This window comes from Microtus pennsylvanicus, chromosome X (genome assembly GCF_037038515.1).
Source record: "Microtus pennsylvanicus isolate mMicPen1 chromosome X, mMicPen1.hap1, whole genome shotgun sequence".
In the NCBI taxonomy this organism is placed as follows: Eukaryota; Metazoa; Chordata; class Mammalia; order Rodentia; family Cricetidae; genus Microtus; species Microtus pennsylvanicus.
The window spans coordinates 105,915,286-105,987,374 of record NC_134601.1 but is presented as its reverse complement, the minus strand read 5'-3'; positions in this window follow the sequence as shown (position 1 = coordinate 105,987,374).

The window sequence follows — 72,089 nt, the reverse complement described above, 5'->3', positions numbered from 1 at the left end:
TTTGTTAGTTTGGATAAAGTTTGTCTGTTTTGTTGACTTTCTTGAAGAACCAACTCTTTGTCTCATTGATTTTTTATATTTGTTTTCTTTGTTTCAGTTTTGTTGATTTCAGTTCTCATTTGTTTATTTCCTCCCATCTAGTTCTCTTAGGTGAGTTTGCTTCTTTTTGTTCTACAGTTTTCAAATGTTCTGTTACCTCACTAGTGCGGGAATTTTTCCCAGCTTCTTCACATAGGCATCTAGTGCTATAAACTTTCCTCTTAAAACTGGTTTCCCTGTGTCTCATAAATTTGGGTATGCCGTGTCATGATTTTCATTGAATTTTAAGAAGTCTTTAATTTCTTTCTTGACTCATCGATGAGTCAGATGAGCTTTGTTTAATTTCCATGTGTTGGTTTGCTTTCTGAAATTAGTGTTGCTGTTGAATTCTAATTTTAATCCATGGTGATCTGATAAGCTACATGGAGCTATTCCCCCCTTTTTTGTATCTGGTGAGGTTTCCTTTGTTACCTAGTATATATCAATTTTTCAGACGGTTCCATGAGGTACTGAGAAGGAGGGATATCCTTTTATGTTTGGATGGAATGTTCTATAGATGTCAGTTAACTCCATTTGTGTTATAACATCTGTGAGTTCTTTTATTTATTTGTTAATTTTCTTCCTAACAAACTTGTCCAGGGAGAAAGTGGGATATTAAAGACTGCCACGATTAGTGTGAGGGTTTTAATGTGTGATTTAAGCTTTTGTAGTATTTCTTTTATATATGAGAGTGCCTTTGTATTTGGCTCATAGATGCTCAGTATTGAGATTTCCTCTTGATGCATTTTTCCTGTGACTATTATGAAATGTCCTTCTTTGTCTCTTTTGATTGATTTTATTTTGAAGTCTATTTTGTCAGATATTAGGATAGCTACATCAGTGTGTTTTTAGGTCCATTTGATTAGAAAATTTTTTTCTAACCCTTTACTCTGAGGTGATGTTTGTCTCTGAGGTTGAGGTATATATCTTGTATGCAGCAGAAGGGTGGATTCTGTTTTTATATCCAATCTGTTAGCTTGTGTCTTTTTATAGGTGAGAAGAGTCCATTTATATTAAGGGATATTAATGACCAGTGATTGCTATCTCCTATTAATTCAGTTTCCATTGGTGGTATGTTATTGTGTGATTTTTTTCCCCTTCTTTGGGATTTGGTGCTGTGAGATCATCTATTGTCTGTGTTTTTGTCGATGTAACCACCTTCCTTAGTTTGGAGTTTTTCTTCTAATATTTTGCATAGATCTGGGTTTGTGGCTAGGTATTGGTTAATTCTGGTATTGTCGTGGAATATCTTGTTTTGTCCTTCTATGGTGATTGAAATTTTTTCTGGGTATAGCAGTCTGGCTGGCATCAATGGTCTTTTAATGTCTGTATAACTCTTGATCAGGATCTTCTGTCTTTCATTGAGTCCATTGAGAAGTCATGTATAATTCTGATAGGTCTGCCTTTATATGTTACTTTGCCTTTTTCCTTTGCACCTCTCAATATTCTGTCTTTATTCTGTACATTTAGTGTTTTCATTATTATTTTTTTGACCCAGGCTATTTTGTGTTCTGTAAGCTTCTTATATCTTTATATGCATATCTTTCTTTTAGTTGGAAAAATATTTTCCAATGATTTTATTGAATATATTTCCTGTATTTTTGAGTTGGACTCCTTATCCTTCTTTTTTCCCAATTATTCTTAATTTTGTTATTTTCATGGTGTCCTTTATTTCCCATATATTTTGTGTTAAGCTTTTGCTAGATTTAATGTTTTCTTTGACCAATGTGTATTCTATTGTATCTTCAGCGATTGAGATTCTCTTTTTCATTTCTTGTATTCTGCTGTTTGTCTTGCATTTGTGGTTCCTGGTTGTTTTCTCACAATTTCTGCTTCTATAATTCCCTTGGTTTGTGTTTTCTCTATTGTCTCTATTTTAGTTTTCAAGTATTGATCTGTTTGATTATTTTTTCTTGGTTTTCTTTAGGGAATTGATTTCTTGCATTTTTTTAATTTGTTTTTTTTCCCTCACTTTCTTTGATGTAAATTTTTAATATCCTCTTTAAGGGCCTTGAACATTCTCCTGATGTTACTCTTTAGGTCATTTTCTTCTGCTTCTTGTATATTTGAGTTTTAACATCTCACTGTTGTAGGGCCACTAGTTTTTGTTGTTGTCATGATGCTCTTTGTGTTGTTGAGTGTGTTCTTACCTCATATATTCAAGTTTTCCTCTGACTGGTATAATTGGGGCTGTGTCTCTGGTGATCAGTCTTCCAGGTGCCAGTGGATTCAGGCTCAGATGGCTGCTCATCATGGTGCATTTAGGGACATGTTTCCAGTCACCCTGGAGGTCACTTGGTATTCCCAGAGGTCGCTCAGCATTCCTGGGCATCGGTATGCAATCCTAGATACTATGTAGATTGCTTGCTTGGGGTTACTCCTGCTGAGGTTGATGCCTCGGGCCTGCTCAACAGAAGTTCCTGGCTTAGACCTAGGCCCTCAGAGGTTACTGATTTGTACCTGGTACTACACAGGCCGCTGACTTGCACCTGATCACTCAGAGGTTTCTCGTATGTGGTTGGTCCCACAGAGGTCTCTGGTTGTGTCCGTTACCTCAGCAGTCACTCCCTTGTAACTGTTCATGCTGTAGTTGCTGCCTCAGGCTTGCTTCAGCTGAGATTCGTGGCTCAGTCTTGCTCCAAAAGATGTCCCTGGCTTGGGCATGCTCCTGCAAATGACCCTTATTGAATGAATTAATAAATAAATAAAACACTATCCAGACCATTTGTAGCAATAGATTTCTGACTCAATAAAAATATATCAGCCCTTGGAAGATCCTAAACATGTCTTTTGTGGCAATAAGTACAGAATGATAAGAACATGGTTAATTACAGCAAGTTTAATCATACTTTCTCACAACTTGCAGGCCAATCAAGAAATCTTAAAAATTTTCTGTTCCAAATCAGTTATCTCAAACTTTATCCTTTCAGAACCTCAAGTCAGAGCATACATGCAACTTTTCTTTCTCTAAGCTACAAAGTATTTCAACTACTTGTTTGTCTTGAGTCTCCAAGATTAAGTGAAAGTGGCTGATTCCTTCCTTATAGCAGTTGCTAAATAATTATAACCCACTTACTCAACTGCAGTAGGTTTCATTTGTTTCTAAACTTCTTTAAATATTTCTGAAAGATATAGGTTGAAATTTTCTGTAGTATTCCTGTTAAATACTTCATTTTCAATGGTCTATATTAAAAAGAGATTTCAAAGTTCTGTATGACATTGAACTTTTCCCTATTGTTGTTTTGTTTGGTTTTTATTTCATTTCCTAAGGAAGTCATATAGTTATCTCAAGCCACATAATAAAAAAGCATGCTACATTTCTTATTCCAGAGTATAAATTACTAGAGAAGAGTAAATGTTGGTTATTTCTTTGGAATTCTTATGTAGCTGTTTAAGATATTTTATGCACAAAGCTGAAACTGGATCTTGAGAGAATAGAAGTTGAGCTATAAAAACTGACAGTATCACCAGGATACTTATTTCTAAACTTCCCAGAATAGACTTTTGGCATAACAAAATGACACATTTGGAATTGGCTGACAAAATATCTCACTATGCCACAGATATTCTCTGAGTTAATCTTGGATGTTTCACATCCTAAGAAATCTTTTAGTCCTGACTAAGCCAAAGAAACTACTATCTCTAATTTAGAAAAACATACTGAATAATAAAAACAGCATAGTTTCAGTCATGTATTATGGGTTGAATTATGAAGATTTCCTCAGTAAATACCTACTGAAAAATTGTAGATGAATTGACATTTTTAAACAACGCTTCTTCTTTTTTTGTTTTTGTTTTTGTTTTTTTTAATTAATTTATTTATTTATTAAAGATTTCTTTCTCTTCCCCTCCACCGCCTCCCATTTCCCTCCCCCTCCCCCAATTAAGTCTCCCCCCAGCCCGAAAAGCAATCAGGGTTCCCTGTCCTGTGGGAAGTCCAAGGAACCCCAACCTCCATCCAGGTCTAGTAAGTTGAGCATCCAAACTGCCTAGGCTCCCACAAAGCCAGTGCGTGCAGTAGGATCAGAAACCCATTGCCATTGTTCTTGAGTTCTCAGTAGTCCTCATTGTCTGCTATGTTCAGAGAGTCCGGATTTATCCCAGGCTTTTCCAGACCCAGGCCAGCTGGCCTTGGTGAGTTCCCAATAGAACATCCCCATTGTCTCAGTGTGTGGGTTCAAACTCTACTACAGAGCTACAGTATTGAAAACAGCTTGGTATTGGCATAAAAACAGAGAAGTCGACCAATGGAATCGAATAGAAGACCCTGACATTAACCCACAAACCTATGAACACCTGATTTTCGATAAAGGAGCTAAAAGTATACAATGGAAAAAAGAGAGCATCTTCAACAAATTGTGCTGGCAAAACTGGATGTCAACCTGTAGAAGAATGAAAATGGATCCATATCTATCACCATGCATAAACAACGCTTCTTAATGAATGTATACTGTCAAGGCAAATCTGTGTTAGATAAAATTAAACCGGCAAAGAAAATTTTTATAGGGCTACTGCAGTACAAAATAAAGACTAAAGTGAGTTCCCTAAAACAAGAGGTGGAAATGTTTTAATGCTGGAGTAAGCTTCTGAAGAAATGAGGGAATATGTTGGGTGAGCAACTAATTAGTGTGGAGGAGTATTTGGAGCACTTTGTAGAGTTAATTGAATTATTTCTGAGTTTCTCATATTTGCTTCTACTTTATTTTTTTTTATTGAGATTAATGCATTTGTGTTTTTTCATTGGTACCCATTAATTAGGTTTCTTTATTCTCACAGAGGTCAGATATTGAGGACTTTATCATATTCGGTGTTTATATTTTAAATGCATGGTTTTCAGATTATTAGAAAGATTATTTCTTCAGTTGTCAAACTGGTAAGAGCCTTAGAAAAAACATTTTATATTTTATAAGAAAAAGAAAGAAAGAACTTACAGTTTTAAAGTTCTCTAAAATATATATCCCAAAAGAGTGGCAAAAGCCTAGGGAACAAAATCTGTCTAAAATTTTGGTGAGCTAAAAGGAATTGTAAGAGAGTATTGATCAGTAAGTAATTCCAGGATTACCTTGATTTTCTATTCTCTTCTTGAAAAGAAAAGACTTCAGTAGTAGTTGTTTTTGTCTGTTTTGTCTAGGAAATTATGATAGTTCACTGTCAACAAGGAATTCCCTAAGAAATATAGTAAGAATGATATACTGAAGGCAATATATTTTAAAAATTCTGATATTTATGCAGGAATATTTATTATTGATGGTAAGTTTAGAAAATTGCCAGCACAAATGACTATATTCTAGATCTTATTAAAATAATTTGAATATTTTTTTAAAAAAATTAAAATAAAATTATATAATAAATTCCCTTTCCTGTCCCCCATACAATTTCCTATGCTTCCTATACTTGTCCCCTCTCTGATTCTTGACTTCTATTGTTTTGTTATACACATGCTCACACATACACACCATTATGTACACAATACATATAATATACATAAACATATATATATATGTTTATGTATATATAACCTGATCAGTTCTTTTGTTGTAACTTATATGTATATTATTATATTACTTCAATACTGATGACTTAGTGTTTGATAACCAATTAGAAATTTTGTTGAGAGGATAGCATGAATGTCTATGTGCACACAGATCTCTAGAGAAACCAGGAATGTTGAGCACACAAGATTGTCTTTCCAATGAGGAATATGAAAAACCTTTTCTTCCATCCAGAAAGTTCAAAATTGGAAATGATTAATAGCCTGGTGATTTGCATTATCTCTTGGGCCAGATCATATCAAACTTTACAACCAAGATCAGAGGTAGCTAGTAATGTAAATGATAATGCTCCACCAAGGTCCCACAACCAGGACCGCAGATAACTAATATCCCAAGAGGGTTTTGTGCTATCAGTATGAATGAGATCAATCCAGACCCTTAGACCCTTAGTAGTAGAGAAGCTAGTACAGTTAGCTTATCTCTATGACGCATCATCTTGGAGGAAATGAAATGTACCCTGAGTAGAGTTTCAATGTAATTATGTTTCCTTGTGCAATGGGGATTATATTACACCAGCAAACATTTTCCCAAATGGTGCTGGGCTTCAAGACATTGGGAGTAAAGTGCCTGTTACTATACTTCCTAAAAGTCTAATCCAGGTTTTTGGAGGCAATCTGCACCAGGTTTTCATTCCTGTCTCTTTGCAGGGTTCCCTTCCCTGCATGACACCTTCAGGGATCACCTCAGAGACTTATCTCTGGGGAAGATTATTTTTCCCACACTAAGCATTCCTTAGTTGCATGTAATTCCATTTATGAGTGGGACCTATAAGATTTCCTCCTTCCATGTTTAAATGTGTATTTTTGTTATGTTTGTTTATATCTTATTTAGGCAACATTTGTTGAAGAATCATAAGTGAAGCTTCCCTGTCATTTCTAGAAAGTATAGTCACATAGCAGATTTTCTTATCCACTGGATCTTAGAGTAACTTTTAGAACACTACAATATAAGCACATAATTTAAAAAGTACCAGACATTTCATATTTCATCAAGCACATAGTGATAGGTGTTTATTCCTTTTAAGTGCCTATATGACAAAATGAATACATTTCAAGCAGTGATTTTGGAATTATTCCAGGATTTATTTACTCTTGTGTTAAAGAAGTTCCTGATTCAGATTATTAATTGCAGTTACACATTACATTTTTGAAATCACATTTTATAACTGTAAAAATTGTAGAGCTCAGTAGAATCTACTCTATTTAAATCTAATAAGTAGTATTTGTCAAAAAAGATCAAACAGTAACTCTTCAGAAAACAGATGGATTGTTAGTTTAAAAAAGAATGTATTTGTGTAACTGAAATCAACCAAACAAAAGCTTATATACAAGAAGTTTCAAAATATAAGCCTATATCTTAAGGGCACCTGGTACTTGCTAAACATGGCCCAACAGGTATATACAAACTTGTCCTTTGGCAGATGGATATGTTTAGGATATCTTTGAGTACCAGATGGGACCAATCTATGCTCAAGGAACAAGAATAGCTCAATCAAATGTAACTATTTGCATATAAATCACATCAAGAAATAAAAGTTAAAAATAATGTTTCTATTGGACCCTAATTATGACTTGGCATATTTACAGAAGTTTTACAGTGAAAATTTTGATTGATGGAGAATTTGAAAAATCTAATTCTTTCTAAGATGATGGTCATTGTGCAACATAGCTCTCACATCAAAAATAATAAGGGATGTTTATTTTTTAGCCAAATAATAGTTTTCTGTTCATGGAATATGGATTCATGTGGTCCAAAATATGTTTTATAATGGAAACAGTTTCATAAAGTTTACTTTTTTCCTTATTATATTTTTTCTCATTGTTATTAGTTCACTAAGAATTCTATACACTAAATTTTCGTCATATTCAATCCCTCCCCAAACTCCCCCAGATCAAATTCTGTAAAGTCATATGCATGACTGCTCTGTTGTATCCCAAAAATATTGTTTACTCATATCCACCCACCACTTATGACTCTTATAATCTTTCCACATCCTCTTCCAACATGTTCTCTGATCCTTGGGTATACAGGCTATAACATAGATATCTCATTTGGAATTAAAATTGTGCAGTCTCTTATTCTTTGAACATTGAAAGGTTGCTAGTCTCTGAGTTAACCACCACTATAAGAAAAAACTCTCTCATGAGGGTTAAGAGATCCTTCAAACAATGGGCATAACAATGAGTCATTATAGATCAGTTTAATACTATAATTATTTAGCAGGCTGTATTAGTTCATTTTCTATTGATGTAATAAAACAATACGACCAAGACTTTTATTGGATTAACAGTTTCAGAGAATTATGGTCCAAGACGGTTCTCCCATTGGTTTTATAATCTATCTAGCCACAGGCTCTTTCCCCCAATAAATGTGTACAGTATAGGTTTCATCTTGTAGAGTGACTCTTACTTCTCCCTGAGTGGGCCTAAAGTTGTTTAGAAAGTAATTGGTTACTCACATGATATGTGTGCCACCATTGTACCAATGTGCATGTCTTGTCATGCTGTTATTGTTGTATCTTATAGGATTCACAACTAAGTAAGGTTTGTGATTTCTTTTAGATTCTGATAGCTTTGATACGAATTTCTAACCATGCTGTGTGAACTCCATCAGCTAATAGTCTTTAAGATATTGGCTCATTCTGGGTGTGGCCGCATGGATATATTGGATTAAGTTCCTGTTCCCCATTCATGCAGAGGACTGTTAATCTGTGAGTCTACTCCTAAATAAGGAGACCTTTATTATAATTTATTCTGAGCCAGTGTGGGACTACTTCATCATAATTGGTAACATCTGGCACCGACAAGGCTCAGAAAGTCCATGGTGGAGAGTGTTCACGATGGAGAAGATCTGCCACCCAACCTACCTGGCTCAATTTCACTTAATAAGTGTTTCTTTTGTTGTTTATTTGTTTGTTTGTCTTCTTTGCCAAAACCTGTCCGTGGCTGAGATACCCCTATGGCAGGCCCACTGTGCTGCAACTTGGCATTTTCCTTCCAGTCTGCAATAGGTAGTTTCTGCTTACCAATCCAGGAGCACAGACTTCTCTGATTTGTACTCACGGCTTACAGCTGGTTCCCTGATATTCTGGAATTGCTCTCAATTTGTAAAGCATATTTATCTGTGTTTATGCCATTGCCAAAGCAGAACCAAGTGTGGCCACTGTGGAACTGAGCTGGACTGTTCACACCCTGGAGGTATTTTCTCACCACCATGTGCCTGCATCTGTGATACCTGCTGACAAATAAAGATTTTTACACCTAAAACAATTTGCTGAAACTCATTATGAATGTTAGTTAATTTGATTAATAAAAATTAAATAAATTTGAAAATTATATCACTGCAGACAATAACCCAGGAAATTAATAACCTTTTTTTTAATAATATGGATGGTATTCTGCAAGACTCATGTTTTTTTTTTCTGGTACATCAATTTCTTGTGATAATGGGACTAAGCTTTGTTCTTCATAGTATAATACTTAAAAACTGGTTTGATAACAGAGTCAAGAATGAGGCATTTGTAGAAATGATACAGTCTTACAGAGTAATATTGAACAGCTAGCTGACAGGATTTATACAATTGAAAATCAAAAGTTAGCTGGAAAGATTAATACCATTGAAAATAATAACATTAATTTGAAAGAAAAAAGTGAAATAAGGTCAATGAGTTATGAAATCTTATAAAAGGGTGCTGAGATATTATGTGAAACAATTCATACTGTTAAAATGAACAACCATAATCTGTTAAAAGTTATGATATGTTAAAAGATAAAGTATCTGCAAGAAGGCAATCTTCATACCATCCAAATAATGTCCAATGATGAGAAGTTATCATTAATAGAAAAAATTAATACATTGGAAACATAAGTACAGAATGAGTACCAGAAGTTATTTGAACCAACAAAATAATTATAAGTAGTCACAGGTCAAGAGAATCAGACTTTACAAAAGACAGTGAAAATAAGATTTGAATAAGATTGAAGAAAGTATCAGAATTGATAAGCAAGGAGAGAAGGTACAAGGAAAGGATATAGCATTGCCAGTACTTGTCAGAGTCAGAGATGATTTACCAAGAGTTTTAGTTACTTATCATTTTATCACCTCTGACAAGCCAGCATGTACTCAATACTCAAATGTATACCAAGAATGAAAATGGAAACCTATAGGTATGAGAGGTCTAAAAATAAAATAAGTAAGCATTAGTATCTTATGCTTCGAATTCACCATTTCTTAGGGAGATGGTAAAGATACAGGCTTCAAAAAATAAGGCTACTTCACATGATAGGCTTCAATTAGTCTCAGTGGTGCTGGAAGAAAGACTGCAATTGCAATGGAAGTGCAACTAGAGAGAGGAGGCAAAATTTTTAGAACAACAAAGAAGTCCAAAGAATTTGAGGCTTTCCAGGATGAAAATCTTGGTGAGGTCTTTTATTCTAATTCACAGGATGAAGTTCTTTATGCTGAACAAATCTTTTTTTTTAATTTTTTTATTCAGAAAAGGAAAAAAAAAAGTTTCTGCCTCCTCCCAGCCTCCCACTTTCCTCTCCCTCTTCCCACCTTTCTCCCCCTCCCCCCACTCCTCTCCCCCTCCCTCTCCAGTCCAAAGAGCAGTCAGGGTTCCCTGCCCTGTGGAAAGTCCAAGGTCCTCCCCCCTCCAACCATGTCTAGGAAGGTGAACATATAAACTGGCTAGGCTCCCACAAAGCCAGAACATGTAGTAGGATCAAAACCCCGAGCCATTGTCCTTGGCTTCTCATCAGCCCTCATTGTTCGCTATGCTCAGAGAGTCCAGTTTTATTCATGCTTTTTTAGTCACAGTCCAGCTGGCTTTGGTGAGCTCCCAATAGATCAGCCCCACTGTCTCAGTGGGTGGGTGCACCCCTCGTGGTCTTGACTTCCTTGCTCATCTCCTCCCTCCATCCACTCCTCATTGGGACCTTGGGAGCTCATTCCAGAGCTCCAGTGTGGGTCTCTGTCTCTATCCCCATCCATCAGCAGATGAAGGTTCTATGGTGATATGCAAGATATTCGTCAGTATTGCTATAGGATAGGGTCATTTCAGGTTCCCTATCCTCAGCTGCCCAAGGAACTAACTGGGGACATCTCCTTGGCCTCCTGGGAGCCACCCTAGGTTCAAGTCTCTTGCCAACCCTAAGGTGGCTCCCTTAACTAAGAATTGTGCTTCCCTGCTCTCCTATCCATCCTTCCTTTATCCCAATCATCCTGTTTCCCTAAGTTCCCCCCATCCTCCCCTTCTCACTTTTCTCTCCCCATCTCCCTTAACCCCCATCCCACCCCACCCCCAAGATCCCAATTTTCTCCCAGGCATTTTTGTCAACTTTCCATAGCCAAAAGGATAACTATATGTTTTTCCTTGGGTTCACATTCTTATTTAGCTTCTTTAGGTTCAACAATTGTAGACTCTGTGACCCTTATTTATGGCTATAAACCAATTATGAGTGAGTACATCCCATTTTCACCTTTTTGGGTGTGGGTTACCTCACTCAGGATAGTGTTTTCTATTTCCATCCATTTGCATGCAAAATTCGAGAATTCATTGTTTTTTACCGCAGCGTAGTACACTTATGTGTATATATTCCACACTTTCTTCAACCATTCTTCCGTGGAAAGGCATCTAGGTTGTTTTCAGGTTCTGGCTATTACAAATAATACTGCTAAGAACATAGTTGAACAAATGCTTTTGTCATATGATAGGGCATCTCTTGGGTATATTCTCAAGAATGGTATTGCTGGGTCCAGAGGTAGGTTGATCCCGAATTTCCTGAGAAACCGAAACACTGATTTCCAAAGTGGTTGCACAAGATTGCATTCCCACCAGCAATGGATGAGCGTACCCCTTCCTCCACAGCCTCTCCATCAAAGGCTATCATTGGTGTTTTAGATTTTAGCCATTCTGACAGGTGTAAGATGATATCTCAAAGTTGTTTTGATTTGCATTTCCCTGGTTGCTTAAGGGTCTTTTGGCCATTTGAACTTCTTCTGTTGAGAATTCTCGGTTAAGTTCAGTGTCCAATTTTTTAATTTGGTTAAATAGCATTTTAAAGTCTAGTTTCTTGAGTTCTCTATATATTTTGGAGACCAGACCTTTGTCTGTTGCGGGGTTGGTGAAGATCTTCTCCCAGTCAGTAGGTTGCCTTTTTGTCTTAGTGACAGTGTCATTTGCTTTACAGAGACTTCTCAGTTTTAGTAGGTCCCATTTATTCCATGTTTCCCTTATGTCTGTGATGCTGGAGTTATACGTAGGAAGTGATCTCCTGTGCCCATATGTTGTAGAGTACTTCCCACTTTCTCTTCTATTAGGTTCAGTGTGTTCAGACTGATATTGAGGTCTTTAATCCATTTGGACTTGAGTTTTGTGCATTGTGATAGATATGGGTCCATTTTCATTCTTCTAAAGGTTGACATACAGTTGTGCCAGCACTATTAATTGAAGATGCTTTCTTTCTTCCATTGTATACTTTTAGCACCTTTATTGAAAATCAGGTGTTCATAGGTTTGTGGGTTAAAATCCCGGTCTTCTATATGATTCCATTCGTCGACTTCTCTGTTTTTATGCCAGTACCACCCTGTTTTCATTACTGTAGCTCTGTAATAGAGTTTGAAGTCAGGGGTGGTAATGACTCCAGAAGATCCTTTATTGTATAGGATTGTTTTGCCTATCCTGGGTTTTTTGTTTTTCCATATAAAGTTGATTATTGTCCTCTCAAGATCTGTGAAGAATTTTGATGGGACCTTGATGGGGATTGCATTGAATCTATAAATTTCCTTTGGTGGATTTGCCATTTTTACTATGTTGATCCTCCCAATCCAAGAACAAGGAAGGTCCTTCCATTTTCTGGTATCCTCTTAAACTTCTTTCTTCAATACCTAAAGTTCTTGTCAAATAGATCTTTCACTTCCTTGGTTAGAGTTACCCCAAGTTATTTTATGCTATTTTTGGCTAACGTGAAAGGTGAAGCTTCTCTGCTTTCCCTCTCTGCTTCCATATCCTTTGTGTATAAGAGGGCTATTGATTTTTTGGAGTTGATCTTGTATCCTGCCACATTAGTAAAGCTGTTTATCAGCTGCAAAAGTTCTTTGGTGGAGTTTTTGGGGTCGCTTAAGTACACTATCATATCATCTGCAAATAACGAAAGTTTAACTTCTTCCTTTCCAATTCGAATCCCCTTGATCCCATTATGTTGTCTTATTGCTATTTCTAGAACTTCAAGCACTATATTGAAGATGTATGGCGAGACTAGGCAGCCTTGTCATGTTCCTGAGTTTAGTGGGATGGCTTTGAGTTTCTCTCCGTTTAGTTTGATGTTAGCTGTCGGTTTGCTGTAAATAGCTTTTATTATATTTAGGTATGACCCTCGTATCCCTAATCTCTCCCATACTTTTATTATAAAGGTATGTTGAATTTTTTCAAAAGCTTTTTCAGCATCTAATGAAATGATCATATAGATTTTTTTCTTTCAGTTTATTTATATGATGGATTACATTGATAGATTTTCATATGTTGAAACAGTCCTGCATCTCTGGGATGAAGCCTACTTGATCAAAATGGATAATTTTTCTAGTGTGTTCTTGGATTCGGTTTGCCAGTCTTTTGTTGAGGATTTTTGCGTCGATGTTCATGAATGAGATTGGCCTGTAATTCTCTTTCCTGGTTGAGTCTTTGTGTGGTTTTGGTATCAGAGTAACTGTAGCTTCATAAAAGGAATTTGGTAATGACTCTTCTGTTTCTATATTGTGAAATACATTAAGGAGTATAGGTATTAGGTCTTCTTGGAAGTTCTGGTAGAATTCCCCATTGAAACCATCTTGTCCTGGACTTTTTTTGGAAGGGAGGTTATTGATAAAAGCTTCTAATTCTTCGTGACTAACAGGTCTATTTAGATTGCTTACCTGGTCCTGGTTTAACTTTGGTATATGGTATTTATCTAAGAAAGTGTCCATTTCTTTTACATTTTCCAGTTTTGTGGCATACAGGCTTTTTTAGTAAGATCTAATGATTCTCTGAATTTCCTCTGTGTCTGTGGTTATGTCCCCCTTTTCATTTCTGATCTTATTGATTTGCATATTTGCTCTCTGCCGTTTGATTAGTTTTATCAAGCAAATGGACCTAAGAAACAAGCAGGTTTCTCCGGGAACCAGCTTTTTGTTTCATTGATTCTTTGGATTGTTTTCTGTGTTTCTATTCTGTTGATTTCAGCCCTCAGTTTGATTATTTCCAGTCTTCTACTCCTCCGAGTTGAGTCTGCTTCTTTTTTTCTAGAGCTTTCAGGTGGGCTGTTAAGTCTCTAATGTGTGCTTTTTCTGTTTTCTTTAAGTGGCACTTAGTGCTATGAACTTTCCACTTAGGACTGCTTTCATAGTGTCCCATAAGTTTGAGTAGGTTGTTTTTTATTTTCATTGAATTCAAGGAAGACTTTAATTTTTTTCTTTATTTCTTCCTTTATCCAGGTATGGTTCAGTAGTTGACTGTTCAGTTTCCATGAGTTTGTAGGCTTTCTGGGGGTAGCATTGTTGTTGAATTCTATTTTAATCCATGGTGATTTGAAAAGACACAGGTGGTTACTAGTATCTTTTTGTAACTGTGGAAGTTTGCTTTGTTACCAAGTATGTGGTCAATTTTCGAGAAGGTTCCATTAGCTGCAGAGAAGAAGGTATATTCTTTCCTATTTGGGTGGAATATTCTATATATGTCTGTTAAGTCCAATTGATTCATTTTCTCCATTAATTCTCTTATTTCTCTGTTACGTTTCTGTCTGATTGACCTGTCCACTGGTGAGAGAGGAGTGTTGAAGTCTACTACTAATAGTGTGTGCGGTTTGATGGCTGGCTTTGAGTTTTAGTAATGTTTCTTTTATGTACGTTGGTGCTTTTATATTAGGGGCATAGATATTCAGGATTGAGACTTCATCCTGATGAATTGTTCCTGTTATGAGTATAAAATGTCCCTCTCCATCTCTTCTGATTGATTTAAGTTTGAATTCCACTTTGTTAGAAATTAGTATGGCCACACCTGCTTATTTCTTAGGTCCATTTGCTTGATAAGCCTTTTCCCAGCCCTTTGCTCTGAGTAGGTGCCTGTCTTTGTGGTTGAGGTGTGTTTCTTGTAAACATCAGAATGTTGGATCCTGTTTTCTTATCCAATCTCTTAGCCTGTGCCTTTTTATTGGTGAGTTGAGCCCATTGACATTAAGTGATATTAATGACCAGTGGTTGTTAACTCTGGTCATTTTTTTCGTAGTAGATTTTGTGTGTTTTCCTTCTTTGAATTGTGCTGGTGAAGGGTCTCTAGATGTCTGAGTTATTGTGGTCATTGTTGGACTCCTTGGTTAGTGATTTTCCTTCTTTTACTTTTTGTAAGGCTGGACTTGTAGCTATGTATTGTTTAATTTTGTTTCTTTCCTGGAAAATTTCATTTTCTCCATTTATAGTGAATGAAAGCTTGGCTGGGTATAGTAGTCTGGGCTTGCATCCATGTTCTCTTGTTTTCTGAAGTACATCTATCCAGGACCTTCTGGCTTTCATGGTTTCCATAGAGAAGTCAGGTATAAGTCTGATAAGTTTACATTTATAAGTAACTTGGCCTTTTTCCTTTGCGGTTCTTAATATTCTTTCTTTATTCTGTATGCTTTGCATTTTGATTATTATATGGCGAGGGGATTTTTTTTTTTGATCCAGCCTATTCGGTGTTTTTTATGCTTCTTGAACCTTCATCGGTACATCTTTCCTTAGGTTGGGAAAGTTTTCTTCTATAATTTTTTAAATATATTTTCTGGACTGTTGAGCTGTAATTCTTCTCCTTCTTCTACTCCAATTATTGTTAGGTTTGTTCTTTTTATTGTGTCCCATATTTCCTGAATGTTTTGTGATGAGAGTATGTTGGACTTGCTGTTTTCTTTGATCAGTGCGTTTATTTTCTCTTTGTTATCTTCAGAATCTGACATTCTTTCTTCTTTCTCTTGTATTCTGTTGGTTATGCTTGTTTCTGTAGTCTCTATTCGTTTACCTAGATTTTCCATGTCCAGGAGGCCCTCTGTTTGTGTTTTCTTCTTTGCCTCCATTTCAGTTTTCAAGTCTTGAACTGTTTCCATTATCTGCTTGATTGTTTTTCCTTGGTTTCCTTGGGTATCATTCACCGATTTACTCAATTCTTCACACTTTCTCTTATACTTCTTATCCATTTCTATAAGGGCGTTTTTTACATGCTGTTTAAGGACCTCTATCACTTTCATAAAGTCAATTTTTTCTACTTTTTATTGATTAAGGTTTTCATGTCCTCCTGCTGTGAGGTCGCTGGGTTCTGGTGGTTTCATGTTGTTTTTCAGAGTTTTTCAGATTGTTCTGTGAATTCTTGCATTGGCGCCTGCCCATCTCTTCCTCCGAATGCTCCCCTATGGATCTTCTTTTACAGGATCAGGTTTCCTTGCCCACTGATGTACCTTCCCAATGATGTCACTCTCCAGTGATGGCTCTCCTGGTGCCTAGATCAGATCTATGTGCTGCTTGGGTAGCTTGTAAACAAAGTGCCTACCTTGCTTGCTGCAGCCAGGCTATTGAGACAAAGGAACTACCGCCCTCCTGGTTGTCCTTTCTATTCTATTCGGATTCGGTCCCAGTGCCCGCCCGAACAGGCTGAACTGGGAGATATTATGTGGCCAAAGAGGGGAGGGAGGAAGCTGGGGGGATTCTGGACGCAAGCTAGGTGGGATAGGAATAGAGAGGAGGTATTGGGCAGTATAGCCCCTGCAGGATGACCAGGAAGTGTAGGAGGGATGAGGAACATCTGAGTTTCCTGTTCTGGGCTGCTGCCGCACTCACTCACCCCAATGATGGCTCTCCTGGTCATGCTGAACAAACCTTGTCCCTATGCCAAAGAGCAGGCTTTAATGCTTAGGACAGGATTCAAGAACTAGGGAAAAAATTAAATCATATATTAGGGTTAAACAAGGCCAAAGAGAACATTTTAGTGACTTTTACAAAGATTAAATAAAGCTCTGGAAATAGGAGTGACATCTAGATGAGTACTTATTAAATCTCTGACTTTTGAAAATGTCAACTTAGAATACATAAACTTGGACCTTTAAAGGTTAGATCAGTACCAATCAGTAAATAGACCCTGCATACATTTTACTATAATACCGAGGCTTGGATAGGAGAAGCAATTTCCAAAGTTATGAAGAGACATCAAAATATCAAATGCTTTAATTGATGTAGAATAGGACATATAAGAAGAGATTGTAGACATGGCATTCATAGAACTAATGTCTCCTCTAGAAATGACAAAAATAGTAGGTCAGAAACTTCTGTATTATGTAGAAGATGAGACAAAGATCATCATTGAACCAATGAATGTAGACCAACAAGAGACAAACAAGGCAACCCATTAGCAAGCATCAGGAAACTCCTTTAGGAGGCTTCTCACAGGCCCCCAAGTCAAATGTGATATGGCCATTCCCAATCACTGTGGAGGACATGTCTCCCCAAGAAAATTAAAATATCCAGTGTCTGTTGCCATAAAACATATTGTTCTGGATGATGGAATAAACATTGAGAATTGTGGGCACATATTTCGATATGGCACAAAAGCCATTAGCCCTGTTTGAGCGGATCACGTAGCTCTGCAGACAAGCTCTCTCTGCCCTTAACAAAAGCCAGGATACCTGCTCCTAGCTTTTTTTTTTTTTTTTGTAAGAATGTGGATTACCCGAGAAGAGATTTTTGACTAAAGCTGATGTCTTAAGAGTTTAGATGTTTGGTGCTTCCTTTCTTTTGTAATTTGGGGGATGTCTTATAGGGATGCTAATTCAGGGCCTACCTGACTGCTAGATGTGGATGTGACTTGAGCCCAGGCACCTGGTTGCCTAGGTATGGCGTAATGTCTTTTCCCCACTCAATTTGGTGTGGGTATATAAGATGTTTGGACAATAAATGGGAATTCTGGCCTTTTCCATGATGATGGTGTAAGCTGTGTCAATTTTATTCCTCACAACTCCATTCCAGCCAGATTAGGGAATTTGTGTTGGACCCTCATGGGCTCTGACAGAGAATGAATAAAAAATTCCAATAAAAAATAGAAAGCATATATTTTGCCAGACTTCTATAAATGATCAAAGAACAAAGCTGACAGTACTAAACAATAACATTGTAACTGCACCTGGACACGGGTGCAAATTTGACTATTATTACTTCAGAATCTTAGCATCCAAATTGGCCTCTTCAAGAGGCATATGTTCAATTTCTAGGAATTGGAGCCTTATCTCAAGTGAAATAAATCATGAGATGGGTTGAATGCATAGGGCCAAAACAAGAGGAAGGCTAAGGCTATATGTGTCTAATATAGCATTGAATCTCTGGGGTCAGGATCTGCTACAGGAATAAAATACTCAGATTAACATTCCTGCAGTCCCAGGAATGGGATATAACCAACTCATGTTTCTGGGAAGGATATTATAAGGTATATAAAATAGTCACCAGCCATTCAGGCTGTACAAAAACACAGAACAACTAGCAAACCTTCAGAGGTACAAACAGCCATGCTTTTGAAATAGTTAACTGAGGAACCAATATGTATTAAACAATGGCCTTTAACCAAAGAAAAACTGTAGGCTTTAGAACAGCTAGTACAGGAGCAGCTAGATGCTCAACATATTGTAGAAATCAACCAGCCCTTGTAATTCTCCTGTATTTCTTGTTAAAAATAAATCGGGAAAAATGGAGATTAGTGACATATCTAAGAGCTGTCAATAAGATAATTCAATATATGTGCCCTTTACAATCTGGAATTCCTCTGCTTTTCCTATTACCTAAAGGATGACCTTTTATAGTTATTGATTTAAAAGATTGTTTCTTCACTATACATTGACAAGAAAAGGACAGGGAAAAATTTGCCTTCACAGTGCCTAGTTATAATAATTCTCAGCATACTAGGAAATATCAATGAACCATCCTCTCACAGGAAATACTCAATAGCCTAAACCCCTCCCAATATTTTATAAGTCAGCCATTGAAAAAATATGTAATCAATTTCATAAATCTTTAATTTGCCATTACATGGATGACATTTAGTTATCTGATTCAAATGTAGATCTTTTAGAAAGAATGTTTGAAGAATTAAGGAATGTTTTGCCTAAATCGAGATTACAACTGTTCCTGAAAAAATACAAAGAGGAGATTTTATCAATTACCTAGGTTATAAAATAGATTTACAGTTAATAAATATACAATAAGCACAAACTAGGAGAGATTGATTGTAGACTCTTAATGACTTCAAAGATTGTTAGGAGACATTTCCAGTAAATGAACTGCTGTTGAGATAACACCTGATCTCATAATTCATTTAAACAAAACCTTAGATGGTGACAAAGACTTAAATAGTCACAGGAAATTAAGAGCTGAAGCTAAGAAACAATTAACTTTGATTGAAAAGAAATTACAGATGACACATGTAGATTGGGTGGATCCAAATCTTATCTGCATTCTAATCATATTGCCTTCCAGAATTTCTCCTACAGAAATATTAATACAGAGGAAAAATATTAGAATGGATCTTTTTACCATGTAAACTGAGCAAAAAATTAAAAACTTATGTGGAAAGGTCTCTGAATTAATTATAAAAGGAAAATTGAGACTTTGTCAACTAGCAGCCATGGACCCACCAGAGGTTATAGTGCCTTTTACTATTGATGGAATTTAAAATATTATGAAAAAAAACCCTGAAAAGAGTTTGTGCTAATTTTTTAGAAGAGATTAATAGCAATGATTCCAATAGTGATAGAATTAATCTTATAGAGAAAACTACTTGGATCCTTCCCTGCATTGTACAGGACACACCAATAACTGGAACCCATATATTCTATACTGAAGCAAATAAATCAGGAAAGGCAGTTGCAGATCAGAAGATTTAAGTAAGATGTAACAAAGTCCTTATAATTCTGTCCAAAAGGCAGAATTATGTGCAACTCTCATGGTACTAAGGGATTTTGAAGAACCTCTCCTCTCAATGTAGAAAGAGTTGTCTTACATATGGATACCACTGAATTTACACGAGTTGATAGAGAATTGACTTCATTCATAATTCAGGTTCAAGATATAATCTGGAATAGGATTTGTTCCAAACAAATAACATGCATCCAAGCCCATATGTGTCTTCCGGGTCCTCTAGCACAACATAATGTTGAAATAGACAGATTATTGATTGGAAATGTGCTGAAGGCCTCAGGATTTAAAAAAAAACACATCATGTCAAAGGAAAGTCTTAAAGATTTTTCTATTACATGGCAACAAGCTAAGAAGATTATAAAGAGATGTCATGTTTATTCTTTCTATAACCAAACACCACTACCTGGCACATGTATGTGTTCAACTTTGTAGAACTTGGAAAATTAAAATATTTACACCACACCATTGACACTTGTTCAAGTTTTAAGATCAGAAAAAGCTGATTCAGAAATCATACATTTATTAGAATTTATGGTGATCATTGGTATACATGCACAAATAAAGACTATTAATGGTCCAGCATATGTCTCTAAGAAAACAAAATAGTTTTTGCTTGTTATAATATAACATAAATTATTGGTATACCAAATAATCCTATGGGTCAGGCAGTTATAGAAAGATCACATCAAACTGTAAAGATATGTTAAACAAAAAGAAAGTGATGGAAAATACCCCCAGAAATAGATTGCATAATGCTTTATTAACTTTGAATTTTCTTAATGCTAATGAGAAAGAAACAGAAGAGGGACATTGGACAATAGAAGAGACTTTTGAATTAAACTAACCAGTGTGTTTCAAGGGTGTGTTGACCACAGAATGGAACCCCAGAGACGTGCTACATTGGAAAAAGGGTTTCCGTCTTCTTTCCACAGAAGAAGAAAAGCTATGGATAACATCAAAATTAATAAAGATTTCGTTTGAAAAGGAGAAACCCCCTTTAAGAAAGAGAAAAGACAGCTCATCCACAGAGGTGACAAACATACAGGTGGTAAAAAAATATTATAAGGGTTGGGGTAGGGTTCTGTTCTTGTCTTTGAAGGAAAACACTCATCTTCAAAGAGCCAAGAGATTCTGGAGATGTATATGCCCCCCAGAATTAGGTATGTATCCAGAAAGGATCACAGAACAAAGAGAAATATTACATATATATATATTAGGCTGACTTTGGATTCGGACAATCGCTATCCTTCTCTGAAGCCAATCATGTTGTTAAAAGAAAATTTCATATTTACTGTCTCATATCAGGAATCATCTGCTATGGGACAGAAAGAAGAAGGAATTTAGGAAAGGTTTTACTTTTTCCCATAAATATTTTTGTCACTATTGTACCTTTCATTGAATATGTGTATATATGAATAATGTTTAAATTTTTCACAATAAACAATACTTTTGTATAATCTTTGAGGTATTCAGGAAGAAAATGTGACCCCAAAACAATTCAACCTGATTGATATGACATCATGATGCTGATAGTGCATCAAAGTATAAGGCATATGTTAAACAGAGAGTGATACAAATACCCCCAGAAATAGATTTCATAATGCTTTATTAATCTTGAATTTTCTTAATGCTATTGAGAAAGGAACAATGCCAACAACAAATAAGACCTGTTTTGCGTACCTGCTGCGTTAGTTGATTCCAACTTGGTTAGCTGAAATGGTGGACCTTCGTGCAATGTTCTGGCCAGAACTTCAAGTAAGAACTTCAGAAAACCCCTATTGACTACTCAGAAACTATTTGCAATTATAGAAGAGAGTAATCTTGAAACTTAACCATTTAATTTTACAGGATCCCATAGAAATAACATTGGCCCCATGACTGCTGTAAGTAATTCTCAAATATAACATCTCCTCTTCCAAAGAAGTTTGTCCTCAGTGTTAGAGACATCAATTATGGGTTGATTATGACTGGTATAGTGTTGGTATATTGATAGAAATTTAAGATATATTTATTATATTGCATTATAAATTTCTGCCTCTTATCAAGATACTTATGCATTATTTACATTTTGAGGTCATTGTCCTCATTTGCGGTACAGTTATTTAAAGACTGTCTAATATTCTAATATAAAGCCTTAGTCTTTAAGTTATATAGGCATTAAGTATCTAGGTCAATATTCATTAATATTTGTCATACTTATAGTCCAACTAACTTGGTTCTTTATATACATAGAGATTGTATTGTATTATATTCCATATAGATAGGTAATCTTCAAACACTTCAACAACCTGTAGAATATGGCATTTAAATAATTTATGGTTCTATTGATGCAAGACATGACTGCTCCTGACAGGACAGATCTTTCCCCAACAGTATGTTGGGAAACAAATATACTCCACTTGGAGCTTGTTTTTTTCTTCGCAAAACTTGCCTTTGGGCAAAGAACTGTCCATTCCTCAACCATTTGAAAAAAAAAAAAAAACATGTTATCCAGACTTGACAATCAGGATACGAGTAAAAAGACGGCCAAACCTTAAAAAAACAAAGTAAGACAGCTTTGAAAATTTTCCTTCCTCTTAAAATGGTCTTTCAGTTACTCTAGGCCTTAGCCTAAGTTGGTTGCTCCAACATTGAAAATGAGACTTTGGGTGAGGATTTGGGAGAGACTTTGGGTGAGAATTTGGAAGATTTGGGTGAGGTAGCCAGCTCTCTCTGCTATTTATTGCACCTTTTGAAAGATGCTTGATTGCATTTCCTGTTTACTCAAGTAATATTAACTCAAGTGATATTATTTCCCTTCTCAGCTCTTTCATGGGGTTGAAGACTATATAGTGGTAGTTACTTTCCTCTCATGACTTAACCAAGCCATTTGTAATACAAGACTTAGACTCCTTAGGATAGGATGGCTTTTGAAGCATTTAGCATATGTTTCTTGCTTGATATTGTTTACACTGGTTGTAATTCTAATTTTCATATTTGATATTTCTTCTTATTGTATATAGTTTTGTATTAGACATAACAGTCTTTTATTTAGACAAAAGGGAGAGGCTCTGTGGAAATTCAGCCAATAGCTTTTAAGCTATTGCCTGTCTCTGGGCATGGCCACATATACAGTTGTTGGAACATGTGCAGCCCCTTGGCTGCTGGATTCATTTTCTGTTCCTCACTCATGCAGAGGACTGCTGATCTGTGAGTCAACCCATAAATAAAGAGACCTTCATTATACTCCATTCTGAGCTAGTGTGGGACTACTTTATTATAATCAGCTAGAGAATAAGGATGAAGTTTTTAGGTGAATATAAGTTTGAGTATGTCATGTTCTGTGGCTTAGGGTAGGATGCTTTCAGTAATAAGATGCCCATTGAACTTTAATAAAGATTTTATAGCCACAGAACAAAATTCATAAATTAATGAGTGTTTCAAATATAATTATGTGAACATACAGTAGTGGGAAATTTTCTATTATATATTTTTAATTATATATCATGACATTACTAGCTTTTGGGTTGGTAGAATTCTGCTAATACATCTTAAAAAGTTTTACTTAATAGTAAAAAGGTTGGAAGATCAGGCACCAAGGTAGGTAGTGACTGGAAGTTAAGTAATTCAAGGATACTCCAAGATAATTCAGTTCAGATTCTGTAGCATTACAGTGCTCCAGCTTTCTAATTTGTCTATCAGCTCTATAGAATCTTGAAAATAGTTGTGGCTTTTATGAGGGTACATAAGTTCATATGAATATTTATTATTTCTGTATTTATAGTAACTCATAATGCCTTGATGTTTGAAAAGCGATATATTTTTCAAATGCTGCTGATAATGAAGATAATGATGACAGATATTATAAATATTTTAGGACTTAAATATAATACATAAATGTTTACTGTATATTATTATAAATTTGTTTCATTAATACTACAAATAACAGAGATACACATTGGAGCACTGGACTGAGCCCCCAAGGTCCAAATGAGGAGCTGAAGGAGAGAGAACATGAGCAAGGAATTCAGGGCCGCGAGGGGTGCGCCCACCCAAGGTGACGGTGGGGCTGATCTAATGGGAGCTCACCAAGGCCAGCTGGACTGGGACTGATGGAGTATGTGATCAAACTGGACTCTCAGAACGTGGCTGAAGAATAGGACTGACTGAGAAACCAAAGACAATGGCACTAGGTTTTGATTCTACTCCATGTACTGGCTTTGTGGGAACCTATTCTGTTTGGATGCTCACCTTCCTAGAGTTGGATGGAGGTGGGAGGACCTTGGACTTTCCACTGGGCAGGGAACCCTGACTGCACTTTGGACTGGAGAGAGAGGGGGAGGGGGAATGGGGTAAGGGAGAGGGAAATAGGAGAAAGGGGGGAGGTGAAAAATTTTAATAATAATAATAAAATGAATTAATTTAAAAATACTACAAATAATAATGATAGAATCATAAAAATTAAAAGATAGAAGACACTAGGTATTGGTAAAAATGTGGAAAAGTCAATCAACACTCAATTTGACTGAAAATGGGAATGTATTGACTTCAATCTGTTTGGGGAAATATTTTCTTAAAATACAATGCATACATTGTCTATGACCAATTTGTATTACCTGTTGATATATGCCCAAGAGAATTTTGTTTGGCAAAACACATGCACGATAATACATGTATCAGTATTTTTTCATTTTTATTTCAGTAATACATATATTTCTTTTTAATTTGTGTTAATTAGCATACAAAGTTGGCACATTTTTGTATTTTCTAATGTACATTGTTTTTGTTGGTCCTCTGTTTCTCCTCTCTCCAATTCCCTTGCTCTTTTCCATGTCTTGTAGACTTCCACCTTCAGTAATCTTCTTTATATTTCCAGGTCACATGTTCATATTTACCATCTATCTGCACTTCTTAAAATACCCTTTTCCTCTCTATGGTTCCCTTTATACTCTAATAGACTATAGCCATACTGAACATATGAATTCATACTCTAGGGAACTTTCTAAAAACATTGGAAGCACCATCAGTAGGTTGGTTACAACAAAGCATGGAAATTTCTTCTACAGGTTATAAGCAATATCAGGTAGCATAATTACCTTCTAGGTTAACAGAAAACTTTTAAGTTAGTATAACCCAAAAACTTTCACCCTATACTGACAAAACAGATGACATTACATTTTATAGGTGTAATAAAATTTTAAAAAATGACCCTGTGAGCCCTCAGGCCACTCCAGATAGTGAAAGCTAACTATAGATATTTACTGATTCCTCTACTTCTCTTAATCCAATTCCTCAGTTTCACCCCCAGCTCTGTAGCAGGCCACCTAATTTGGCTTCCCCTTTGTCTCTGCCCCCACCTCTAAGAAATCATGTAAAACCTCTCTTCTCTTCAGAACTTTCTTACCCCTACTTGTTGCTTTATTCCAGTTCCCAACCCCATCAGGCATTTCCTGAATCAAAAAGACCTATCTGATCAGGGAAGAAGGTAAACCTAAATGCAGATCTTTACCCCCCCCCTCCAATCCTTGAAATCCAGTTTCCCAGTCTCATGTCTAACTTTGTACCAGACCTTCTGCTGTGGACTCTCCTCATCCTCTGACCCTATCTCTAGGGGATCACATTTTCCCTCTAAACTTTCTTGCCCCAGAATCATTACTTTATCCCAGTACCAAACTCCAGCATACATTGTCTTGGAATGCCCATGCCACTTTTCCCAATAGGCATGTAGTAAAACAGCTGATTTTCACCTTTTTACCCTCTACTCAAAATCTAATCCACCAGTTTTATCCCCTTATCTGTAGCAAACTACTTCGTGTAGGCTCATCCTCCTTTCTGTACTCATCCCCAGCTAATTAAGCAAAACTTCTCCTTCAACCTTCCACCAAGTCATCACGTTACACAGGGCCCAACTCCAGCAGGCATTCTCTAAAATCTAAAGGACAACACTTACAGAGAAGCAAGTAGGATCAGTCAAAAGATATAATCTTCAGACCTCCACTCTCCCTCCTATCCTCGATATCCAATCTCTAGTTTCATCACCAGCTCTGTAAGACTACTTGTTGCAGTCTATCCTCACTCTTTATCCCCATTATTCCTAAGGGATTAAGCAGATCCTTGTGGACCATCCTGATTTACCTCCTCCTGTGGACACACCCAGTTCACCTTTCCTATTCCATCATCGTTTTTAATTGTCAGCTTCTTAAACCTAAAAACATATCTTACCCAAAAATCTCTATGGCCACACATATCATGATTCCAAAAATTTCTTACCAGGCAACAGCAAAGACACTCCCTTAAGAACCCACTCAACAAAAACAAGAACAGATATCAGCACTGGGATTTATAATCTTTCCAGTGCCAGATGCCTAGATGCCAGAGAAAAGCATAATCAAAACAGCCAAGAATATATGTCTCCACCAGAACACAGAAACCCTACCACAGTATCTCCTGGGTAGTGCAACATAGTCGAGGCACAAGATGAACACCATAAAATGGTCTTTATGATTTTCTAGAGGTCCTTAAAAAGGAAATTAATAAATCCCATAAAGAAAAGAAATCACAAATAAACAGCAGAAGGAAATGTATAAAACCATTAAAGAGCTAAAAGTGGAAATAAAGGATCACTAAAGAAATCCCAAACTGAGGGAAATCTGGAAAATGTGTTTTAGAACTCAAGCCAGAACTTCAGTGTCAAACGTCGCAAAAGAATACAGAGATGGAAGAGAAAACACAGGCATTGAAGACACAATAGAAGAAATGAATACCTCGGTCAAAGAAAAAAAAATAAATCTCAAAATTCCTTGTCACAAAACATCAGAAAAATCTGAGCACTATGAAATGACTGAACTTAAGAATAATAGGAACTGATGAATAAGAAAAATACTGGCCAGTTAATAGGAAGGAAAAGAAATCACAGAAAATATTATTAACAATATCATAGCGGAAAATGTCCATAACCTAAAGAAAATGTTACATAGCAAGATACAAGAAGCATTAAGAACATTAAACAGAGTATACCAGGAAGAAAAATTCCCTTAACATATAGTATTCACAATGTTAAACACATAGAACAAAAAAAACTATAAAATATTTCAGGGGGAAAACTGAATACCATATAAATGTACACCTATTGGAATAGCACCTGATTCCACAATGGACATCCTAGGATCCAGAAAGTCCTGTACAGGTATTCTGCAGACTGAAAGAGATGACAAATGCCAACCCAGACTACTGTACTTAGTAAAGATTTCAATTCCAATAGCTGAAGAAAATAAAATTATATTTAAGCAAACCTAACTATATATCCAGAACCACAGAAGGTGCTACAAGGGAAACCAATACCTGCAGATGTTAAGCACACCCAAAAACACTATAAATAAATAATCCTGGGCAAGCAAATACGCTACCACCACTACCACCACCACAACAACAAAATAAAAGGGATCCACAAACAGTGCTTATTGATAATCTCTCAACATCAATGGTCTCAATTTCCCAATAAAAATAAAAAAATAACAGAATGGATGGAAAAATCATATTCATCCTTCTACTGCTTTGAAGAAACACACCTTAATATCAACAACAGACATCATCTCAGGATAAAAGGGGGAAAAAAACCCAGAAACCTAAGCAACTGAATCTAGGAAGCAAGCTGGTACAACCATTTCAATATCTTACAAATAAGACTTCAAATCAAACTAATCAAAACAGATAGGGAAGGGTATACACACACATCAATGGAAAAAAATTATCAAGATGATACTTTAATTCTTAACATCTATGCCCTAAACACAAGGGCACACATGTTTGTTGAATAAACACTACTGTAGCTTAAACCACATATTGACCCTCAAACATTAATAATTGAGAGACTTCAATACTCCTCTCTTACCTATAGTGTGCAGTTCACAATAATTCAAAAAATATTAGATACCCATCCTGCTTGTCCTGTTGCACGACTCTTGTCACGTATTCTCTGCAGTTATGAGAGTAGCAGTTGGTTGCCATGTGGTTTTTGTGTTTTAATATTAGGGGAGTAGAGCCGGTTAACTTTAAAGAGTTACTCATTTTCATCCTGAGGTGGCCAATGTGGGGATGTGGAATTTTTACATGAGTTATGTATGTTTGGCATTGTACTTTTGGTACATTGTGGTTTCAAAAGGGCTAGTGTTAAAACTGCTTCCATGTCTAAGCAAATATATTTGCCTACATACTGGGTTGTACTGGTGGGGAATAAAAGGGAAATTGGTTCCAATCATGAATGTAGTTGTGGTGAGCACTTTAAGGTTTGGAGCACTTGAGAAACTGTGGTACAAACAAATATCCCTTGGATACACCTTGGTATTGTGTGTCTCTGCACGTGCACTCTTGAACAAAGCTCCAGAAGTGGTTCTCAAAGTTGTGACCCAATTTTCTCTGATAAGGGCAGAAATAGTTTAAATTCTATTATTTGTAAACTTACCTGCTTTCATTATTTTTCTACACATTTCATTTGTATTGTTTTAGGTAATCTAAGAGCAAAAATAAAAGATGCAGTAAAATGAATTGCTTGGTGTTCAATGCTCCTTGCGTATGAAGCACAGACATAAACATATCACTTGTATATAATATTTTTTTTAGTTTTTTGTTTTGTTTTATGCTTTTGTGATTTTTTTAATTTTTTTGATACTTGCCTAACATGCATGTGCTGTAAAAATAGTAAACAAAGTAATGACTTGAGATGACGGCTAGCTTTGTTTTCATGTCTTAGGAGATTCTCATGAACAATCCAAGCATAATTGTTAAGAACATATGTATTAAAGTTTATATAAGTGGAATAAAAGTTTTATGAACAGAAAAAAAAATAAGACAAGTAACGAGCTGTGTCAAGTTGTGTTAAGATAACCACAGACTTGTATAAATAAGCTTTTACAAACTCCATGTTAAGAAAGTATAAATTCTTTGTAATCCCAAATTGTACTGCTAGTTGTAAAATGTTACCCCAGTTGTAAGTTTCTGGGAATTTACCATCACCAAAGACGTAACCTCAAATTGTAAAAACTCTTTCTTATATCCCTTATAATTCCTTTACTGGTGGATTTTGTTTTAAAAAGTGTTACTCCCTCTTTTCAGAGTTATGGTATCAGAACCCGACCTATCCATGACCCTAACTAATTAGAAATTCTGATACCCTGCAGTGATGGAATAAAGATGCCTCTGCTCATTTAACTATGGTGGCCTTGTCCTCAATATTTGTGCAACTCCCATATCATGATTTTTTGCATGACAAAAACTCAACAGTAATGCTTGAGCTAACTGATGTTATAAACCAAATAGACCTATTAGATATTTACAGAACATTTCACCCAAATACAAAATAATATACTTTCCTCTCTCTGCCCCATGGAACTTTCTTCAAAATTGATTATATGCTTGAACATAAAGCAAGTCTTAACAGATACAGAAAACTTGAAATAGCTCCCTGCATCTTTTAAAACCATTGAAGAATAAAACTGAATATCAACAACAAAAAGCCTAAAAACTCACAGAAACTGAATAACTCGCTACTGAATGAAAAATGAATCAAGACAGAAATCCAAAAATTAAAGTCTTTCTAAGAACGATCAAAGTTAATAAACATCATGCCAAAACTCATTTTTAACCCCATAGGCACCTGCAAATGAAGATTTAGTTTCCTACAAGGGAGAATATATGTGAAAACAAACTACTGTTATGTCTTCATGCCCAGAAGTAGACACCCAACAGAAAGTGAACTCAATGGCATTTTGGGGTTTCTTGTATCATAATTCTGCTCCTGGCCTTACCTTGTGTGGTGTGTGTGTGTGTTTGTGTGTGTATGCATATATATGCATGTGTGTTATATGTATAGTATATAATATATTATGTTTATATAATGTGTATATATTATATACATTTCTCTCTTTTACCCTACATGTTCTTTTCATACATATTATTGCTTCCAGTTTAGTGTTTTTATTGGATTCTTAAGTATTAAAATCAGTCGGTTTCTATTTCTTGTGACTACTCAATTTATTTTCCTTCTGTTCATCTGTTTTGCCAATTCCAACGTGTTAGTTTTTGTTTTATCTTATTACGACAAAATAGCATACTAACATTATACTTCTTTCTTGCCTGGGACTGAACCCAGGACTTTATGCATATTAGATGAGAATTCTACCACTGAGCTCTTTTTCCATTTTTAATATATTATTTTCTTCTTTTTATTTTTTCTTTTGTATACAGAGTCTTACTACTTGGCTAAAACTAACTTTTAATTTTTGTTTCATGTACTTTGTTTCTTGAGTTGATGGCATTATAGGTATTCACTAAAGAGTTGTAATTATTTTTAATGTTTATTCAGAATTATTTTTAAATAAAAGAATGATTCTGCTGTATGTCAAAACAAAATCTTATATATGCATGCTGAATTCATGCAATAAATAAATTTCAATTCACTCTAGTACATAGAAATATCACTTAATTTCATAATATTTTACTATCCATTTATTTTCCTTTAGTACTAAATGAAGTTCAAAATAATAATAAAAAGAAATGAACCTGATATTTCTGCACCAGCATTTAATTATGTGTGTTAAGAAGCATGCCTATATTTGGTTATATGCCTCACAATTTATTTCTGTTATGGTAAGTTTAAAATTTTAGCATGTAGATCTGTCCTAGAATTGAATGTACAAATACTGGGAAAGAAGAGATAATTGGAAATTCCGCTTATTTTGACATTGGAATTAACTAAGACTAAATGACTTTTCTTTGATTATTCAATCTTTTTTGTCAGGAGATTCTGCTCTGCTAAAGCTGAGCTGGTTCAGAGTAAGGTCAGCCAGAGGTGCCCATTGTTTATGCTTATTGAGGCCAACCAGGACTGAGCCAGCTGAAAACCTACCATAGTATAATCTGAGGAAATATCTAAATCAACATACAGAGACACACAAAAACACACAAACACAAATACACATGCCTGGACATGAACTATAAAAGTACTGCAATGTCATTTCTTCCACTCAAAAGTGCCAAAACTGTGTATAAGTTATTAGTTATATGTTTCTATGCAACAATTCAAGAAAATATGGTGTTAGATGACCAGTGATTTTAAATATATTCTCTGCATCAAAATTAGAGCTAATAAAGAGACAGACAAAGAAAACCAAACAGAAATTAATAAAATTAATGTTTTATTATTGTTACAAATGAATTGGGGGGTATAGCATAAATATGTTACTACAAAGGGATTACTAAAACTCTATGTGAGTTTGAAAAATCTAATTTTAAAAATGTTTTCAAAAACTCATAGAAAAATGTGTGCAGACATGATCCTGTCATTCAATTCTACCACTAGAGAATCATTTCCTCATTGTGAGGATTGCATATTGTGCATCAATTTGTCTAAAAGATACCCAGATGACTAGTTTTTAGGTGTCTCTATGAACGTGTTTCGCCTTTTCATAGTGTCCTAAATTTACTGGATATTTTGGGTTAAGCTTTTGTTAGATTTAATGTTTTCTTTGACTGATGAGTCTATTTCCTCTATTGTATCTTCACCACTTGAGATTCTCTTTTCCATCTCTTGTATTCTGCTGTTCATGATTGTGTTTGTGATTCCTGATTGTTTTCTCATGATTTCTGTTTCTATAATTCTTTCGGCTTGTGTTTTTTTTTTATTGCCTCTATTTCAGTTTTCAAGTTTTGAATAGTTTCTTTCATATGTTTGATTGTTTTTTCTTGGTTTTCTTTAAGTGATTTGCTGTTGTCTTACAATTTTTTGTTTGCCTTTCTTCCATTTCTTTGAGGGAATTTATCATTTCCTCTTTAAGAGTTTCAAACATTCTTCTGAAATTAGTTTTAAGTCATTTACTTCTGCTTCATCTATATTTTGTTGTTCAATTCTTGCTGTTGTAGGGTCTTTAGGTTTTACTGGTGTCCTGTTGCTCTTTGTGGTATTGCATGTGTTCTTACCTTTTCTACTCATCTTTTCCTCTATAGGTGTGATTGGGGCTATCTGAGATTCTGTTGATTAATCTTCTAGGTGCCAATAAATCCAAAGCTCAAATGGTTGTTCATGTGGTCCAGTCAATGCCATGGTTCTATTTACCCCATTTGTCACTCTGTCTTCCTGGAGGTTGCTCAGTGCTCTCAGGCTTTGCTCTGCTCCCTTGCAGTTTGCCGACTCAGGCCTGCTCTAGCCTAGGTTGTTGGCTCCAACATGTTTCTGTAAATATTCCTGGTCTGTGTAAGTTCCTGCAGAGTTCCCTGGCTTGGGGTTCGTCCTGTAAAGGTCTCTGGCTTTGATCAACTCCTTTGGAGTTTCCATGCTCGGGTGTGCCCAGACCTTCAGAGGACCTGGCCCAGGCTTACTCCCTCAAAGGTCCCAGACTCATGCTTGGAACCAAAGATGTTTCTGGTTTCTGACTATTCCCTTTGATGTCACAGACCAACACCCAGACCTATTGAGGTCCTGGATCAGGCCTACTCCCTCTGAGGTGCCATACTCTCACCTGGACCTGCAGAGATCTCTGGTTCCTGCCTACTTCCTCGGAGGTTCCATATTCAAGCCCAGACTGGCAGAGGTCCTAGCTCAGGCCTATTTCCTCAGAAGTCCTAGACTCAGGTCCAGACCCACAGGGGTTCTGGCTTAGGTCTACTCCCTTGAAGTTCCCAGATTCATGTCCAAACCCACAGTGGTCTCTGACTCACTCACTCAGTGGTTGCTCCCCTGTACCTGCTTCTGTGCAGTTCGCTTTCTCAAGTCTGCTCTGGCTCAGGTTGTTGGATCAGTCCTAGTTTGCAAATGTCCCTGGACTTCATCCATTCCTGCTCCAGTGGAGCTTGTTTCTGCAGACCCATTCAGGCCTAGGTAGCTAGTTCAGTCTCACTCCCATGCAGCTCACTGCCTCCGGCCTGCTCTGGCCTAGGTGGCTGGCCCAGTCCTGCTTCCGCAAATGACCCTGATCTAGATCTGTTCTTCCCCTGCTGGACTTCACTGTCCAAAGGCCTGCTCTTGCCCAGGTTTCTGATTCAGTCACACCCAACTTCTTTGCTCCCACTATATCTACCCCCACACTTCAGAGTTAAGCCAGGATACACACAAAGACAAAAATCACATGGTGGCTCCTCTGATGAGGGGAACCAGAGAGGTGAGTAAGTGGCCACACAGCTGGAGAGCTTGAAGTGCCACTATCTGGGACAGTCCCATGGGGACTAAATCCAAACACCCTCCAATTACCTAAGCATTTCTGGCCATCCAGTGGGGTTCCCAGCTGCTGTCTTTCTTTATCCCATTGCACCCTTCCCACTAGCCTGTCTTTTCCTCTGCAATGATGGAGGAAGGTCATTGGTTAAATAAAAAGAAACTGCTTGGCTCTCATTGGTTAGGAGATAGGTGGGTGGAGTAAACAGAACAAAACGCTGGGAGGAAGAGGAAGTGAGCTCAGACTCCACAGCTCTCCTCTCGGGAGCAGACGCCTTCAGAGAGACGCCATGCCCCACTCCCGGGCAGACACACGCGATAAAGCTCCGACCTAGAATGCTCCCGGTAAGACCGGTGCCACAGATTATTAGAGATGGGTTGATTGGGATATCAGAATTAGCCAGTAAGGGCTAGAGCTAAGGGCCAAGCAGTGATTAAAAGAATAGAGTGTCTGTGTAATTGTTTTGGGGCATAAGCTAGCCGAGCAGGCGGCTGGGCTGTTGGGGACGCAGTCCCGCCGCTCCTATTACTACACTGCAAGGTCCGTGGAACCACCAACATAGCCTGCCTCCTCAGGGCTGAGGTGTCTGGAGAGCCAATAGGTGGTGTTCCTGCCACTGGGACTTCTTTCTACCATTCTACTCTGCCCCAAAGGCCGCCATTTTGCCTGTGAGGTCCTCAGAACCTTGCAAGAGACACTGCTCCCATGCTGAGGGGATCCAGAGAGGTGAATAAGTGGACACACAGCTGGGCAGCCTCAAGTGCCACTCTCTGGGACAGTCCCTGAGGACTGAATCTAGGCCCCCTCCAATTTTCTAAGCTTTTCTGGTCATCCAGTAGGATGTGTTCCCTGTTGCTGGCTTTCTTTACCCCATTCCACCCTGCTCCCAAGCCTGCCTTTTCATCTGCAAGGTCCTTGGATCCCCCAACACAGCCTGCTTCAGAGAAAAGGGGATCTGAGAGACTGCTCCAGTGCTGAGGGGACCTAAGAGAGGGCAGACCAATAAAAACTCCCCAGTATACATCCAGCCACAGCAAGATTAGACCAAGACACCAAGATTCTGATGGCCTCATTTGAAGGAAGAGTTGGGCAGGCCCCAATGCAAGAATTCTTCCAAAATCCTGAAAAGCACCATAGTAATACCAGAGTCCAGTGAACACGCAACAGGAAGACTTGAACATCCTAACCCAGGAGAAGTAAAAGAAATCAAATTTAAATGTAACCTTATGAAAATGATGGAGACCCTTAAACAGAAAGTGAAAAACTCCCTTAAAATGGAAGAGAAGACAGACAAAAAGTTAGAAGAAATTAATAAATCCCTCAAAGATATCCAAGAAAGCCAAGAAAAAGCAATAAAACAGGTAAAGGAAACAGTTCAAAACATGAAGACTGAAATGGAAGTAATAAAAAAACACAAACTAAAAGATGACTGGATATGGAAAATCTGGGTAAATGAAGAAGAACTACATAGACAAGTATAACCAACAAACTACAAGAAACAAAATAAATCTCAGACACTAAAGATACTAGAGAGGAAATTGACTAATTGATCAAAGAAAACAGCAAATCCAACAATTTCTTAACACAAACCTATCTGGGACACCATGAAAAGACCAAACCTAAGAATAATAGGTGTAGAAGAAGGAGAATAATTACAGATCAAAGGTCCAGAAAATTTACGCAACAAAATTATAGAAGGAAACCTTCCCAACCTAAAGAAGGATATTTCTACGAAGGTACAAGAAGCTTACAGATCACCAAATAAACTGGATCAAAAAATCCCCTCACCATATAATAATCAAAACACATAACATACATAATAAAGAAAGAATATTAAGAGATGCAAAGGAAAAAGTTTAAGTAACATATAAAGTAAACCTATAGAATTACACCTGGATTCTCAATGGAAACCTTGAAATTCAGAAGGTCTTAGATAGATGTGCTGCAGACATTAAGAGAGCATGGATGCAAGCCAAGACTACTATACCCAGCAAAGCATTCATTCACCATCGATGGAGAAAACAAGATACTCCATGACAAAAACAGATTTAAACAATATATATCCACAAACCCAGCAGTACAGAAAGTACTAGAAGGAAATCCTTAACACAAGGAAGCCAACAAAACCCACAATAGCACAGACATCTGATAACCCTCCACTAACACAACTCAAAGAAGGGAAACACACAAACACTACCACCAAAAAATAACGAGAAATAACAACCACTGTTCATTAATATTGCTTAATATCAATAGATATATTGATATTAAATATTGATATATTGCCTATAAAAAGGCAGAGGTTAAGAGAATAGATATGAAAACATGACCCAGCATTCTGCTGTTTACAAGAAATACAACCTCAAAGACAACCTCAAAGACAGATACTACCTCAGAGTAAAGGGTTGGGAAAAGGTTTTCCAAGCAAACAGACCTAAGAAAAAAGGTGGTATGGCTATCCTTATATCCAACAAAATTGATTTCAATCTAAAAGCAATCAGAAGAGACGGAGAAGGACACTTTATACTCATAACAGAAACAATTCATCAAGATGAAGTCTCAGTCCTGAATATCTATGCCCCTAATACAAAAGCACCCACATATGTAAAAGAAACATTACTAGAACTCAAATCACACATCAAACCCCACACACTAATAGTAGGAGATTTCAATACGCCTCTCTCACCAATGGACAAGTAAACCAGACAGAAATGTAACAGAAAAATAAGATACCTAACAGATATAACGAATAAAGTGGACTTAACAGACATCTATAGAACATTCCACTCAAAAAGGAAAGAATATAGCTTCTTCTCAACATCTCATAGAACCTTCTCAACAATTGATCACATACTCGGTAACAAAGCAAACTTCCACAGATATAAAAAATAAATGGAGAAACCACCTATGTCTTATCGGATCACCATGGAGTAAAGTTAGAATTTAACAACAATACCACCCTTAGAAACTGAACAGACATCTACTGATTACCCCTGGGTCAGGGAAGAAATAAAGAAAGAAATTAAAATCCTCCTTGAATTCAACAAAAATGAAGACAAAACATATCCAAACCTATGGGACACTATTAAAGCAGTGCTAAGAGGAAAGTTCATAGTACTAAGTGCCCACATAAAGAAAACAGAGAAAGATCACATTAGAGACTTAACAGTATACCTGAAAGCTCTAGAGAAAAAAAAAGACAAATTCACCCAGGAGGAGTAGAAGACTGGAAATAATCAAGAGGGCTGAAATCAACAAAATAGAAACACAGAAAATAATCCAAAGAATCAACAAAACAAAGAGCTGGTTCTTTGAGAAAATCAACAAGGTTGACAAACCCCTATCTAAACTAACCAAAAGGTAGAGAGAGAACACTCAAATTAACACAATCAGAAATGAAAAAAGGGACATAACAAAAGACACTGAGGAAATTCAGAGATTAATTAGGCCTTACTACAAAAGCCTGTACTCCACAAAATTGGAAAATGTAAAGGAAATAGACATTTTTTAGATAAATACCATGTACCAAAATTAAATCAAGACCAGGTGAACAATTTAAATCGATCCAGAAGTCGCAAGGAAATAGAAGCTGTCATCAAAAACCTCCCAACAAAATAAAGTCCATGGCTAGATGGCTCTAGTGCAGAATTCTACCAGAACTTCCAAAAAGAGCTAATACCTGTACTCCTTAATGTGATCCACATAATAGAAACAGAAGAATCATTGCCAAATTCTTTTTATGAAGCTAAAGTTACCCTGATACTAAAACCACACAAAGACTCAACCGAGAAAGAGAATTACAGACCAATCTCACTCATGAACATCGATGCAAACATTCTCAATAAAATATTGGCAAACCAAATCCAATAACACATCAAAATCCTCCATTATGATCAAGTAGAATTCATCCCAGTGACGCATGGCTGCTGGTTCGACATATTAAAATCTATCAATGTAATCTATCACATAAATAACCTGAAAAAAAAACATATGATCATTTCATTAGGTGCTGAGGAACGATTTGACAAAATTCACCACCCCTTTATGATAAAGGTCTTGGAGACATTAAGGATACAAAGATGATATCTAAATATAATAAAAGCAATATACAGCAAGCTGACAGCCAAAGTCAAATTAAATGGAGATAAACTCAAAGTGATTCCACTAAAATCAAGATCAAGGCAAGGCTGTCCATGCTCTCCATATCTCTTCAACATAGTGCATAAAGTTCTAGCAATAGCAATATGATATAAGGAGATCAAGGAAATTAGAATAAGAAAGGAAGAACTCTACCTTTCTTTATTTGCAGTGACCCCAAAACTCTATCAGAGAACTACAGCTGATAAATACCTTCAGTGATGTTGCAAGATACAAGAACAAATCAAAAAGTCAGTAGCCCTCTTATACACAAAGGATAAAGAAGCTGAGAGGAAAATCAGAGAAACATCACCTTTCATGATAGCCTCAAATAGCATAAAATATTTTGGGATAATACTAACCAAGGAAGTGAAAGATCTATTTGACAAGAATATTAATTCTTTGAAGAAAGAAATTGAAAAGGATACCAGAAAATGGAAAGACCTCTCATGCTCCGGATTGGCAGGATCAACACAGTAAAAATTGCACTCCTACCAAAGGCAACCTATAGATTCAATGCAATCCCCACAAAAATCCCAACAAAATTCTTCACAGACCTTTAGAGAACAATAATCAACTTTATATGGAAAAACAAAAAACCTAGGATAGCCAAAACAATCTTCTATAATAAAGGAACTTCCAGAGACATTAGCATCCCTGATATCAAACTCTATTACAGAGGTACAGTAATGAAAACAGTTTGGTATTGGCATAAAAACAAGATGTTGACCAGTGGAATCAAATTTAAGACCCAGATATTAATCTACAAACCTACTAACACCTGATTTTTGACAAAGAAGCTAAAATTACACAGTGAAAGAAAGAAAGTATCCTTAACAAATAATGCTGGCATAACTGGACGTCAACCTGTAGAAGAATGAAAATTGATCCATATCTATCACCATGCACAAAACTCAAGTCCAAATGGATTAAAGACCTCAATATAAATCTGACCACACTGAACCTGATAGAAGTGAACTTTGGAAGTAGTCTGCAATACATGGGCACAGGAGACCACTTTCTATGTATAGCCCCCATAGCACAGACAATAAGAGCAACAATGAATAAATGGGACCTCCTGAAACTGAGAAGCAAGGGACACATTCATTAAGACAAAAAGGCCACCTGCTAAGTGGGAGAAGATCTTCATGAAACCCATATCTGACAAAAAGTCTGATCTCTAAAATATATAAAGAACTCAAGTAACTAGACATTAAAATTCTAAATAACCCAATTAAAAATTAGGTACTGAACTGAACAGGGAATTCTCAACAGAATAATTTCAAATGGCCAAAAGATACTTAAGGACATGCTCAACTTCCTTAGCTATCAGGGTAATGCAAATCAAAACAACGTTGAGTTATTATCTTACACCTGTCAGAATGGCTAAAATCAAAACATCATTGATAGCTTATGCTGGAGAAGATGTGTAGTAAGGGTAACACCCATCCATTGCTGGTGAGAATGCAAACTTGTGCAACCACTTTGGAAATCAGTGTGGCAGTTTCTTAGGAAGCTGGGAATCAATCTACCTCAGGATCCAGCAATACCACTCTTGAGAATATAGCCAAGATATGCCCAGTCATACTAGAAAAGCATTTGTTCAACTATGTTCATAGCAGCATTATTTGTACTAGCCAGAATCTGGAAACTACTTAGATGCCCCTCAATGAAAGAATGGATAAAAAAAGGTGTGCTACCTCTACATATTAGAATAGTTCTCAATGGTAAAAAAAAAAATGACATCTTGAATTTCGCATGCAAATGGATGGAAGTAGAAAACACAATTCTGAGTGAGATAACCCAGACCCAAAATGATGAATATGGTATGTACTCACTCATTATTGGATTCTAGCCATAAACAAGGGATATTGAGCCTATAGTTCTTGATCCTATAGAAGCTAAGTAATAAGGTGAACCCAAAGAAAAACATATATAGATCCTCTTGGAAATTGGAAGCAGTTAAGATTGCCAGGCAAAAGTTGGGAGCACGAGGGTGGGGGCTGGTGGGGGAAGGAAAAATGGGGAAAGAGAAGGGAGAAGGGGAGGATTGGGGAGAGCTTAGGGGAGTGGTATGGTTAAGATGGAAGAAGGACGTATATGGGAGCAGGGAAGGAGATATGTTAATTGATGGAGCCATTTTGGGTTTGTCAAGAGTCTTGGCTCTGGAGGGTTTCCCAGGAGTCCACGGGACTTAGTACCCTGGGCAGTGGAGGAGAGGGTGCCTGAATTGGTCTTGTCTCACCATAGAACCTTTGTCCAACAATGGATGGAGATAGAGACAGACCCACAGTGGAGCATTGAACTGAGCTCCCAAGGTCCAGTTGAAGAGCAGAAGGAGCGAGAATATAAGCAAGGAAATCAGGACCACGATGGGTTGGTTCACCCATTGAGACAGTGTATCTGAGCTAATGGGAGTTCATTAAATCCAGCTGGACTGGTATTGAACAAGCATGGGATCAAAGTGGACCCTCTGAATGTGGCTGACGACTGGGGAAGATTGAGCGGTCAATGATAATGTTACTGGGATTAGTCTCTACTGCATATACTGGTTTTTGTGGATCCTAGTCTATTTGGATGCATACCTTTTTAAGCCTGTATGTAGCAGGGAGGTCCTTGGACTTCCCACAGGGCAAGCTACCTTGCTCTCTCTTAGGACTGGAGGGTGTAGCAGGGAGGAGTTGGTAGGAGGGGGAGGGACGTGGGAGGAGGGGAGGAAGTGGGAATTTTGATTGGTTTTATTTATAAAGTAATAAAAGTAAAATACAATACAAATGAAAAAAGAAAGTAAAAAGAATGGAGAATACAAAGATACTAATAAACAAGAACGGAACTAGGAATGGGCTGCAGATTTGTAGCACATGAAATTCCCCCTTTTCTCAAAGAAGTTGCTCAAAATATCTGGTTACCATGGAAGCAGAAAATATTTGAAACTGGGTAGCTTCACTTACTTACTGTTTGTACAATAGGTCAGGCCGGAAATAAATAAAGGATCCTTATTTTTGGGAAAATGCTAGACGCAGCAGCCAAGCTTGTAATTTCAGAAATAATTGAGCGTTGTAAGTACATTTGTCAGCTTTAATCTTAAGTCTCTATTTTCTGACCTCAAAATGTTTTAAAAGCATTTGTTCCTGTATCTCCAATTACTACCACCAATATTCCTTTCAACTGTTTTATTTTCAGCATTTGCTCCACCTGAACCACTTCTCTGTGATTGTTGCCCTTGGATCCCAATCTTACAGCATGACTCACTTCCTGCCTCAGGCCAACTCACTTAAGGCAACACTGTGAATCAAATCTTCTCTATTTTTCTCTCTATTCTTCCTCCCCTCCTTTCCTCCTCTAGCCCCCAGTGAATAAATGTTCCAGATAATGTTCTCACTCACTAGCAGCACTAAACCCTCTTGACTTGGTACTCATCACTCAAGAATTTAGCTTCTCTCAGGTAAGATGATGTGTAGTAATATAAGCGGCGGGGCTGTGTTCGCAGCACCACGGCCGCCTGGCTAGCTTATGCCCTGAAATAACAACACACAAACTGTATTCATTTAAACACTGATTGGCCCTTTAGCTGTAGCCCTTACAGGCTAATTCTAATATCCGGATCAACCCATCTCTAATAATCTGTGAGCACCGGTCTTACCGGGAAGATTCTAGCCTACGTCCATCCTGGGTCCCAGCTTCATTGCAAGTGTCTGCCCGAGAGCGTGGCATGGCGTCTCTCTGAGGAGTCTGCCCCCGAGAGGAGAGCTGTGGAGTCTCTGAGCTCACTTCCTCTTCCTCCCAGCATTCTGTTCTGTTTATTCCACCCACCTATGTTCTAAGCTATGAGCCCAAGCAGTTTGTTTATTACTTAGCCAATGAAATCAACAGATTGATATATGACACTCCCACATCAATGATGTTAGGAAAACTCTGAGTGGAGACTAAATCCCAATTACTTCAGAATGTATTAACGCATGATATGGGAGAATGAATACTTTTAGCCAAAATGTATCTTTTATTCAATTAAAAAGGGTTCTTGCTAATTAATAATTGATTGGCAAATAAAAGTATTATCTTACTTTTAAAAAAATCACATGGTCATCATAGAAAAGGAAATAGAATCTTGGGGATGGGTTGGAGAAAGGAAGAGGGAATGGAAGGAGGGGAGGGAGGGGGAATTATAATTGGGATGAGAAATGATTTTTTAAAAATAAAAAAATAAGTTAAAAACCTTTGACAAATCCAACATGGCTTCAGTATAACAGTCCTCAAAATATAGGATTAGAGAAGTGCTTCTCAACCTGTGGTTCACAACCCATTTGGGAATCAAACAACCCTTTCACAAGGGTCAACTAAGCCTCTCATAAAACACATATATTTGCATTATGTTACATAGCAGTAGCAAAATTACTGTTATGAAGTAGCAGCCAAAAATATTATGGTTTGATGTCACCATGATATGAGAAACTTTATTAAAGGGTAACAGCATAAGGAAGGTTGAGAACCACTAGACTAGAATAAACATAGAGAAAGAGAGAATGAGCATACTCTTATTCCAAATAGCCTTAAAGAAAATAAAATATCTGGAAATATCCTAACCAATTCCTTAAAGGATTTATATTATAAAAATCTTTAAATATATGAGGGAAAAAGACACTAAGAAATGGAAAAGACATCCCATTCTCATGGATGTGTAGATGGAAATTTCTGTTTCATTTGGTTACACAGTCATTCAATCACAAATAAACACAGAGAGGCTTATATTAATTATAAACTGTTTGGCCTAATGTTCAGGCTTATTATTAACTAGTTCTTACAACTTAAATTAATCCATAATTCTTATCTATGTTTAGCCATGTGGCTTTGTACATTTTCTCTTTAAGACATTCTAGTCTTGCTTCCTCTGCATCTGACTGGTGACTACATCTTTGTCTTTCCCGATCCCAGAATTCTTCTAGTTTGTTCACCCCACCTATACTTCCTACCAGCTACTGACAAATCATCATTTTATTAAGCCAATAGGAGTGATAAATCTTTATATTATCCAATACAATTATCCCACAGCATGGATTCATGGAATTAATATTCTAAAAATGACCATTTTGTCAAAACCAATTTATAGATTCAATGCAATCACAAGAAAAATCCTCATATCTCATTCCTCAAAGAAATAGAAAGACCAAAAAAAATCTATCTTAAAATCTTTATAGGAGGCCGGGCGGTGGTGGCGCACGCCTTTAATCCCAGCACTCGGGAGGCAGAGGCAGGCGGATCTCTGTGAGTTCGAGGCCAGCCTGGTCTACAAGAGCTAGTTCCAGGACAGGAACCAAAGCCACAGAAAAAAAAAATCTTCATAGGATCACAAAAGACACTTAGCCCTCAGAAATAATGACAGAGGGATTACCATTCCCTACTTATGATACATTACAGAGACATATAAATAAAAAGTAAAGTAATGGATTTTGGACAAAAATCTACAACTGCCACTTACTGAACCTAACTACATTATAAATACTTGCCCTTATACACAAAGATAAGCACAGTTCTCAAAGCTAATTAAGGAAACTTCAAAAAAGGATATTTTTATAGGAAATCAAAACCAATAGATATTCAGAGTTGTGGAGCCTGGTCCCAAAGGATACATTTACAATACAATCTTTTTACACACAACGTTCATGCATCATTGAGGAAGAGGTGGGCAGAAAGGTGATAAGAATCAGAAAAATAGGGAGTTTGGTGTGAGACTGTGTCTCAACGTAATGTCAGGAACTACATATACAAAGAACTGCCCATACCACTAACAAATTACATGGTATCCAGAAATGGATAAGCAGGACTTTCAAATTTTGCCAAGACAGGGTAAGATGGTTTGAAAAATTTTCTGCCTCTGAAAATGGTCTGTCGGTTACACTAGGTCTTAGCCAAAGTTGGTTGCTTCAACATTGCAAAATGTTGGGTCAAGTAGATAATTGTCATTTTGAAAGCTACTTGACTGTAATTCCTGCCTCTTCAAGTAATAATATTTCCCTTCTCAAGCCTTCAATGCAGTTGAAGATTAGCCACAGTCACTGTACTCTTTTGAGCACCGGACAGAAATCTCAAGGTCCAAATCAGGAGCAGAAGGACACGGAGCACGAGCAAGGAACTCAGGACCGCGAGGGGTGCACCCACACACTGAGACAATGTGGATGTTCTATCGGGAACTCACCAAGGCCAGCTGGCCTGGGTCTGAAAAAGCATGGGATAAATCTGGACTAGCTGAACATAGCAGACAATGAGGACTACTGAGAACTCAAGAACAATGGCAGTGGGTTTTTGATCCTAATGCACGTACTGGCTTTGGGGGAGCCTAGGCAGTTTGGATGCTCACCTTACTAGACCTGGATAGAGGTGGGCGGTCCTTGGGCTTCCCACAGGTCAGGGAACCCTGATTGCTCTTTGAGCAGATGAGGGAGGGGGACTTGATCGTGGGAAGGGAAGGGAAATGGGAGGCGGTGGCGGGGAGAAGGCAGAAATCCTTAATAAATAAATAAATTTAAAAAAAACAATACATACTCACTGCAGAAAAAAAAGAAAATAAAAACAAAGAAAACTGCTTAGAAATTTTTAGTTCAGTGAAAGTAATGTTGAAATTCCTTTCCCATCTTCCCACAATGAAGAGAGAGGTGGTGCTCTGTACTCTTTAGTCTCAGACATGAATTCATTAAAAACATCATTTAAAATATGGACCAAAATTACTCTTTGGAAAGTTGCCTCTCTCTGAATAACACAATGATTTTAGTCATGGAGCCAAGAAAGTAAATACACTTTTCTATTGTTTGGAGGTAATGGTAAAGGTAGACAGTCAAGGTATGAATCTTGAAGCAGTTTAACTGGTTGCATAGTATGCTGGAATTGAAAATCAAAACTTTTTCTACACGTTTTAATTATTACTTAAATATTCTCCAAGTTTTTTTGGGGGATATATATGCATATATTCTGGGATATTGCTTATCTATAATCATTACATATTTATATCAGTGACTCTCAAGTATACAGTCTGATAATTGATACTGTTATAATGTAATCTATTCTCCTTAATAATGACATAATTTATACATTTAAATATAAAGTAATAACAATATTGCAAAGAAAAATAAATAAACACAAAACCTTATGTTTATGCAAATTAAGAGCTTTTGTGTCTAAACTTTCACACAGAACGACCTTTTTCTTCACCACTTCCCAGATGCTTTATCAATTTTCTACATGTCTAGGATGCTACTCATCACTAAGCAGATTCAGTGAGTCACCCAAAATGTTCCTCATGGAAAGTTGTGGCAAACTAGAGAGTTATGACATATTAGTTTTCTCATTGTTAGGAAAAATACAGGAGGCCGGGCGGTGGTGGCGCACGCCTTTAATCCCAGCACTCGGGAGGCAGAGGCAGGCGGATCTCTGTGAGTTTGAGACCAGCCTGGTCTACAAAGGGAGTTCCAGGACAGGCTCCAAAGCTACAGAGAAACCCTGTCTCCAAAAAAAAACAAAAGAGAGAGAGAGAGAGAGAGAGAGAGAGAGAGAGAAAAGAAATTATTCGTAGGCTAAAATATTTTCTACAGGAATTTTTTTAACTCAAATCCAAGTTAAAAAGAAAATTTTATTAAAATTTAGTTAAGATAAAAGTTTTGTTAATATTAACAAAAATGAAAGAAATTACACATAAACTTTATAATAAAATTAATAATCTACATCACTTTATGTAGGATGAACAGTGGAAGGAAATTCCACTACAGCTCCATTTTTTTTATTATAGGCACAAATATATTTAGGAAAACTCTCTTGACATTCTCAAAACTTTTGTATTAGTGAACAAGTTATAAAGTGCTAAGGCAATGCAAAGACCCTGTCCTTTTAAACTGAATGAGGTATAGATATAAACAAAATATTAAATTTACCTTTACATACTTTTAGACTTTCATTGAAAAGTCTTCAGGTGGTCTTTCTAGTTCTTTCACTTAATTAAAGGAACCAGCAAGTGGCAAATACACAGATATAATAGTGGCTATCATTGTAAAGCACAGAATCAGGGTGAGAAATAGTCTCTGTGTTATGAAATTCATCTGGATCTGTTTTATTAAACTTAGAAACATACATACTTACTACCTCTTGTCATTATAAAGTTATACCAGATATTATAAATACAGGGTTATGACAAATAAAATTATAGATCTATAAAAACTGACATTTTATAATTTTTAAAAGTTTACTTTATATAACACTGAAAGTGAAATGATCTCTATCTCCTCCTTTGTAAAAAATGTCAATAACTTATTACATGTTTGTGTACTGAATCTATTAATAAACTTTCCTACAAATATTCTCATGATTTTTAATATTACAGCATGTGCCAGCAAGCATAAATTTACCTGTACAATGAAGCAATGCTTCATGACACTTACCACTCAGACACTTACCACTCAATGCAAAAAGTTGAAATGACTGAATGTGGACAACTATGTGGTAAATATTCCATTACATTGTGTGACTATGTTGCTGTGATTAGGTTAATAAAAAAATTACTGGCCAGTAGATGGACAGGATAAGGTTAGGCCAGAAAACCAGACTAAGGACACTGAAAAGAAGAATGTTAGAGTTAGGAGTAATGATCAGAAGCAGAGAAAAGAAAGATGGGCATGTAGTAGTGAGAAAAAGAACTAAGTCATATGACAATGTGTATATAAGAAATATATTTCAATTTAAAATGTAAGAGGTAGCTAGTAATAAGCCATGGGTAACTGGCATTGCATTTGTAGTTAATATTAAGTCTCTGCGTCAGTTATTTCACCTACAATTATGTATTGAACTTTGTTTCTTTCAATTATTTTTGGGACTTGAAGTCTTAAAATGAAATAAATGCATATTATGTGTACTTCTTGCAAATAAAATGCGAAAAGTAAAAATAGAAATCTGCTATATAATCCTTCAAACAACCTTGTCTACCTCTATCTCTTAAAAGAAAAGACCTACAATATTCACTTTTATAAGAGATCAAAACTCAAGGAAAATTTTCAGTTTACAGATTGGCCATACATTGGGATGGGCTCTGAAAGTATAAAGTAGTCCTTTCCTCCCACAAAACAACAATAAAAATAAAGAATTTTGGTTAGCAGCTGTGAAAATGTCCCCAAATGATCTGCTTTTCCTGGTTTTCAGGTAGTTGTATAATCCCTGAATTTTTTAAGCCTTCTTTATCTAGATTACAGGAAACATTACAAATTCTTCCTTAAACTCTTCATTTATGTAGCCTTCAGGAAGTCCTTCATTATGTTATTAAAGCACATAAGACAGTATATGGAAAATCCCATGTGAGAAATAATTGAAGCATCCTGCCAATGGCATAAATCCATTGGCATAAATGTGAATGATCAATGTTGAGCCACTAATGTGAACCCAGTTAAGCAATGCTATACAATATCATAAATTACACAAGCCTGAAAATACACAATTGAAAATTTCTATTAAATCATTTTGAAATTTGTAATCCTTAGAATCCAAGAGAAATAAGAATTTGTAGAAATCTCATATTATCAACTTAACAGTATATCTGAAAGCTCTATAACAAAATGAAGCAAACATACCCAAGAGGAGTAGATGGCAGGAAACAAACTAAAGACTAAAATGATAAAATAGAAATGAAGAGAACAATACTAAAAATTATCTACCATGGTCAAGTAAGCCTCATCCCAGGGATTCTAGGATGGTTCATGGTTCAACAGATAGATGGATAATGGAATCAAACTGAAGATCTGGATGTCAATTCACACAAATATGGATGCCTGATTTTTGACAAAGAAGCCCAAATTATATATTGGAAAACAGAAAGCATCTCCAACAATGGTGCTGGCACAAATGGATATCTGTATGTAGATGAATGCAAAAAGGACTGTAACTATCATCCTACACAAAACTCAAATTCAAGTGGATAAATATCTCAACATTAATATACTTACACTGAACTTGATAGAAAGAAAGCAAAAGGGCTCAGTAGACAATTTTCTGAATAGAACACCACTACCACAGACATTAAGATTGGTAATCTATAAATGGTACCTCTTGAAACTGAAAAACTTCTGTAAAGAAAATGACACTGTCAGTCAGACAAACTGGTAGCTAGAATGGGCAAAGATCTTTACCAGCCTCAAATCTGACAGAGGGCTGATGTTCAAAATAGAGAAAGGCTCTATAAATAGACATAAAATATTGCATTTAAAGTTGGTATACAAATATAAACAGAGAATTCTCAACAGATGAATCTGAAATGGCTGAGATTCAATTTAAAAAAGTGTTCAACATTCTTAGCTCAGAGAGAAATGCAAATTAAAATGACTCTGAGATTCCATTTCCCAACTGTCAGAATCACTAAGATCAAAAACATTATTGACATCTAATGCTAGAGAGAATATGACCAAGGTAAATATTCCTACATTGCTGGTGGGAATGCAATCTTGTCAAACTCCCATTGGAAATCATATGGTGGTTTCTAAAAAGAACTGGAAATCAATCTACCTCAAGACCCAACTATGACACTTTTGGGCATATACTCAAAAGGGACACTTGCTCACCCATGTTCGTAGCAACATTATTTTCAAAACCATAATCTGGAAACAACCTAGATGCTTCTCAAAAGAATAATGGATGAAGAAAATATGGTACATTTACACAATGGAGTATTATGCAGCTATTAAAAATAGACATGAATTTTGAAAGCAAAAGGATGGACATAGAAAAAGTCATCCTAAGTGAGGTAACCCAGACCCAGAAAGATAAACATGATATGTACTCACTTATAAGTGAATATTTGCTGTAAAGTAAAGGATATCCACACTGCAATTCATAGCTCCAGAGTGACTAGGTAACAAGAAGGGCCCAAATGAGGATCCATAGATTTCCATGGTAAAGGGAAATAGAAGAAATCTCCTGGGTAGACTAGGAATAGCTGGAGATGAGAACATGAAGGTTCTGGTTGAAGGGTGGATGAAGGGGAATGGTTATGAAAGAGATATCTTGATGGGGGTGGGTCAACCTGATGTGGCTTCTTATTAACTCTACAAACTTATATTGTCCCATTATTCTTATCTATGTTAGCCACATGGCTCGGTACCATTTTCAGCAGGGCAATCACATCTTTCTTCTTCTATGCCTGCACAGGACTGCAGAGGGAGCTTCCCTCTTCCCAGAATTTTCCTGTTCTCATTGACTTGCCTCTACTTCCTGTCTGGTTGCTCTGCCTATACTTCTTGCCTCACTATTGATCAACCAGTATTTATTGAAAACATAATTGACCGAATATAGACAATTGTTCCACACCACTACAATGGGAATTTAAAAACTGCTCAGAAAAGAGGAAACCAGATGGGTAGAGACTGTCCGGGCCCATGGAGCCTGGGAGGCATGGAGTATAAATCCACATGGGCACCAGGTGTAGATGTAAGTCACAAAACAATACCGCATCAGTTTGAACTATGATTAATAAAAGGGTTATTTATTTAAGAGGAAAACTTAAACATCACTGTCCTAGACAACAGCCCTCTGTGAAACCAGGAACAGAGTCTAGTAGACACAAGTGGAGCCAGAAGCAAGAGAGAAAGAGCAGGGCTACTGTTCCTTCTTAAAGCAAAAGAGACTATGCCCAAGTGGGCTGATATCTTAAAGGCTATTGGCTCAAGTAGTGGAAGGAACTCCTGCAGCATGATGTGTCATGATTATCACATAGGAACTCACAGAAGCAACTACTTGGCTCATGGGAGTTCATAGACTCTGAACAAACTGTTAGAGAGCCTGCATGGGACATAACTAGGTCCTTTGTATACATGTGATAGTTGGGTGGCTTGGTCTACTTGTGGGACTTCTGGCAGTTGGAGCTGAGCCCATCTGTAACACTTTGGCTGGCTTTTGGGAACCTGCTCCTAATGCTGGGTTGCCTTACTCAGCCTTAATACAACAAACAAGAGAAGCTTAGGTCTACCTCAACTTTTGAGGCCATGTTTTGTTGACACTCATGGGAGGCCTGCGACATTCTGAACAGAGGTGGGAAAGGGGTCCATTGTGGAGAGGAGGCAGAGTGGAGGTGTAGGAGGGGTGAGAAAATGGAAGCTGAAGTCCGGACTAAAGTAAATGGCAAATTCAATAAAATAAACTGGTTCAAAGCTGCCTCTAATGGTAACATTTAGATTAGCATTTCTATACAGTGCTATGTAATTGAAAAAGCAAAGCCAAGTAATAAGTAATAGCTCTATTCATTTATTTTCCTTATCAAAAATTCTAAATGTTTTTTCAACTTTTTCAAAATTGATTCTTATGATTTAAACCTAATATTTAAAAGCATTGTATTATGAACAATATTTTTACTGCTCAGTATCAATGACATGTGTTTTTTCAATGTTGGCAAGATTTCACATTTTTCTATGTCTATTCACACCAATACAGACTTGTTTTCATTGTATACTTCTGTTTAACTCATCACAGATGTTTTTTAAATAGTAAATAGTCTTCAGATTATTGATATTGAGAATGACTATTCAGACTCATAATTAACCTGGCTACCATCTTGTCACAATTCAATAGTTATTGCAAAAGATGTGATCAGTCAAATAATTCTTTTTTTACCTAGAAACATTGATTGCTTAACATAAAATTGATAAACCAACAGTAACTATAATTTTGCTTGAAAATACTCATTCTGTATTAAATCCATAGAAGAGTGATTTGTTGTGCTTTCAATGCAAAGAAAAATATCAAAAGAAGTTTCAGAAAGAAAGACAATTATACTGAGAAATACAAAACTTTCACGGAGAAAATTGAATAGTATATAAATCATTGTAAACATTTCCCATTTCAATGGATTGGAAGATATAACATTTTGATACTCAGAATATTATGTGCTTATAGTAATGTTGGTGTAATCAAACCTACTGTCAATTCTCAAAACATGTATCACTTAGGCATCAGAGTGGTTCAGCACATAAGTGTTTAAATTTACACACACACACACACACACACACAATTAAAAGTGTATAGCAACATAATATTTGATAATGAAAATCATTACTTATATTTTTGATTTATATATTTACTATATTATGTTTGATGTTTACAGTTGTTTAAGCATTTTTTATATATTTTATATATAATTTAACAGATAATATTGTATGGGAAGCAGTCTCCACATCTTTTTTTTCACATCTTTTAATTTTATCAAGCACATTTGGTGAATGACATATGGCATAAGTTATCATTTATGTTCATATAATAATAAAACTATCTTAGAACACATTTCTCCCAACACTTATATAGTGTTAAATATCTATTTGAAACCAAAAAATAGACAGAAAAATATAGATAGATTATATATTATAAAAATATTTAAAAGCGTACATCAATAATAGAAGGAAAAATGAAATAAATCCAGAGTAGGAGAAAGTATTTGCAAATAATGTGGTCAATATAATTTTAGAAACAAGTATATTAGTAATTCTCAGAATTCAGAGACAAAAGAAAATCAACCCAGTATCAAATAGGAACAAAATTTAAAAGATATTTATCCAAAGAGGATATACCCCCTGACAAAGAGGACACAAAATTGTAGACATGTCATTAGTGACCTAAGAAAAGACATAATGAAATACTATTTGACAATCACTAGGGTAGCCATAAAATAATTTGAAAGGATAATAACATGAGGATTTTTTTTTAATTTTAGAGGAATTGGATTACTTAAACCTTCCTTGTGAAAATCAGAAAGCAATGCTTGATTGTGTAAAACAGTTTAGAATCTGCTCAGCAAGTTAGGTATATACTTCAAGTCCTGAAATTTCTTTCTGTTTTGAAATAGTGGTTTTTCTTTTGGAGGGTTTCATACATTAGAATTGCATCAACAGTGTACCCACACACCCATTTACCCCTTCAACCCTTCTGGTGTCCAAAGTCCCAAATCCATGATCTCTTTTTATATTATTATTTTCACGTGTTACATATGTAATAAACATATGCACACATTTATCTAAAACCTACTTAAACCATTTAGCTATTCATTACTCATATGTGCACATGTATAGAGCTAATTATTTTTGTTCATGTATAATATAAAGTGAACATGTTATTCTTTGAAGGAATAATGCAGTATCTTTAGTGTGTAGAATATATTCATGGTGTCACAAATTTAAGACTTCATAACTGCGAGTTCACAAGTTTCATGGAATCTCATATTATATACCAAAATTGAAGGACCCAAAACCCTGAAGAAATGATGATTTAAAACTCCTATACTTTTTTTTTTGAGATCAGACCTCTGATGTTGGGTTAGTGAAGATCTTTTACCATTCTGTAGGCTGTCGTTTTGTCTTCTTGACCATGTACTTTGCTTTCCAAAAGCTCTTCAGTTTCAGGAGGTCCCATTCATTAATTGTTTCTCTCAGTATCTGTGCTGCTGGGGATATATTAGGAAATGGTATCCTGTGCCAATATGTTTAAGTGTACTTCCCACTTTCTCTTGTATAGGGTTCAGTGTGGCTAGCTTTATGTTTAGGTCTTTAATCCAGTTGGACTTGAGTTTTGTGCATGGCGATAGATATGGACCTATTTTCATTCTTCTACATGGCGATATCCAGTTATGCCAGCACCATTTGTTAAATATGCTTTTTTTACTATTTGATATTTTTTGCTTCTTTGTCAAAAATCAAGTGTTTGAAGGAGTGTGGATTAATATCTGTGTCTTAGATTTAGTTTTATTGGTCCTTCTGTCTGTTATTATGCCAATACCAAGCTGTTTTCAGTACTGTTGTTCTATAGTAGAGTTTGAAGTCAGGATTTGTGATGCCTCCAGACGTTCTTTACTTTTACAGGGTTGTTTTGGCTATCCTGGGATTTTTACGTTTCCATACAAAGTTGAGTACTGTTCTTTTAGGTCTGTGAAGAATTTTGCTGGGCATTGCATTGAAACTGTAATTTGCTTTTGTTAGGATTGCCATTTTTACTATGTTAATTCTGTCTACCCAAGAGCATGGGAGATCTTTTCTCTTTAATATTTTTTCTTTAAAGATTTAAAGTTCTTTTCATACAAGTTTTCCACTTGTTTGGTTAGAGTTACTCAGAGATATTTTATGCTATTTGTGGCTAATGTGAGGGTGTTGTTTCTCTGATTTCTTCCCCAGTTGTTTTATCATCTGTGTACATAAGGGCTACTGATTTTTTAAGTTAATTTTGTATCCTGCTGCATTACTGAAAGTATTTATGAGTTATTGAATTTCCTTGGTAGAGGTCTGATCTCCAAAATACACAAAGAACTCAAAAATTTGGTCACCAAATGAACACATAATCCAATAAAAAACGGAGTACAAATCTAAACAGAGAACTGTCAACAGAGGAATCTAAAATGGCTAACAGACACTTAAGGAAATGTTCATCATCCTTAGTTATCAGAAAAATGCAAATCATAACAACTCTGAGATTCAATCTTACACCTGTAAGAATGGCCAAGATCAAAAACCCTGAAGACATCTTATGCTGGAAAGGTTGTGTGAAAAAGGCAACACTTCTGCATTGCTGGTGGGAATGCAAGCTGGTATAATCCCTTTTGATGTCAGTGTGGCAATTTCTCAAAAATTTAGGAACAACCTTCCTCAAGACCCAGTAATACCACTCTTGGGTATACATCAAAAGGATGCTGAATCGAACTGCAAGGACATTGCTCAACTATGTTCATAGCAGCTTTGTTTGTAATAGTCAGAAACTGGAAACAATCTAAATGTTCCTCGACTGAAGAATGGATAAGGTCAATGTGATAATTTACACAATGAAGTACATAGCAGAAAAATATAACGATGCCTTGAATTTTGCAGGAAAATGGATGTAGCTAGAAAACATTATTTTGAGTGAGGTAACCCAGACACAGAAAGACAATTATCACATGTACTCACTCATAGGTGTTTTTTAAACATAAAGCAAAGAAAACCAGCCTTCAAACCACAATCCCAGAGAACTTAGACAACAATGAGGACACCAAGAGGCTGACATAGATCTAACCTACATGGAAAGTAGAAAAAAAACAAGATCTCCTGGGTAAATTGGGAGCATGGGATACTTGGGGGAGGGTTGAAGTGGGGAGAGGAGGGCATGGAGGGGAGCAGAGAAAAATGTAGAGTTCAATAAATATCATTAAAAGACTACTATATGTTAATATTTAATAATATAAAACAAAATAAAGGGCCTTCTATACAATAATAAGCTCTTTTCATATTCAAGGTGGTAAGCAGGTCTAACATATTTTAATGTCAGGTACGGATTCTTGCTCAAATCAATAATAAACTTATGGTTCTCTAATCTGCTCTCCAACTTCTATTTCTATATACATTTTATTTCTTACAATAATTATTTTCTGTCTACCATTAAAGGAGACTGACCATACCAGAAACTCATACAGGCACTTAGAAAAGGCATTACTAAAAATTTTTAAGAGAATGCATATCAAACAGTTTGGGTTCAAAGAGGTGCAATGTTTATCTGTGGATATATTCATCAATTGGCTAAAGCTTCCTTTTAGGGCTTTGTTTGAAGTATTCTGTGTATAAATAAATGTGATGGGTGTGTATGAGTGCATTTGTATTAGCACACCCATATGTATTTGGATCCTATTAGAAACTGTGATTTAAATTTGTAAGTATAAATTTGATGTCTATTGAGTATAAATAACGAAAAATGTGGAAACGACTTGACAATAAACGACACCTTTATTTTTTCTGCAAATGAAATCAAGGCAACACATAGCAGCCAACCAAGGCTATGATTCACATACTATGATTCACTGAAATTACCATCTGTCCCTTGAAAATTCTAAGTGAATATGGAAACAGCTAACTCCATTTGCTATAATCTCACATAAATTCTCATTCTCATTATTCCATTCCAGTTTGAGATAAATCCATAAGAAGCAAGAATTCCCTGGGTTCGCAAATTCTGTCACTGCTATGAATTTGAATTAATAGAGAAGATCATAATCACTTTTGAAATAATAAAAAAGATTCCATTTGAATGGAAATGATATCACACAAACATTTGTGTATGTGTATATCCACACTCACACTAAATCAGCAAGAGACCAACTTGAAGCATTATATCAGCTTATTTCTAATTTCTTAATTTGACAAAGAGTTCAGTTGAACCACCGGTGTTTACTGAAAAGAAAAAAGGAACAACTTTGTTGTTCAATATTTTGAGAAAATTTAATATATTTTATGCTCACTTAAATTAGTAGGATCACCTAAGGCTGCAATTTTCACAACTTATATTCCCAGTTAGTTATAATTTTTTCATATAACTTCTAAGACCTGAATATTTTTTCTATTCTAGTTTAAGCTTTTAAGAAGTACACATCATTATTATGAATAGAGACCAAATATACTCCTGTTTAAGCATATTATTTATTTTTTAGAACAGTGTTGGGTTACAAAGCTTTCATGGGGAAAGCCATATGAATATGTTTAATCACCCCAGATAGCCCACAAGAGACAGGCCAAAGTACAGACTACTACCAAAGTAAAACTTGATGAACCAGTCAGTTTTATTGTGCTTACTTAGAGGAGTATGGGTGAGGGGTGCTTAAAGAAGCAGAAGTGACTGAAAGACAGTCACAACATCAATGCCTACCTCATGAAACGGGGAACTCAAAGCACAATGTACAGCCTTCAGGCAGCTCAAATGTGGAGAAAAGTCTGCTCTAAGGTGCCTCAGTTGGTCTAAATGACTTCTAAAAGCCTCTGATGGTTTCTGCTTCTTTCAGGCAGCTAGTCTCATCTTAAGAGTACTAACCCTTAATGATGAAATACAAGACAGAAAGTATGTATTTTTCTTGAAAGGCAATTGTTAGATTTCATCCTAAATGTATAAATAAACTATCTTTTTAACTTCTATCTGTGAGTCTAAAATATAAAAGATTGAAGTACCAGTCGTAAAAACGGAACACACAGAATACTCTTTCTCTTCACATGAAATTCTATAATAGGAAAAATTAAGAAGTTCAAAAATAGCTTCTGCCTATTCTATTAAGAAAGCTATTTGATCCCAGGCATTGGTGGCGCACACTTTTAATCCCAGCACTCGGGAGGCAGAGACAGGCGGATCTCTGTGAGTTCGAGGCCAGTCTGGTCTACAAGAGCTAGTTCCAGGACAGGAACCGAAAGCTACGAAGAAACTCTGTCTCGAAAAATTTAAAAAAAAAAAAGAAAGAAAAGAAAAAAAGAAAGCTATTTTAAAAGAAAAAAAATCTAGAAAAATAAAGATATTCTTATCTTAAGATAGTGATATAAATGAATAGCAAAGCTCATCAAAATAGATAAATAATAGACATACTGTGTGTGTGTGTGTGTGTGTGTGTGTGTGTGTGTGTGTGTGTGCATGTGAATGTGTGTGATGTCCATCTTTTTCATTTATGTTTTGGGTTTCAATCTCAGATCCTCATTTTTGTTGTTCCAAATGGAATTATTTCTCAAGTCCCTTTTGGTTTTTCTTTTATATTATTGTTGTTTTTTCAGTTTGTCTATTTTTGGTACAAAACCTCTTTTAGCCAGGATTACTTGAAATGTTCTATGTTAGTTGAATGCAATCTTGAACTCTTAAGTACAAGAATTATAGGCCTGCACAACCACATAAAGCAGGCTCGTGATTTCTTTTTCTTTTTTCTTTTTTTTTTTTTTTTTTGGATTTTTGAGACAGGGTTTCTCCGTATGGCTCGTGATTTTAAGGAGGATAATTCTCAAATAGATTCAGATAGAAAGTAACTTTTATACAGTTTTACAAATAAATCTAAATATTCAGGTTAAATTATAGTTGTTACCATTGCAATTGTGTGGTAAGGTATGTGGTAGATTGTAATAGTCAGGTTACGGTTCAGCCAATGTGTGAAGTAAAAAATAAAAATTTAAAACCACAGTTACATGTGCCTATTACCAAACTATTAATAATTGGAAAGTTGTTTGAAAATTGGATAAAACATTAATATATTTAAATATAATATCTAGTTCTATGATCTTAATAATATAGAAGTTTGTACAGTTTTAATCTCTAATTACTGTTTAATGTCAGTTTTATCAATTAGGTTTGTTACACAACTGTCATGTAGATAGTTTAATCATAATGAAAACTACAACTCTGATTTAAACAGTATTAGTAGTATACCTATACAAATATTATGACAAATACTCAAACAACTTAGTAATTATACTTTCCAATTCATTTTTGGTACAAAGAGCCCTAGAGATGTTAGAATTCCTTAGTTGGTAAGTGTGAGACTCAGGGTTTTCTTTGATTTTGTTTTAATTTCAAAATCTGCAGAGTTTTTTTTTTTATATATAACATACCAATTCCCTGGTAGTAGGAATAATAATGTTAAAGTTCAATTGATTATAAACAAATAAGTGGAGCATTTGTTAATTCACTCCTTGCAAATGCTTCTAAATTTCCTTTTGCCTTCATATATTATTTCTAGGCAAATAAATTGGTTTTCTGTATATCATTTCTATTTCTTTACTAATACATCTTCATTTTCTCTTTGTTGTTTTGAGGATTTCATTGTTAAATAATTTATTTCCTAACACAGACTTCCTTCTACCTGCCGTCATACTTATAGAAAATATATTCCATGGCACTGGGATTTGTCTCTACTGCATGTACTTGCTTTTTGGGATCCATTTCTACATCCTTGCTCAACCTAGATGTAGTGGGGGGGTCTTGGACTTCCCACAGAGCAGGGTGCCTTGTCCTCTCTCAGGACTGGAGAGGGAAGGGGTGGAAAGGTGTGTGGAGAAAGTGGGAGGAGGGAAGGGGGTGAGAATTCAGATTGTTATTTTTTAAAGTAATAAAATAATAAAAAGACAGAAGGAAAAACAAAATATATAACAATGAGACGTTAATGATTGAAATTTTCTGAGTAGCTAATGTAGTATCACTTTATAGGGGAGAATATTCTGGAAGTCTTTTTTAGTCTTTCTGCCACTACTTTCAGAATGCTGTGCGCCATCATACACAGGTTTGATAATTGTTTATAAGCTTTATTTTATTAAAACCACAGATACTCTTATGAGAAATCTGAAGACTCAATTTCAAGATCAATGTCAAGACAAAAAAATATTTTGATGAGTTAATTAATAAGAGAGAAACTTGTTTCTTGACATCAAGTACTATAAAAGTACTCCTCGTCAATAACAATTCCCACCATAAATGACTTCAAATATATTTAATCTGTAACATATTAAGAATATTGTAAAAATTAACTGATATTTTATATTTTTCTCTAATTATTTCACAAATAAATATAGACTAAAACTCAGTGTGTACAGATAGAATATATCATAGGCAAATAACAAAATAGAACAAGTGAGATAATGTTAGAAAAACAGTCACCATCAAAAAGATTCAGAATCTTCTGATCTCTTCTGATTTTAGAACAAAGTCCCCAGTACTTTCAATTGTGAAATGCATTGTTTTGTTTTCTTCTGCATGCAACTAAAGGGATTTTTTCTTTCCCTTTTAAGTGAAATTGGAATAACTGAAAATCAAAGAACAGATGACTCTCTTTTGCCTAAACATACTGTTTTGTGTTTCTCTGATTTGGGCTAATGTTATGGCTCTGTTACCTTATTATGTTCTTTGTTTATTTTGTGGATAACTCTGCCATCCTTGCATCTTAATCTTGAGTTTGCCCAGTTTTGGAAGTCTCTGCAAAAAGGCACATTTTGAAATAAGCAACATTATATTTAGGGGTGTTTTATTCAATTATAAATCCTTATTAGCAAAACAATGAAATGATTTTTTTTCTTATCTTAAAACTTGGTGGAATACAAAACCAAGTAAGTATTGAAGTAAAAGGTCACATATTAATGCAGAAATGAAGACTTGATTTAGAAAGTTTCCTCAAATAGTGTTTTATAAGAAAGAAAAGTTAAAAGTGACAAAGTACTTGTATGTCTCAATGAAGTTAAAGATTTAGATAACATGGAAACATGGCATAGAGACAATTGATTTCACTCAGAAACTTATTTGAACAAATAAACATAGAGAAGACATTTTTGTGTGTGTTTTTGACACAGGGTTTCTCTGTAGTTTTGGAGCCTGACCTGGCACTAACTCTAGTAGACCAGGCAGGCCTGAGAAGACATTTCTTAAAAATGATTCAAAATTACTTTATAGAATAATTTGTCAAAAACTTTTCTTTTTTGATTAAAGAATGCATAAAGTTTAGAGCAAAGTTTTTAAATTATTATCCATTTTCCTTGTGTCAAAAAGAAGTAGGAATCTGTGGATATGAGTTTGTATTAGAGAGTAAAATGAAAGAAATGCCTGGAGTAGAATGTGAATTTTGCAAAGAATTAAATTATAAAGAAACTACATTTATTATAAAAGATACCTCAGAAAATATCACTTTATGACTTCTCATAATATTACTGTCTGAGTGTTAATCTGGAAAAAATAAGGTTCACACTAATTACATGTCCAGCATCACACAGAAGCAATTCAGTAATAGTTTCACAAAATTCATGTTGTTTTATGCCAAATTCTTTGTAGTTTATCCCTGCTAACTTGAGTTTCCAAAAAGAAAAGGAAAAAAAAAATCACAATTAATGATGGCAAACATTTGCTGCTATCACTCATCTCACATACCAATCTTATCATTTCTCCAAATATTTATTTGTTTACACAAGTATTGTTCTATCTTTAATTATATACAAGGTTCTGGGCAAAATATATTAAGTCAAGATAAGAAGATCCACCAAGGTTTTATATTTTATCATTAAGAGAGCATGATTTTCATTATTCTTTTGTATTATTGGCATATCCATCAGAATATAAAACATACTTTCTCAGAATAGCAATAATTTTAAGGAGTTTGTGGTACTGAATATGAACTCAGCTTTCACATACTTACTTTTCTTCCTTTACAAGAATGATATACATGCTAAGGGGAAAAAAAATTAGCCAAAGAACAGAACTGTAGCAAAGATTTTTACTCAAGTTTTAAAACATAACCACTGAAAACATTCAAGCTAAACTTTTCCACATCTCTCTTTCCCCACTGTCTGTTCCCTCCTTTGATTTTAAAAAGAAGTTCAAACTGTGAATGTACATTTACATAATCCTCAGAGTATGTTAATCTTCTAGTCACTTAAAAGCCCTACATCCTTCTATTCTTACCAACCAACTTACTCTCTAAATATGAGCTGAAAAAGTAAAATAGCAAGGAAGATACTGAAGTGGATGGTTGAAAGCCCAGGAGTCCTCTATTCTATACAAAGAACTATAAACTAAAAAATACTGCAACCAATAGAAATATCTTCCATGGGGAAGAGCATACCAGTTAGTTATCCAATATAAAATGGTCAAGTATAAAAACATATATACAACTAAATTTATTTGGTTTTAGCAGAATATATATGTGTGTGTGTGTGTATTTAGAAATGCACACACATATGTATGAATGTATATATTATATACATATATATGTGTGATATAATTACTAGTGAAAATGGACATGGATTTGAAAGAGAGCAAAGAGGTGTATATGGAAGATATGGGGGGAGGAAAGTGAAGGGGTGAATGACATTATATTATAATCGCAAAACATAAAAGAAATAATTAATTAAAAATCCTATTCCAGATCCTCCTGTTCAAATCATTTTAAAACAATTTAAGATCTCACTCTGCTTTCTTCAGCCAGTCACATATGAGATCTAAAAAAATTTCTAATTGTGTGTGTATGTATGTATGTATGTGAATATTTGCATCTGTATTTTTGTCTTTGACCAACAGCCTTGATATCCACTGTCTATTTCAAATGGATGGTGAAAGTTTTCTCTAAAGTGTTATCATAAAAAGAACAAAATCCCAACAAGGAATAGATCTGGGCATATGAGTAATTTGAAAAAAAAAATGCTGGTTTCCCTGATGACTATAAAAGATTCTGCGGTAAATGAACAACAATTGTCTTATCTGATTAATCATAACACTGTTATTTTATAAAGTCCAGTAGAATATGTGGGCTTACATAACAAAAACTAAGAAAAATATTTAGGTAGCAAGTAACAGATTCAGAGGCTAGAAATAAGTCATATAAATAAGAAAACTAATGTAACTGTCACCTGCAATATATGTTACTGAGGCTTAATTTAAGGAAAATAGGGTCAAAACATAAAATTTTATTCATGTGAATTCCCAGTAGCTGTATTTAGTTAAATGTCCTAGTCCTCAAACTTGTATTCATAAAATTTGGTAAAACTTAAGACTTTGTGGACGTAAGTGTGTAAGGGAAAATTGACTTCATCCCCAAGCCCACCCATTCCCACAAACTCGGCAGCTTTTTTTTTTTTTTAACTCAGAATGAGTGTACAGCACATAAACTCTTTCTTTCTGAGTTACAGCCAAATCTGCCATGCAGAGCACTGTGCAGCCTGGAAACATCTCTGTGTATGGTGGCAGGAATCCTCCATGTTCTCCTGCCTGTGCATGCCTGCAAGAACTGATCCGGTTGTCTGCCCAGGCAGGAAGAGCTGAGCCATGGGCATAATATCAGATACTTTCCTCCTGACCCCGAGTGGGCACAGAATCATCTGGTTGACATCTCTATACTTCCTGCCTTTGCCATTCAGCATTTATTTAAAACATGATTGACAAAATACAGATAATTCTCATGTACCACATGACTTAATGTTAGAATTCAATAACACTAATTGCAGAAAGTCTACAAACTTATGGAAGCTGAAAAACGATCAACTGAATCACCCCAGAGTCAAGGAAGTAATAAAGAAAGAAATTAAAAACTTAACAGAATTCGGTGAAAATGATGGCACAACATATCCAAACCTATGGAACAGTTTGAATGCAATGCTAAGGAGCAAAGCACCTACATAATGAAAGTGGGAAATTCTTACACTAGTGACTTAGCAGCACATGTAAAAGCTTTAGAAAAAAAAGAAGCAGACTCATCCAGGATGAATAGATGACAGGAAATAATTAAATTTAAGAGTGAAATAAAAAAAAAAAACAGGAACAAAGAAAATGATACAAAGAAACAAAGAGGAGGTTCTTTATAAAAATTGACATACCCTTATCCAAATTAACCAAAAGGCAGAGAGAAATATCCAAATTAAGAAAATGAGAAATGAAAACAGGGACATAACAACAGACACTTAGGATATAAATAAAATCATTAGGTCATACTTCGAAAATCTGTACTCCACACAATTGGGATATCTGAAAGAAATGGACAATTTTCTGGATAGGCATCACATACCAAAATGAAATCAAGATCAGATGAACAACTTACATTGACCTATATATATAACCCCTAAGGAAATAGAAGCAGTAATCAAGTGTCCCAATTAAATAAATAAATAAATATATAAATATAAAATAAAGTAAAATCCCATGGCTGGAAGTTTTCAGTGTCGAATTCTATCAGAATTTCAAAGAACAGCTAATACCTATACTCCTCAAAATGTTCCACAAAATAGAAATAGAAGGAACACTGTCAAACTCTATGGGGTATAATTACCCTGAAGCCCAAACCATAAAAAGACTCAAATAATAAAGAGACCAATATCCCTCTTGAGATTGATGCAAAATTTCTCACTAAAATACTGCCAAAGCATTTCCAAGAACACATCAAAGAAAGCATCCATGACAATCCCAGAGATGCAGGAATGTTGCAATAAATTAAAATCTGTCCATGTAATCCACCATATAAATAAACTGAAAGAAATAAATCATGTGATCATATCATTAGAGGCTGAAAAATCTTTCAACAGACTCCAACATCAATCATGATAAAAGTCTTGGAGAGATCAGGGATTAAAGGAACATATCTAAACATAATAAAAGCAATATCCAGAGCAACAGCCAACATCAAATTAAATTGAGAGAAACTAAAAGTGATTCCACTAATTAGGAACAAGACAAAGTTTTCTTCCCTTTCCATATTTATTCAAAATAGTACTTGTAGTTTTAGTTAAGGCAATAAGACAGCAAAAAGAGAACAAGTGGATACAAATTGGAAAGGGAGAAGTCAAACTTCAGTTATTGTAGATGAAATGATTTTATAAGTAAGTAACCCCCAAAAGGGCTGAGAAAGAAATCAGAGAATTATCACCCTTTACAACAGTTACCAACAGCATAAAATATATTCGGATAACACTAACTAAAGGAGCCAAAACCTGTTTCACAAGAACTTTGTGTCTTTAAAGAAAGAAACTGAAGAAGATACCAGAAAATGGAAAGATCTCCCATGCTCTTGGGTAGGTTGGATCAACATAATGAAAATGGCAATCTTACCAAAGCGATCTACATATTCAATGCAATACTCATCAAAATCCCAACACAATTCTTCACAGACCTTGAAAAAACAATAATCAGCTTTATATGGGAAAACAAAAAACCAAGGATAGCCAAAACAATCCTGTACAATTAAAGAACTTTTGGAGGCATTTACATCCCTGATTTCAAACTCTAGTATAAAGCTATAATATTAAAAACAGCTTAATATTGGCATAAAAAGAGACACATGGACAAATGGAATTAAATTGAAGACCCTGAAATTAATTCACACACCTACGAACACCTGATTTTTGACAAGGAAGCTAAAATGATACAATGGAAAGGAAAACATCTTCAAGAAATGATGTTAGTGATGTCATCATGTAGAAGAATTCAAATAGATCCATACCTATTGCCATGCACAAAACTTAAGTTCAAATGGAACAAAGACCTCAACATAAATCTAGAACCTGATAGAAGAGAAAGTGGGAAGTATCCTTGAATGCATGGGCACAGGAGACCACTTTCTAAATATAACACATGTAACACAGACACTGAAAGCAACAAAAAATAAAAGAGACATCCTGAAACAGAAGCTTTTGTAAGGCAAAAGACACAGTCAATAAAACAAAATGGCAGCCAAGTAAAAGGGAAAATATCTTCAACAACCTCACTTTGGTCCAAGGACTGTTCTCCAAAAATATATAAGTAACTCAATGAACTACAAATCAAAATACCAAACAATCCAATTAAAAATGGGGTACATTTAGGTTGTTTATAGGTTCTGACTAGTATATATAATGCTACTATAAACATAGTTGAGCACATGTCCTTGTGGTATGATTGAGCCTCCTTTGGGTATATAACCAAAAGTGGTATTGCTGGGTCTTATGATAGTCTGTTTCCTAATTTTCTGAAAAACTGCCATACTGATTCCTAATACAGCTGTACAACCTAAATGCCCCTCTACCAAAGAATGGATGAAGAAAATGTGTACATTTACACAATGGAGTATTACACAGAGGAAAAAAATGCATCTTGAAATTTACAGACAAATGGATGCATCTAGAAAACATCATATTGAATGAGGTAACCCAGACCCAGAAAGACAAATATAATATGTACTCACTCAAAAATGTTTAGACATAAAGCAAAGAAAAAAGCCTACAATTCACAACCCCAGAGAATGTAAATGACAAAGAGGACCCTCAGAGCAATATACATTGATCTAATATACAAATAGAAAAAAACAAGGTCTCCTGGTTAAATTGGCAGCATGGGGAACTCAGGATAGGGTAGAAGAGGAGGAGGAGGAAGAGAGGGGAACAGAGAAAAATATATAGCTCAATAAACCAATAAAAAAGACAAACATGAAAAAAAATGGGGGACAGATAAAAACTGGATTCTCAACAGAAGAATTTCAAATGCCCAAAAGACACTTAAATAATTATTCAACATCTTTAGCCATCAAAGAAATACAAATTAAAATGACTCAGAGATACTTGCTTATGAAGATGGATGCTTAAAAGAAATCCCACACTATCTCAGAATTGAGAATAAAAGAGGGTTATTTATTTAGGGGTAGACTCACAAATCAATATTCTCTGCTGGAATGGAGAACAACAACTAAATCCCTCAGCCAGAAAAGAGGTTGGCTGGCTTTACATGTGTTTAAATAGTACAAGAGGCTACTGGATGTAGGATTTCCTACAGCACTTCCCCTTTTTGTTTAATAAGAGAGTTCTAAGCTTAATATAAAATTATATACAATAAGAAAAAGTATATTCTATAATTATTTTATCCTAATGAGCTTAAGTCTTATATAATAAATAACTTGATGAAGTCATAAGAGGAAAGTAACTACAACTCTCTAGTCTTCAACTCCGTTGAAGAATCAAGAAGGGAAATAATATTACTTGAGTAAGCAGGAAGTACAATCAAGCAACTTTCAAAATGAGCAATATATGATAGAGACAATTAGCTACCCGAGCAATCACCCAAAGTCTCATTTTGCAATGTTGAAGCAACCAACTTTGGCTAAGGCCTAATGTAAATGATAGACCATTTTCAGAGGTAGAAAATTTTTCAAAACCATCTTACTCTGTATTGGTAAGATTTGACAGTTTTTTTTTCCCATGTGTCCTGCTTATCCATTTCTGGATACCATGTACCTTGACAGTGATTGAGGTATTGCCCCAAAGCCAATTGTGCCAAGAAGAAAACAAACTCCAAGTGGAGTGTCTTGGGTGCTCAACACTCTTTCTGAGCAGCATCTGTCTCAGGCAGTTGATCCATGGCTTCTCCCTGACTCTGCCCTTCTTTCTCCCAGCATTCAACCTAACTTTCCCTGCCTACCTAAACTCTGCCTTGCTATAGGTCCAAAGCAGTTTCTTTATTCATTAACCAATAAAAGCAACACATAGACAGAATGACCTCCCACACCAATCTTATACTAGTCAGAATGGCTAATATTAAAATCACTGATGTAAGCTTAAGAGGATATAGAGTAAGGGGAACACTCCTCCATTGCTGGTGGGAATGCAAACTTGCACAGTCACTTTGGAAATCAGTATGGCAGTTTCTCAGAAGATTGCTAAACAATATACCTTGTTGAAGTAGGAGCGGCGGGGCTGCATCCCAGGCACCCGGCCGCCCCCACGGCTAGCTTTACCCGAAATAATTACATGGAAACTATATTATTTTAAACACTGCTTGGCCCATTTCTATCTAGCCTCTTTTAGGCTAGCTCTTGCACCTGGACTAGCCCATTTCTAATAATCTGCTGTAGCCCAAGAGCTGGCTTACCAGGAATGATCTTAACCTGTGTCTGCCTGGAGTGGGAGAATCATGGTGACTCACTGACTCAGCTTCTTTCTCTCAGCCTTCTGTTCTGTTTACTCCTCCCACCTATGTTTTAGCCTATGAGGGCCAAGCAGTTTTTTTATTGCTTAACCAATGAAATCAACAGATTGATATATGACACTCCCACATCAATACCTCAAAACAGAGCAATACCACTCTTGGCATATACCCAAAGGATGCACACTTATACAACAAGGACATTTGTTCAACTATTTTCATAGCAGCATTATTTGTAATAGCCAGAACCTGAAAACAACCTTGATGTGGGACAATTATCTTGTACCCTGTAAAGATTTATCCATTGAATTGCTTTAATAAAATGCTGATTGACCAATACCCATGCAGGAAGTTTATGTAGGATGACCAGGCAGGAAGTAGAGGTAGGGCAATGAGGACAGGAGAATTCTGGGAAGAGGAAAGACTCCGTCTGCTATTGTCACTCAGACACAGAAGAAGCAAGAGAATGCCTCCCTGATAAAACATGCCAAGCCATGTGGGTAACATTGACAAGAATAATAGGTTAATGTACAGTGTAAGTGTTAGTTAATAAGAAAGCCTGAGCTAATAGGCCAACCAGTTTATAATTAATGTAGGCCTCTGTGTGTTTCTTTGGGATTGAACATTTGCAGGACTGAGCAGGACAGAAATCTTTGTCAACACAAACTAGATGCCCTTCAAGCAAAGAATGGATAAAAAAAATGTGGTACATTTACACAATGACATCATGATAATTTCAGGCAAATATATGGAACTACAAAAAATCATCCTGAATGAGGTAACCCAGACCCAGAAAGAGTATGTATTCAATCATAAGTGGATATTGGACATAATGCAATGGATAACCAATCTATAGTTCATGACCCAAGAGAAGATAGGTAACAATGAGAACTCTAAGAGAAACATACATGGATTCCCCCTCCCTCTGGGAAGGGGAAATAGACAAGCTTTCCTGAGAAAATTGGGATTGTGAGATTGGGGGTTGAAGGAAGGGTGAAAGGGGAGGAGGAAGAGAGAAGGGGGGTAGGATGACTTGATTAATGAGGATGATCCAGATGGAGGAAAAGAGAGGGAGAGCAAAGAAAGAGATATCTTTATTGAGGGAGTCATTATAGGTATAGCAAGAAACCTGGAAATAGGGAAATTCCCAGTAATCCACAAGAATGACTTCAGCTAAGACCTTAAGCTATAGTGGAGAGGACACCTGAACTTTTCTTCCCCTGCAATAACATTGATTACCTTAATTGTCATAGAAACTTTTTCCAGCAACTAATGGAAGCAGAGATTCAGAAATAACACTGGGATGAGCTCCCAGAGTCCAGTCAAAGGGAGGAATAGAGCAAAATGGTCAAGACCATGAAAGGCATACCCACAGAAACACCTGAACTGTGCTAGTGGGAGCTTGCTGACTCTGGACTGACAGCTGTGGAACCTGCATAGGCCCAAACTTTGTTCCATGAATGTGGGTGACAGTTGTGTGGCTGGGGCAGTCTGTTGGGCCACTGGCAGTGGGACTAGGATCTATCCTTAGTGATTGAAGTAATCTATTTGGAGCCCAATTTCATTGGAGGAATACCATCCTCAGCCTAGATAGAAGGGTGTGTTTTGGTCCTGCCTCAAAGTGATGTGCCAGACTGTTAACTCCCCATAAAAAGCCTTACCCTCTTTGAGGAATGGATTGATGTAATAGGAGCGGTGGGCTACATTCCTGGCACCCAGCCACCCGCACGGCAAGCTTTATCTGAAATAATTACACGGAAAATGTATTCTTTTAAACACTGCCTGGCCCATTAGTTCCAGCCTCTTATTGGCTAGCTCTTACATATTGATCTAACCCATTTCTAATATTCTGTGTAGCACCACGAGCTGGCTTACCAGGAAAGATCTTAACCTGTGTCTATCTGGAGTGAGAGAATCATGGCGACTTCCTGACTCAGCTTCTTTCTCCCAGAATTCTGTTCTGTCTACTCTGCCTACCTAATTTTCTGTCCTACCAGAGGCCAAGCAGTTTCTTTATTACTTAACCAATGAAACAACAGACAGAAAGATGACCCTCCTCCATCAGATTGATGGTGGTGTGGGTGGAAGTTAGGAGAAGCAGGAGTAGGGGAGGGATAAGAAACAGGAATTTGTATGTAAAATGAGAAAAGATTGTTTTAAAAAATAAAGAAAAAGTAGAAAAAAGAGAAAAAGACTTGGCTCTGTAAAATGTAGTACAATATTTAAGCATAATATTATAGTAACTGGCTATTTTATAACAATATCAGATGAAATGTATAGGCTCCAAAAAAAAAAAAAAAAACTCGATACTCTGAAAGGGATACCATTCATTAAATTGTAAAAATAAAATAGATAATGAACACACAAAGACAACAGATTTCAAAATGATAACTAGACAAGTTAGGAGGTCACTAGCATATGGAAAACCATGTGAGAATGCTTAAGGTTTGTCAGCATATGGAAAAATAAGTATCTGCAGCTCACTAGGCTTTTCATGGTATAGTATTACTAAGTCAACCCCCAAATTCACTGGAATAATATTGCAGCTTTCAGATAGGCTTAAAATAATCATTTCCTAGCAAAGAATCTATGATTACTGCACAAAAACTTTGAAAAACTATATTGTGTCCTGTTAATAGTCAACTTCACACACCATGATCAGCCAAGAAAATAATTACCTAGATCCGATTGACCTGTAGGCATGTCTGGGATGGTGTCTTATTAGTTGTTTTAAGAGAGCCCAGCCTACTGTGGGCAGTACTATGCACTGATTAGATGACCTTTAACAAAAAGTTAGCTAGGCCAAAGCCTGAGCAAGGTGTCTGGTCCTCCACAGTTGTTGCTTTAAGTTTCTAATTGAGTTTATGCACTGACTACCTTCAATGATGGATTGTAGCCTATAAACTAAAATAAACCCATTCCTTTCATAAGTTGCTTTTAATGAGAGTCAAAGCAGCAAAACGAAAGTAGAGCACCATGTAAGTCTATCTTTTATGTCACTGAGGAGACTCAAGTATGAGTCTCAATGGCACAGTTAGGGTATGTGCAGAACAATGCATAAGAGAGTTATTCACAGAAATGAGCTTCTGAGCTTCACAACTTCTGTTCATTGGAATTTTATAATTGGGTGTATCAAGTACTAACCTGCCTTTGTTTCCCCATTGGTGTGGGAGAATTGTCTGCATTCTGTTAATCATGTTATAAATAAACGCTGATTGGCCAGGTAGGAAATATAGGCAGGAAAACCAGACAGGAAGTAGAAATGATGTAATAAGAACAGGAGGATTCTGGGAAGGAGGAAGTTGATTCCTCCCTCTCCTGCCGAGACCACGGAAGCAGCAGGATGTGATCAGCCTCACTGAAAAAGGTACTGAGATGTGAGAGTTAGCCAGTGAGAAGTTAGAGCTAATGGGCCAATCAGCCTTATAATTTATGGAGATCTATGTGTGACTTTCTTTGGGGCTAAACAGTTGTGGGGTACCAGGCGGGATAGAAAAAACCCAACAACAAACAAGCAGGCCTTGCCCCTTCATGTTACACCCCATTTTCCCTGTTGTATAAGGATGGTTAGTGTTATGATTGTGTTTTGAATCTTTAAATGGATGTAGTATGGAGAAAAAGAGTAATAATCCTTTTAGATTATAGATTGATAGAAGCTTCTTTTGTGTTATATGTTTAAGATCATGCAAAACCTAAAGATTCTATGCTTTGAGGAAGAAAGAATGACTGATGGACCTTGGAGGTCATTTCCTTGTGAAGGGGAGATAAGAAAAATGGGGTAACAATGAAGGGAAACATTTCACTCTTTAGCATGCTTATCTTATTTTTCAAGGCATTAAGTATGCATTCTTTTTATATTATTATTTTTTTCATTCCTTCCAACCACTACCCAGGGTTCCAGGACTCAAGGAGTACAGGAAATAGCAAAGGGTGCCTAAAGTAAACATTTGAGCTATAGGGAACTCACCATAAAACTCACATGAGAAAACCATGAAAATCGTAAAATAAAAGGTAAGAAATAATGAAGCAAATGGAAGGGGGTGCATTGTCCATCTGGTGTAATACTTGGGGAAGTAGTTTTAGAATATAAGTTGTTATATATTAATGTTTTGAAAATCATTGTTAGGACAAGTAAAATCCAAAGATATACAGATGTATGTTGATGACTTGAAAGGGCATTTTCCAGAATACATGGAAGGAAGATTAAAGAAAACTTTGGAAAAACAAGGGAGAAAGACAAAAAAAAATATGCCCTTAGTCTTCAGGACAATTCCCAAGTTATCTAAGTCAGTAATTGAGCAAGGAGGCCTGAGTCTTGCCTAGATGGCTCAGCTATGTTGAGGAGCAAAGACACAGCACATTGCTCCTACCTAGTATCTTGATTTGCGACCCAGATCCTGCAAGTGAGGTGTTTGGGATGCATTACTGAAATGGCAAGTTAAAGAGTGGTGGCTGTATTAGACATAACAAAAAACTACATTTCCTTTTATGTGACACCCATAGTCTCTCTATATTTCTGCTTATATATCTTTCCCCCACCAATTCTTTAAATAAAGACCTGTTTATATTAAAATTTTTAAATCTCACAGATGACCTCACTGTAGAATATTGGCACAGTGGGTTAAAACTTAACTTGTTGCGGAAAGATATAATAGGAAAAGAGCTTGACTCATTTACTATGCTGATGAGTGATAGAGTGCCTTGCTTATAATGTAGAATTATTATATGATTACAGATGACATTGCTTAGTTGATTAACACAAAAATGAATGTAAATTGAGACCAACTGTCTTCCATTTTGGTCCGTCTGGCTTTGGGCAAACAATATCAGGAAGGAGAGATATGTATTCCTTTAAAGTGGCAACAAGTTCCTCAGTTCTAAGCCAATCATTTTGCCCCTACAAAGGATTTAGGGCAGCTTCAGTCCTTGGCAGACAGATGTTTTCTGTGATAGAGAGGCTGCCTCTCATTGTGTGTACTAATTAACTACAGTTCCAACTACTGAAGATCATATTATTGTCTCTTTTTGCAATTTGTTTTTTTATTCTGCCTTGAAAAATCTAACAACGTAGGTGGAAAGTTATGTTTGTATCATCTCTGGAGAAAAAGAACAAATACTTTGGACCATTGAAAACCGTCATTTCAGGCAAGAAGTGGCCTGGAATTGAGAAATAACACAGTGACTATATTTCTGAAGTGTTTAGTAATCCTATTTGTGCAGGTAAGTCTGGTCAGGGAAAAAGCCTACAGGGTTAAATTAATAACTCCCGACATTTTGGGAGTTGCTGCTTTAACAACTGAAATCCCAGTGAGCTCAATTCAAATATTCTCGACTGGCTACAGCCCTGTGAATTACATGGTACTTAATATGTCACATGTATTACCAACACGTTTGTTTGACAACAGTTCCTTAAAATGAGAGCAGATACAATTGGGAAATGATTGGGATTTGACTCCTAGGTGCTTGGACACATAATAATAATAGCAATGATTTGGTCCAATTATGGTGTCACATCTAACAAAAGTAAGAGGCTTTTGATTAGACTGTTTCTCCTGCTACTACTGCAAAATAATTTTCAATTATCTTCAAGGTTTTAATTGCATTAGCTTGTTAAAACATCCCTTTTAGTTTTTCTAGGCATAGTTTCTGTTAAGATTATCTATCTTGCCATTACAGTCTGGTGTTGAGCATTGCAGGGAAATACCCCTTGACTCAGTGCCAAGACTCCTCTTGAATATTTAACAAGTAAGAAACAGAAGGTGTAGGGTTAATGACCTAAAAGCCTCAGGAAAGCAGAAATTCCCTGCAGGAAAGCTGACAGGTTGATAACATGTGCAGGTAGTTAGGATCTAAGGAAGTCCATATCCTAAGAACCTCCATTAGAATCCATGAGCAGAAAACATCTGACAAGAAAATCAATATCCCAAGAACCACCATTAGATTTCAGGTGCAGGGAAAACTACTTACAAGAAAGTCAACATATAGAAAATAACCTTTGGAATTTATGAGCTTAGAAGTGCAGAAAATGAATCTACCGATGTAATCTTCTATCCCAAAATTTTCTTCTGCCCTAAAAAACCCCCAAGGCCCTGTACTCTTGTGTCTCCAGTTCCACAGAGAGACTGTTGCTCTTCCTTGATCTAAATCAAGGGCTATACACTTTTGTTGAGTTTGGTTTCCTTTTACTTTTATTTTTACATCACCTCTATCAATACTGATTTAACATAGGGAGCACAGAAATCTCTGAGTGAGTGAAGTACTGAATGAATATGTGTCTTGACACGTTAATGACATTATGAGGACTTTAAAATCAGCAGGCACTTGAGAAAATGGCAAAACTGTTTCTCAAATTGGATAGGCTAAAGAGAGATCACAAAGTTTTCTAAGGATTCTATGTATGGATGTTTATAAAATAGTGATTTCTTGCTCTTTCTGTCTCTGTTTTTCTGTCTGTCTGTCTGTCTCTCTCTCTCTCTCTTTCTCTCTCTCTCTCTCTCTCTCTCTCTCTCTATATATATATATATATATATATATATATACATATATATATTCACAGACACACACACACACACACACACATATATATATATATATATATATATATATATATACACACACACATTTTGAACACTGTGGATCAGTGAATTTTCAAGTTGCTTCAGCATAGGAAAATTGATGTGTGATATGTTCTTTTTTGTATCTCCAAAATTAACCAATGCCATGCGCCCAATATTATAAAATTTAAAGAAAATATATCTTGTGTGCAATTTTAGTAATAATTTACCTAGTTCTTCCCCAAATCACCATAAATAAAATTCTAACAAAAACAGCTTTGAAGTGCCATATTTTTTCCTTATAGTTGTTACTTTATTGTAACAGTGACATACATAAAAATGTATGTACAAAGTCTTAGTGAACTTCCTGCTATCTCTGGTATATCATCATTTGACAAGTACAAGAAGGTATAAGAACATAAGAAGGCCAAAAGTTTCAAAATTAAGATTAT